Below are 72,089 nucleotides of genomic sequence, written 5' to 3' on the forward strand. Positions count from 1 at the left end.
CAACAATGATCAAACCATGGAGCTACTATATTGACTGAAAGCAAATACAACTATTGCAAGATATGATGACCAGATAGTATGGACTATTTCAAAATAACAATGAGTTTTAAAAAGTACAATGGACATCGGGTCAAGGGAAAGTCAACTTTGATGTCAATTTGGTTTCAACAAAAGAAGAGATATTTGAGAAATGGACCTGTAGTAATTAAATGAAGGTTTGGGAAAGTCCACTGAAATCATACATTCTGAAAATTGCCATATTTGAATAGTTCAATGTGACAGAACACAAGTTTGGCAGAAAGATCGAAGCTGCTGAAACTGCTTAAAAATAAAAGAGAGCCAATGGAGTAAATTAGAGTCGAAAAGGGGTCTACATGTAAGCTTTCTATCGTAGCAGAATCTTCGTCGAAGGCAAAATGACAAACATATAAAGCTGAACAACCATAATATAGACAACAGACATGCAACAGCAACACTAGAAACAAGGAGACAAAAATGGCATTAGAGAGTTGTGAACATATTTTTCAAATTTCTAATGTGTGTGATAATATGGTGAATGCACAGGTAAAGATCTTTTCAAATTCATCACAGAAATTATTAAAAAAAAGGCATGTACAAGGTAGCTCCTTGCATTTGCATTAAAAAAATTAAAACCAGAATATTATAACTTGATAATTCTTTGACAGATAATGCCAAACCTCCATCGATTTGCTTCTTTTCTTTTTCCTATTGCCATCCAAACCAAATACCCTTAAAAAAAATTGAATAATGATACACCATCAAAAACCATCTGGTTAATAAAAACAGAAAGATCTCCACTGTCATGAGGTAGTTGCATGCAATCCAGGGGCTCCAGATTACCCATTGTTTTACTGGAAGAAGAACAAACACTGTTGTGACATCACTGTGACAAGTAGTCTGTAAGCACAGGCACAAATTTGACACTTTTACCAATTACACCATGTATACATGGAGACGAGATTCCAACCTCAAGGGTCCATATTCTGAAGTTGGGTTTAATTCTAATACCCTTTTCATAAACCTATCCTCCAATTAGCCGCCTAAGAGTAATGTGGATAATTCAATAAAAATTGCGTTAACAAACTCCGAAAATAAGCCGCATTATTTTTACGAGTGCCTGTCCTGAAAAAGGTGGATAATCGTCATGACAACTGGACACGCCCCCTCTGATGCGGTTGTGTTGGAAAAGGGTGACCTTGTGACCGCACCATGGCAATTATCCGCATTATTAGGAAATGCGTTCATAAACTCAAAATCTTGTCCCGATGCTGCTATTATGCGGATAATAGCAGCATCAAAATAATGCGGATAACTCTGGTTCTCCTCCAATTTTACGATCAAATTATGCTGCTTTAGCCGCATAATTGGCTTTATGAAAGGGGTATAACTCCGGTTTAAAGGTAAATGCTAGTTTTGGTAACGATATCAAAATGAGTTCGTTCAGAATCCAATGAAATGACCACTAAATTGTCTGTTTGTATAAATAAAATGCATGTGCCAAAGGATTCTGGAAGAAATTGTGTAATTGCTGAGAAATTAGCAACTAAGCACAGGATTCGGGTAGAGCGTCGGGCCCGACGCTCTAAGCAATAATTATACATTGTCCCACGTGCGCTTATCTGTGTTGGGGATCTTCGGTGTGAAAATTTTTCAGCGTAGATTTCACGATTTCACAAAGTTCAGTTAATGTATCTGTACCAGATCTAGATCCTTGATTATATACCGACAATTACGCCTTGTTTTACAGCCTTTCTCATGAAATCAGTGTTTACTGCAACTACTGGAATTTCTCTTTAAAGTTGTGGTTTAAAGCTAAATGACAGTAGTTGCAGTAAAACACTGATTTCGTGAAAAAGTATGCAGAACCAAGGTATATCATCGTCGATCTAGATATGGTAAAGTTATATAAACTGAACTTTGTGAAATCATAAAATCTAAGCTGAAATATGATCACACTGAAGATCGCCAACACAGATAGGCACATGTGGGACAGTGTATATTATATTGCTGGAATAAAGAACCGACGGAAGTGCCCGAATCCGCGCTTATTTTGCTTATTTCTCAGCAATTACACAATTTCTTCAAGAATCCTTCAGGCTTCAGCACATATATTTTATTCATATAAACAGACACTTGGATGGTCATTATATGGGATTCTTTAAAAAGTCATTATGAGATCGTTACCACAACTGGCATTTATCTTTAACTTTAAATAGTCAATAGTTGCAGACCACCTGGATACAACCCCACAACAAAATACTCAGCTATTGTATAATAATAGTATTCTTTTCTCTTGTGTGTATTGTCTTTGTCTTCTCATATTGTTTTCTGCATACTGTATTGATGATAGTTTTTCCCCTATTGATACTTATTATAGTTATTGTATTCCTGGAAATGCAATGAAATAAAATAGTGCACATGTAGTTAATTCACAAAACTTGGCAGACATTCGTTCTACATCATGACCTTCTGACGTACCATGGACCCAGGTACTACAAGGAGACATTGAACGTCTTGAACATCTGTCTGCATTCATAATGAACGAAACATTCAGTTTCCTATCACTATCAGTCCAAGTTTGAAAAAAGGAAAGCTGAGTTCAACCATGTTGGTCCATGGTTCAACACACACAAACTTTTTTTTAATTCTAGCTCGCCAAAGTGACAGGGGAGGAGGAGGAGGATCGAAAAGGGGGGGTCCCTTGCACTAGGGATATGAACTTAGGCTGCTGAGGGTGGACAGGATCAAAAGTGTGTGTGTGGGGGGGGGGCTGTAGCTACTGTTTTGCTTCAGTGTCGTTGGTTGCTTTGGGGTAAAAATTCGGACATAAATGCAAACATAAACCCTAACCTCAAATCGTACCCTATCCCTAATCCTCAACCTCACACCTCATTCTGAACCCAGAACCATACAGTGCATCAAAAATCACCAGAGAAAATTGGTGAAGGAGTAATTGTCACGGGAGAAATTGCTACGTTACCCTTAATAATTTAGGTGCAAGTTTCATATCCATTGGACAATTAACTATCAAGTACAATGTAGGCTACTTCACAAGAAAGAAAAATTCAAAGTTGAAAGAGGATGTTGACATGGCCAGCAACAAATTGTGATCCAGATCAGTAGTAGGGGGATGATTTCAACCTTGGGCTAATGAAGACAGAGCCTTTCTGAACATCGTCTGTTCAGCATTTATAAATGATTCGCTGCATGTTCTTCATGCTGTAGTGAAGGGATGTAAGGTCACTTGAAGGTTATTTAATGTGGCTCGCTGCATGAAGATAAAGCACTAGGATATTGTACATGGATTTGAGTCATAAGAATGAGCACATGCAGTGTACATACTGTAACCTGCATGCCAAACCAGCCATTGAAAGAATGAAGTACTAGTGCTTGTGACTACATAGAATGATTTTTCCCCAATAACTATGAATTAAAAACCTTGATAATAATCATGAAAAAAAGTTCACGAGGAGAAAGAATATTTTTCAAACTTCCACAAATTGAGCCTATTTTCATATTTTAAAGGGGAAGTTCACCCTGAAGAAAAGTTTGTTGTAAAAATAGCAGAAAAAACAAAAAATATTGATGAATGTTTGAGGAAAAATTCATAATACTGTAGATTAATAAAAATTATTAGAACAAAGTTTTGGATTTGTGACATCATGATACCAAGCAGTTGCCCCATAAGGTATGTACAATAAATGAAATGCATCAATTTCAATTCGTTATGGTTTGTGATGACTTATTTTTAAAACTTTCTGAGAAAATGACATTTAATTGATTTTTTACCATATGATATGTAGGAAAGCTGCTCGCAGTCCACCCCAACAAAAAGTTGATTAAAATGAAAAGAAAAAAAATCCATCAAGCATAATGTTGTATTAAAATTTAATAAATTTTAGAATAAGATAGTTATGACATTTTAAAGTTTTGCTTAATTTCACAAAACAGTTATATGCACATCCTGGTCTGTATGCAAATGAGGGGACTGATGACATCACCCACTCACTATTTATTTTGTATATTGAATATGAAATATGAAACATTCTGATTTTTCCTCATGGTAATAAGAAAGAGGTTTCATTTTTCCCAGAATATGTTGAATTACCATTGTCTTAACGTTTTATAGTTCAGTCAAGTTGGTCCTTATTGTCAAATTTGTAAAAGGTGAAATATTGTGTAATTCAAATAATTAAAAAAAATAGTATAGGACATTATCAACTCTCTCATTTTCACATGATTTTTGTGCATATAACTATTTTTGGAAATATAAGCGAAAGTTTGAAATGTCATAACTTTCTTATTTAACATCCGATTTTTAAGAAATTTTCAACATTAAGCTTGTTGGTTTTTTCTGTATTGATTCAAATTGACATTTTTTCTGGGGTAGACTTGACCTTTAATAGACAAATTCAGGGATAGAAATACTTCTGTTGTCAACTGGAAGATGGAAGCTGATCAAATCCATCTTTAAATAATTTAAAGACCAGTTCAGAGTTACCTTATACTCATAGGTAAGTTTGGTCAAATGACCTTTCATTTCTTTCATAATGATATGCAGATTTCAAAGCAAGATATTGAAAATGTAAGCATGCCTTACATAGCAGGATAAAGAAATTGAATAGACCAGGTGAATAGAATAGCAAACCAATGAACATCCCATGAAGGCATTTGTTGCATTTCTACTTTGAATGCATATTGTAGCATGTTGTTAGAACAATGTACTTGGCCAACTGTGAAACACCAGTCGCTAGTGTTGTTGTTTTTTGTGGATCTAATGAAAAACACAATTTCAGAAAAGCTTTTGTATCAAAATTGACAAGGTCGTTCACCTGTTCTCAATAAGTGTACCTTGATATTTAGAATATCTTTAAAGCATTGTTGATTGAAGGACTTCAAAACATTTATCAGCTTGTGTACTGAAAAAAAGATAACATGCAATTTGCATTTCAAATACAATCATTTGCAATGGATTGATAGAATTTTGTGTAAATGCACTTGCAAAGGTACAAATGTATTAAAACCTTTGCATGTGAGTCATTAGCACACCTATTTAGGACTAAAGGATTTAAAACCGATTTCCTTTTTTCTTGGCCCGGTATCTATAATGAATGAACCGCAAGTCCTGGAATCCAGTTTGTATACATTACTTGTTGCTATGTCTGTCAAGCCTCTGAAACTCATTTAAGGTTGAAAAAAAAGTTTAACAGGATACAATACTTCCAATAGCCTAACAGGTCTATTGCATATTGGCATACCCTGGAATACCATCATTTCATTACATCAAATAATCTGGCATACATCCAAAAAGTACATGTAAGTAAGCAAAAAATTGATTAAACCGCTCAAACATGCTATGTGAAAAAGCTGCATTTCAAACATATGTTGTTTTGAAAGCAGTACTGTAATATAATTAGAGGCCTATTTTCGATGGCACACAGCTGCTCAAAATCGAAAATTAAATCAAAGACTCCTTTCACATGAGTATTAAGTCCTACTCTTACATATTAACTCTTCATGCGTTCACCTGTAAACCCCCTGTGTGTTGCATTATTTTACCAGTGATCCCCTCTACAGAGTATAATACACTCTGTTATTTAGAGTTCCATAACTTTTTATCTGATCATTTTGAAAGAAAATGTTGTGTAGCAAACTTGTAGAGTGTTTCCTGGGCTTTCTTATCGTATATAAATTTATTGGATAAATTATGGAAAATGTATAGTAAATTACATTTTTTAAATGCTTTCTCTTAATACTTCCAACAAAATTCGTGCCATGAGTCACAGACTCCTAACAATAAACCTGGCCATGGTATTCGTTTTGTGAGGAGAGTTTTATTGATTTTCTCCTCTCCTTTTTCAATGAACTTCCTGGCTGTGATCAGGATGTACTGATTTTTGGGGAAAACTCAATGATTCTGTAATTTGTAAATTGCGATAATCCGTCGAATGCTCAACTAATGTCGCACGCGCGATCGATCGGTACACAAGTATGGTAACACAAACGCCAGGCTTTACATTGTAGCTAGGCACGCTCTGGGGCATGCAATTGTTCGAAAAACAATGGGACAGGGGAAGTCTATGGGAAATGTGTGGTTGTGCAAAAATGCGAACGAAACACGCCTACGGATGTGCAATAATGTGAACGTAACGCATGAAGAGTTAAAGATATGTATATAAAGCATTGATATAGATCAAAAGATGTTATTTGGAGATGCTAAAAAAAAAAGGTCAAAGTATTTACAGTTGTGGTCAAAAGTTAGTAAACCCCACCACAAAATGAATTGAATGTAATGTTTTATCACCTGACTTCACAATTAAACATCTAAAACATGGCAGAACTTGAACCCTTTAAACATGTTCATTTTCTGGCACGGTTCACCTAGAGCACCACTGCATATATAGCATCTTCCGAACTCTGAAAAATATAGCTGGTTGCAGCTTCTCTGCTATTTAGACATGTATGTTGCTTTAATTTTCACTATAGCTGAAATATTACTACAGTGGCTGAAAAAAAACCACATCTGATATTTTTTATACTGTATCCTATCCCCGCCTTTGAATCTGGGGAGTTGGATCAAATTCAAGAGACATGAATGACAACATCCTGGTTTCCAGGGGGAAACCATGTCAATTTGTGCCATGAAAATTTATCAAAGAAAGATTGGCACAAATTCAATCATCATGCAGATACACTAGCTGGAACTAAGCTACATGTAGTTGATGTCATAATTTTCCAGATATGACAGACATGACAATTCTCAAAGTGAATGGTGCATTTCAAGACATGAACCAAGGATACAGAGCTGCCAACCTGTACAAGAACATTTCAGTATTTTTCAAGGCTGAAAAATCAGTATTTTGGTGAGGAAATTAGTACTTTCACAGGAATACCATAGGACAACACATGAACTGAAACTTAAGAAATCAGTATTTTGCATGAAACCATCAGTATTCTTCTCTAATTTCAGTACTAAATATGGAAAATCAGTACTACTTGGCAGCTCTGTGGATGGAGTCAAGACTCAATTTACTGCCAGTTTTTTTTTATTATTAATGAACAACAATAACATAATCAACAGACATAAAATTCACAATTTTTCAAAATAAATGCTTCTTTAACCTATGTCTGCAAGTGCAATGAAGCACTGAACACATAATGAACACTTGGGTAGAGCGAGTCAACTTGAAATAAAGTGCTATGACAAGCACTATTAACAGAGAAATAAAACCTGGGTAGAGAAAGTCAACATGACATAAAGTGCTATGACAAGCACAGAACAGAGAATGAACACCTGGGTACAGAGAGTCAACTTGACATACATGTAGATCGCTGAAACAAGCAATGGACAGAGAATTAACACCTGGGTTAATAGAGTCAACTTGAAATAAAGTGCTATGACAAGCACTGAACAGAGTCCGCATTAACACCTGGGTGGAGAGAGTCAATATCTACATGTACTACCTATAGCTGGATTTACAAGTGGATTCGGGTTAGCAATTTGGTGAAGTGCAGAAGCTCAAATTTAAAGGACATGTTAATTTTCTTATCAATCTTTAAGCAATGCTTTCAAGCCCTCTATCTACATGTATAAATAATTCATGAAATAGGTATGCCATTTCAAAGGGACTTTTATCTCTTTACAATCAGTATGACAGCAATTTGTTTTCACTCGCAGAGACCATTACCTTTTCGAGTGACAATATTTTGTCACCCCTGCAGTGATATTAAAAAAAATGTTTTACCCATCTTCCCTTAGAGAGCAGCTATGCTTTCGACCTTTTGACTGAGAGTCACAGATCCAGTCAGCAGAGCAAACCCCTCCACACCAGACAAGTGGTCTGAATATGCAGCCTACGGTCCCTGCCAATGACTCGTGTAGAGAAGTTCAAACAGCAGGTTTATAGACTCGTCTTGTGCGAAGACCCACTTGTTGATCAATGTTTCAATCGGGGTCAGTGCCAGCAGACTAAGATTGAATCACATGACCATGTACTCATTTTCACATTCTTAGGCACACCCTTCACCATGTGACCTGTCAAGGTTACACCCTTATCATGTCAGAATACAATACCCCTCATTAATCATTTGCATTGTGTAGGTAAACAAACAACACACCCTCCAATGTGTAGTCTCTTTCAAAGACCGCTTGATTAATGTCTGTTTTTTCTAGATAGTCTTGTTACCAGATTTTTTTTTCAGCATAGACAGTACTTTAAACAATGCATTTAAATGTATTTGTAAAAATAAATGTGCAACCGAGCGAGGATTCAAACATTTCAAGAAATTGGTGAATAGTTTTCATTTTATTTTTTTCTTTCATTTATAAGATGAGGACTCACATGGCTAAAATGTATTTGTATACTAAAACATGTCATTATCTAAATGAGCATTCCCACCCTACTCTGGTTGAATATTTTGATCAATCCCTTGATACCAAAATAAATATTTAGAAATGATAATCATGACATAAAATTGAACAGAATCGAAAAGATGATGAAATAGGGGACATATACTATATAGAACTTGGCACAAGATGGCGCTATACTTCAAAGCTTATTGACTCAAAATTAATTTTATCATGTCAGAATATGAGACCTTAAAATATCTTATCATGTAAGTTCCAAAAGAACTAACATAATTCTTGTTCATCTGTGGACTCAAGTATAACATTTTGGTCCACCCACCCCCCCCCCCCCATCTAATCAGTAACTCAAGTATGAAGCAATGAATTCCCTCTTCATGAGCTATCATATTTCAAAGATTAATACCATAACGATCTCAAATTGAGTTCAATTAGAATCCAATGAAATTACCATCCAGGTGTTGTATACTACAAATAAAAAAACATGGGCTAAATGGCTCTGAAAGGAAATGCATAATTGCTGAGAAATGAACTAAATAAGCACAGAATTCAATCAATTCAATTGTTCCAAGCAATATTAATAACTTGTTCCACATCTGCTTTTCTGTCTTAGTGACCATCAGAGTTATTGGTTTTGAGCTAAGATTTCATGATTTCACAAAGATTACATGTAGTTTACATTAATGTATCAGACCTAGATATATTTTGACAATTAATCTTGATTTAGAAGACTTTTTCATGAAAAGATTGTTTGCTGCAACAACTTTAAACATGACAGCACGCTCTATATTCCTTCTCTCTTTCTCTATCATTGTGTTAAGATTATCACTTAAGAGAAAAATTCCCCGTGAAATTACAAACGTGCGCAATATTGTCTGATAAGCAAGCAAGCCGCGAGATTCAAAATCGCTAGCTCAGGAGCCACCGACAGCAGCAGCGCCCAACTACACGCCGGGCTAAAGGTTCCTGTAATTTGCTTTCACACTGCCAAAATACCTGTGACCTTGGAAAAATCCCAGCGAAAGTTCTTGTCATTTTGACAGGTACCTACTATGTAGTGGATATTTTCTTTTGAGATTACGCGATATTTGCTTTCAAACTGCCAAAATTACCTGGTATTTTCTGATCGGGGTTAATTTCCCGATCAGATATTACCCAGAACTGATGAACTTCAAGGTGGTCTGAAACCACCTATTCAGTGCAACATTCCAATGGGGTACAGCTGTTTTTGTGATTTGTGCACGAAATGCAGAGACCTTCAACTGCTTCATCATGCACAGCAGTCAGCCACGACTTATCTCCACGGGGGTGGGGGGTGGAGGGGGAGGGGGAGGGGGGGGGGGCTTGTGGACATTAAATCGTAAAACACATTAACCATCCCCCAGTATATGAGGGACACTGTGAATCCAGGTATTGATCCTGTCAATCTCTCTTTCTCTCAAAGGTGGTTTTGAAAACCCATGGTTGAATCCATGGTTTATGCAGATTTCTGTATAAATTACGCTTAATTTAGCGCATGTATAAAATATTCCAATGCTGATGCGCACTTTTGTCACAGTGCGCCAAATTGATGCCTGTTACCACGGTTAGAAACACTATTTTATTCACCAGTCCACTGCTTGAAGAGTGGACTCATGAATAAAATAGTATGAAAAACCATGGCAACAGGCGTCAATTTGGTGCACTGTGACAAAAGCACGCATCAGCATTGGACATTTTCTAATATACGCGATTGAACCGTGGGTTTTCAAAACCACTTTTGTGAAATCGGGCCACTAATTTACAATAAACATGGACCCTTGTCACCGTTCTCTCAAAGTTGTACATCTATTAATGTTTCTCCCCTAGGGACCTAATCACCAGGTATTTCATCAACTTGTCTTAATGACTGAGGTACCGAGTACAATACTTGGCATCAGTTTACATACATTACTTATTGCTGTTTGGGTTGTAAATACATGTAACTAGCTTTCTCTGAAAAGTATGTATACATACAGTTGAGGCCAGAAGTTTACATACATCCAGGAAATTCAAAGAAAAGCTGACATTTGTCAAACGTCATAGAATTTACTGTATCTTGTAAAATATTTGTGCTATCATGACAAATTTGTTATCAAATTAATGAGTATGTCATGCCCCTTCATCACATTGCTTTGTCACCAGGAGCTAAAAAATATTTAGGTGAAATTTTTTCCTCCAAAATCTTCATATTTTAGATGAATTAAAAATAAAAACTTGACAAAACATTTCATATTTATGCTAGTTACTTCTCAAAACAAACATTTCAGATTACACATTTTTGTTCAGTGGTGACATATCATGATAGAAAATGTAATATAAATCATAGATTTGACATTTATATATTTTCATGAAATGTTTGAAAATATAAAAACTAACAATAGAATACAATGGCATTAATATTACTTTTTTCTTCAAAGAAAATTCCACCTGAAATATACTTTGATCTCAACGGTATTCCAATCATGTGGAAAAGCTCAATATGCTCTTTCATTTGATACCAAATTCTTCATGGTAGTATTTATATTTCGGATGATATAGTAAATTTAACGATGTTTGGCAAGTGAACGAATTTCATTGAATTCCATGGGTGTATGTAAACTTTCGGCCTCAACTGTATATATAATTCATATCTCATACATACTTTTCAATTTAAGTTTCCTTTGATAATCTGAAAGCTTGCAAGAGGCTTACAACTTTGAGCAACAAACATGTATGCACACCTGAATATGAATTTGGTGATATTTTTATGGTATTTTCTAACCGGGGGCTTCAATAGGGGAAGGCGGGGTAAGTTGTGACAGTTTTTGCTTTTTGCATGTTAGAATTGATATGATTAATAATCTTGTCGAAATAAGTACCTTGCCTTGAAATTTAATTCTTCTGAAACATTTTCCACCTATATATAACTTTCTATCCCCACACTGAAAGTCATCGTGACCTTTGAAAAAAACGATGTCAAATGGCTCAACTTGCCCCATATATGGGGTAAGTTTGAGCCACCTTCTGGGGTAAGTTGAGCCACAAAAACTATGTACAAAATGTATGAGGGGAGAACCAGCATGTCAATTTTTTGTTTAAAGTCTTTTCACTTGCTAATTCTCTATAAATACTAACATCCTTTAAAAGGAAAAGAGCAGTCATGTAAATTTGCTCCTTTCAGCCAGCATTTCAATCGATTTTTATGGTTTGTTTGTTTTTTAAGATACATTACCATAGGAATTACCATGGCTCAACTTGCCCCATGCTGTTTGGCTCAACTTACCCCAGTCCGAACTTAGTGCAATAATTTTGTATCCACACATTTATTATGCATCCATCATATAAAAGACTATGACAAGAATGAAGATCCATACCTGGACTAATAACGTTGTTATCATGTCTTTATTATATTTAAAGACGTGTGTGTTTATAAAGCACTTATCTATTTCACACTGTTTTTCACTTTTTTGGCTGAAATTTATATTTTTCCCTTAAAAAAACTACTTTTTGTTTCAAAGTTGAAAACAATGTGGTGGGGTTAGGGGTTATGCTATGGGTCATCAATACATCACACCACCACAATGTCTGACTCATTCATTATTGGCCTGGGGCTGGTGGCTCAACTTGCCCCTATGCTCAACTTACCCCGCCTTCCCCTACTTATGTTGCACTTTGTTCATATACATTTTTGCCTAATCATAGAGATTAAGTGATATTAAGCCAAGTCAACATTATATGAAATGTGTATCGCCTTAACTGGAATTTAGATGAAATGTTTAAGCAAAACTGGAAATCGCACAAGAATAGTTAAATGCCTAACTGTCAAATAGACTAAATGGTTATGAGATGAACTAGTTGCAGATTGGTTAGAATTAGACCATATGGGATGAGACCAAATGGAAGAAGTCATAGTTGTTACAGACCAAGTAATAATCTCGTTGGGGGAAACCATGGTGTCTTCCACCTGCACTCAGTTATATCGGGAGAGACCTGGGGCCTTGTCTTACAAAGAGTTACGATTGATCTGATCAATCGTAATCTACGGAAATCCATCAATGTCATAATTTTTTCTTCGAAAAATTTGCACAATGTCCTTTGTATGCAAAGAGAAGCACAGTGAATTTTCAATGAATGTATGAATATACATCATAGCTATAAAATATTTTGAACAATCATGCATAATAGATGTTGACGTTGTTGGCTTTCCATAGTTACAAATGATTGGATAAATCGTGACTCTTTGTAAGGGGCCCTGTGGTTCATAGTCATTATGTTCGCTTTTTGCCTCCCAGGCACAGGTGGCGCCAAACAAATAACGATTATTTACCATCTAAACAAGCACTTAGAACATTAACTAACCTGTAGATAGGCAACGTCCTTGATCTTATACTCCACTCCTAGAGTCCTGAAGCCCTCGGAGACTTGATTCAAAAGTTGGACAGCTGATAACAATACTGAAAATAAAATCAAATATAAAAGATGGCTTTAGATTTGCAGATGTTTGAATACCTCGAAGACTTGATTGAAAAGTTGGACTGCTGATAACAATACTGAAAATAAAATCAAATATAAAAGATGGCTTTAGATTTGCAGATGTTTGAATACCTCGGAGACTTGATTGAAAAGTTGGACTGCTGATAATATTAAAAGGAGGATTAAATACAACATCAGTCTTAAATTCGCAAAAGGAAACAACATGTACGGTCAAACCTATAGGTGATAATGCTAATACATCTAAAATATGTGGGTAAATTTTTTTGATGAAGAAAAACATACCATGGCTGGGATTTGAACCCATATCCCTCTGATTGAAAGAGAGAGCCGTAACCACTACAACACAACCAACCCCCCCCCCAATTTAAATGTTTACCTCAGAGAAAAAAGTTCAACTTGTCTCTTTGCTGAACAAAATACTTCCAACGACAATTCCAAGACAGAATAAAAAGATCGTAAATTAAGCCACTAAAAACAACTTGACATACTCAATAAAAGTTGAAAACTCCCCCCCTGCAGTCAATTCATCATTGTCAGAATTATGCATAAAGTGCTAGTATCCTCACTTCCAAGTTGGATGTTTTCAATATAGCATTGTTATCATATATTATTAATTCATTGTCCTTGAGGCATACCACTTAACTTGTGCATTATCTTTTCAAATGTATTCACTTTTATAATATTTATTCATTGTGCCCACAAACTTGTGACCAAGGAAGTTCAATCTGCGGCTATGTTTGTTTTTTGTCATTTGCGATAGTGCATGAAACATGTTTGGTCATCAATAAACACCACTTTCAATTTAAATTGTAATATGTATTGAAAATTGAATTTTTGTATGCGACTTACAAGTTTTTCTCTGGCTAGATTCCTGATTTCCGTCACAGGCTAAATGGCACTGACACCTAGCTAGCAAGAATTGGACACACCATCTGTCATAGAGAGAGCCATTGGTCAAGATGGTCGGGAGAATACTGTTCAGGAGGACCATGGCGTGGTTTGGCATCGACAACAAAATCTGAATGAAATATGCGATATAATATCAATTATCATCATCATCATAATAGTATTATAGCCGAGATCCGGCTTGTAGAGTTAAGTTCTGAATACATCATTGGTCATAGCGAGAGCCATTGGTCAAGATAATCAGGAGAATACTGTTCAGAATGACTATGGTATGGTTTGGCATCGACAACAAAATCTGAATGAAAAATGCGATATAATCATAATATTCATAACAGTTATCTCAATAATCATCATCGTAATAGTAATATCGCCGAAATCTAGCTTGTAGAGTTAAGTTCTGAACACATAATTAGTCATAGAAAGACATTGGTCAAGATCGTCAGAACACTGTTCAGGACAAAAGCATGGCTCAGCATTGACAAAAAAATCAGAATGAAATATGCAATATAATCATAATATTCATAACAATAATCTCAATAATCATCATCGTACACAATGTAATGGTAATAAAGCCAAGATCTGGCTTGTAGAGTTTAATTCTGAACACATCATTGGTCATAGCGAGAGCCATCGGTCAAGATAATCAGAATACTGTTCAAAATGACCATGGTATGGTTTGGCATCGACAACAAAATCTGAATGAAATATGCGATATAATCATCATATTCATAACAATAATATCAATAATAATCATAACAATAATATAGCAGACATCTGGCTAGAAGGAACTGCACACATTTTCTGACATAGTGAGACCAAAAGTGAAAGATAGTCAAAAGGATCGTGTTCCTGAGGAATTAGGCATGGTTTGTCAGTGACAACCAAACCAGAACAATGTATACAAAGTAATAAAGGATAGACTGTGTTTAATGTTTATACAAATATGACCGAGACTAATGATTTTCTCCCAAAAGGTCAATGATTCCTCTATTACATCTAGAGGACGAAAAGGACAACAGTATTACAATTAGGATGGAGCCATCCTACTAAAAGAAGATAAAATATTCCTACATTCCTGAACATCAAGCAAAAGGCCAATTGTCAATCCATCCTATATTTTGCATTTGAATCGTACCTGTGTTTGGGCAAGATGAGCCGTTGCCATGGCAGCAAGGTATGTGAGATGACCGTAATGGCAGATATACCATGCTTCTTGGAGGTAGCTGATACTCTTAATGACTTCATCTGAGAGAATGTGGATTTGAGCCAGGACCAGTAGAGACCTTAACGCAAAATCAAACAAACAAAACAAAAAATAATAATTATTGAAAATATATTTAACATCTCAGACGTTTAGACATTCATGGGAACAATAAAAAGAAAATGTGATTTGTTCATAACTCAGGGACTTCAACATAGGTAAAGAAGATTCTGTCTGCATTTTATATTGAGAATAATTGTTTAAATTAATATTGCACAATTTTTATATGTATATACTCAACTGCGCATTACAATCATGTTATCATTATTATTATTACCCCAGGCACTATGGCATTCGAGGAATTTCTTCTAACAAAGGTATCCTTTCACTTCACATGAGTTGAGTATAGCACAATGTGGGTAAATTTCTTGCTGAAGGAAAATGCTAGGTTTAGGGTTTCTGATGTGAAGAGGATGATGTTCAGTTTGAATTCAGTGACAAAACTAGCATGAACTTACATTGTGAAAAGCAAAGCAGGTTTATGGAAGAGAAGTGTTCTCATTAAATTCAGATACCAGTACCAGTACTCACCTTGCATGTGTTTCTGGTGTAAACCCATCCTTGTTCTCCTTGTATTTATTGATGAGGCGGCGAAGCTTTTCCAAGGCTTGAGTGCGTTCACCTTTACACACCTGAAGAATTGCTCTCCTATGGTGTAAAATAGGGTTCAAGAAGTAAAATCAGTCTAGCTTGAGGAGGACCTAAACAAGCAAACTATTTCAAATTCCTTTGCAGCCTGGCTAAAGCTTTGTTGTTTGTTTGTTTTTATATATAAACAAAATAATGCTAATGAGTCCACATACATCATGGTCTTATTTTTTTTCTCAATGTTTGGTTTTTATCTAAAATGATTTTATCTAAAGGTCTATAATTACTTTAATTACAAATTAACTTGATGATTAACAGTTTATTATACTTTCACCGAATGTTCCATCTTATTTGGTAGTTAAACTATGTAACTGTAACATTATGTTAATCTGCCCTGCTTGCGTCAGTAATGTGACCATGTCCTGGGCTCTCTTTTATTCTGTAAATGTATATGTATTGTTGTTGTCATTCTTACACTGTTCCTTTATTGCTTTTCGCACAATAAAGTGATGCAAAACAAACATACCTTTTATTTATTGATACAACATATTGCTTTAACTGATTGTTGATGTGAATTCACAATTCCACTTACATCTTGGTATTACAAAATTATACATATTATGTGAATATAAGTTGATACCAAATTTTGGTAGCACATGATGAAAAAACCCCACCAAATTTGGTGGGAATCGGTCCATGGGGTCTGAGAAATGACTTCATGAATACATAATTAGCCCCATTGAAGTCAATGTATTCATGAGGTCATTTTTCAGGCACCATAGACCAATTCCCACCAAATTTTGGTAGTTGGGTTTTTCATCATGCGCTACCAAAATATGGTATCAAAACGCTGAAATGCAAAAAAAAAGTTTTTTGTGACGTCATCACTTCGGTACTCTATTTAGTGTTGGCTGTAATAAGGTTTGTATAGCGCACATATCCACCTTGTTAGGTGCTCAAGGCATTACTATATTACCCCAGCTAAAGAAGTCCACCGATACTGGTGCTCGCTGCAAATCAAATTTCCCAACCTGAATTGTTGAGGTTTACTTACTTCAGATCCAATGCGATGTTATCAATTGCTGCTAGATTGTTGATAGCCTCCTGTGCCGCTACCCAGTCCATGCGAAAGAGCGCCCTCTGGAACGCTATCTCATGCTCGCATTCCTGCCATATCTGTATAACGAGGAAAACAAAAACCCAGTTGGTCTATTAAAACCCACTTTGTCTAATGCTGCTTTCATCTTATCAACATAGTCGGGGTCCCAGGAAAACAACTGGTTTGATTATTGATTACAAGGCTGATTTTGAATATACACAATAATCAATGCATTCAAGTTGAGAAATACGCTGTATCCCATTCCACAGAGGGGAGACCTTTGAAGGACCTTTGATATGACAAAATTGGCTAGGTCTTACAGCAGTCTCAAAGATCACTGAAATTTGTCATTTCTGTGGAATGGCTCAGAAAGACCTCTCAAAGGACTCTTAAAGACTGATTGATATTTGTCTTACAGAACCTAGACCTGTAGATCTTGTATGCAACAGTTGATCTTTTAGAGTTCTTTCCAAGGACTTTTCCTGGTATTTCAATGATCTTTCACAGATCTTTCAATGATCTTTACCTCTGTAAAAATCTTAAGAGACTGTCAAAAGTCCATGGAAAGACTGAGAACTTTGAAAGTTCATTAAAAGACGGCTGAAAGACCACCAAAATACCATTTTCTTGAAAGACTGTCTTGAACTGTTTCAAAAAGTTTTGGAACTCACGAGGACCGCAAAGACCATTGAAAGATCCATCAAGAATCGTGACACACCTCAGAAATCTTTGAAAGTTCATTTAAAGACCTTTTAAAGATCAAGCAAGTTTCATGGTCTTACAGCAGTCTTTCAGAGGTCTTGCTCTCTGTGGAATGGGGGTTTTACGGAACCCTTGGGGGTGTTTCACAGAGGTAAGTTTGACCTAGAGTCATGATTGAATATGTAACACGCAATCTCACTGATAAATATGCAGTCGCACATGTTTTGTTAGCATGACTTGACCGATTCAAAGGCTTTTTATACCGCACGAAACTGGGAATTTATGTGTGATTTAAGAGTAAATCTTTGTGAAACACACCCCGTCTTACAGAGTTACGATTGATCTGATCAATCGTAACTATGGAAAGCCAACAAACACAGCATCTTACAAATGCATGTTTGTTCAAAATATTTTATAGATATAATGTATATTCATAAATTCATTGTGTTCTTGACAATTTGGAGTTTTCCCCTTTGATTACAAAGGACATTTTGCAAATTTCCTGTAATCGGGTCGTGTGGTCCAATGGTTAGAGCATTGGACTCATAATCGCAAGGTTGTGAGATCGAATCCCAACTCTGCCATTGTCTCCACTTTGATAAAAAGGCCCGAGAGTGATATCTATCGTCTATAACGTCAGCCACTATGACTGATTAACCTAGACGTAAAACGTTTCATAGGTAATTGGTTATATGCCAGCTTGGCGTTTACCAGCAAAAAATGATGTCCTGCCGAGTTCCTACGGGAGTTACCACTAACAGAAACAGATAAAATTATGACAATAATGGATTTCCATAGAGTTACGATTGATTGGATCAGTAACTCTTTGGAAGGAGGGGCCTTAGAGGGTGCATAGCAAGTCACAAGAACAATGGATTAGGAGGATGCTCCACAATCTAGGTGCACATGCAGGAAAGGATAAAAATAACAAGTGGAATGCCTCTGGCCGTCTCACCTGCATCACGCGGTTCAATATAGCAGCAGTGCTTACTTTGAAAACTACTCTTACTCGCACAAGATGTTCAGTGATACATGGTTACTCTTATGTCCACTTTTTATGAACTACACCAATAAACTTACAGAGATATGATGATTATTCAACAAAAACCCCAACATGGCCAAAGTTCATTGACCTTACATGACCTTTGACCTTGATCATATGACCTAAAACTTGCACAGGATGTTCAGTGATACTTGATTACTCTTTTGTCCAAGTTTAACGAACTAGACCAATAAACTTTCAAAGTTATGATGGTAATTCAACTGATACCCCCAATTCGGCCAAAGTTCAATGACCCTAAATGACCTTTGACCTTAATCATGAGACCTGAAACTTGCACAAAATGTTCAGTGATGCTTGATTACTATTATGTCCAATTTTCATGAATCAGATCCATAAACTATCAAAGTTATGATGGGAATTCAACAGATACCCCCAATTCGACCAAAGTTCATTGACCCTAAATGACCTTTGACCTTGGTCATGTGACATAAAACTCATGCAGGATATTCAGTGATACTTGATTAACCTTATGTCCAAGTTTTCATGAACTAGGTCCATATATTTTCTAAGTTATGATGACATTTCAAAAACTTAACCTCAGGTTAAGATTTTGATGTTGATTCCTCCAACATGGTCTAAGTTCATTGACCCTAAATGACCTTTGACCTCGGTCATGTGACATGAAACTCTACTAGGATGTTCAGTAATACTTGATTAACCTTATGACCACATTTCATGAACTAGGTCCATATACTTTTTAAGTTATGATGTCATTTCAAAAACTTAACCTTAGGTTAAGATTTGATGTTGACGCCGCCGTCAGAAAAGCGGCACCTACAGTCTCACTCTGCTATGCAGGTGAGACAAAAACTGCTCTTAATTTACCTTGGCATGCGAGGTCGACGGAGGAAACCTGGTCTTTGCAAACTTGAGGATATCCCCAGCTATTGAATACTGCCCTCTATCGGCCTGATGCCTAGCCTGGTTGCAGATGACGAGACAGAAGGACTCGCTGTCCACGGCGGCACCGGTGCTTGGGCTTTGGGTGGAGAACATGTTAAGGAGGAGCTGATCGCTGAGAGATGACATATTTCTGCGAAAGATGGAAAAGATGATAATAATAACAATAATAAATGTAATTAATACTTATTACCCAACCTGCAGAATGGTAAAGACACTTATTATTATTGTCACCCTGGATTTAGCTTGACCCCCATCCTGGCGCACAAGCATTCCAAGGAACATTCCTCCCGGGTCTCAAATTCATTTTCAATTTTTGATATTTAAAATATTTGACTACTTAAAAGCAATGAAAAAATCATGAGCAGAATAGATAGACCTCTCACATGAACACTTTTGTTCATCTTGCTATTATCTACTTTATTTTATTCCATTTAATTTATATATCCATCTTTTACTTATTTATTATTACTTTAAAATATAATTTATTAATCTATTATTATTACTATTACTATATTACCATTTATTTCATTTTTATTTCATTCAATCATTCATTTATAATTATTTTTTTTTGGGGGGGGGAGGGTGGGATGTTGGGCATGGTCAATATTTGCCAATATTCCTTTCCTTGTCAATACAACCCAATACCTTTTAACCAATATCATGGTCTGCTTTTATGGGGAATTATCCAGTAACAGTTGTAGTTTATCACGAATGGTGGCAAAGAGTTATCTGTCAAACAAATATTACACAATGCACTAAATATCCCAAACTGAAGTCATACTGGTCCCTGGCCTATAATGCTCAATGCTTAAGTTGATGAATGTTTATGATGGGTCAGTGAGTTATTTGTGCTCCATCGATGTAATTTCAAGTTATTCATTTACAAAACTTCTGAGGTCATAATCTATTCTCCATGAAAGCTGTACAAGGTATGGCCTGAAGTCAGGTTTAACTTAGACCATGGTCTATCTCTGTGCAAAAATTATGGAAAGCCAAAGGTGTCAAAATTTTCCTTATATTGGGTGTTTATGTTTACTGTGCTCTTTACTAGCTTGTGAATGGTGAAGAAAGCTATCTTATCTATCCTTCCGGAAACAGTTAAGAATGATTTGAGAGAAAAATTAGCTGATACGCTGAAATTCTACTGTTAAAGATTTATGCCACTGTTGGCTATCCATAGTTATACCAGAACTTTAAACCAGAGTTTAAAGTAAACCCCACTTCAGAATACAGGTCATGTCTAACCTACCTGTGTCCGTACATAAACCAGAGAGCCGACTGCTGGGCTAAACTGGATGAAACCAGTTGGGGCTGGTTGTGCTGGCAGTTGACTGCATCCGTCCGGGCCAGGAAGTAAAACACACTGAGGGCAAGAAGTTATAAACTAGATGTTGGATGGAATGGTTTTTACAGATTCAGAAGGATTGGATAAGTCCTGCCTGAATAATTCAGCCAAAAATACTGCATACCATTTGGCATACTACTAATTATCTCAAGTGCTAGGACGCTAGAACAGCTCACCCTCCCAGCATTGCTTTGGTCAGAATGTTCTTGCGCCATTGCTCCTGTATACGATCGCATGTGGAGATTGCATTGATGCTTAATACCTGTATATACAGCGTGTGATTTTTTTGTGTGGAATGCCCTGTACAATAAGGAAAAATTGTTTTACTACAGGTCAAGTCCATCCCAGAAAAAATATTGATTTGAATAAATACTATCAAAGAAGCACAACACTGAAAATTTCTGTGAACTAAGTTATGGCATTTAAACTTTTGCCTTTTTTCACAAAACTATTATATGCACAACTCTGATATGCAAACTGAAAGCTGTCCCTCACTTGCTTTTTCTGGGTCTTTTATTGTTTGAATAATACAATATTTCAATATTTAACGATGTCACAATAAGGAACAACATGACTGAACCATAAAATATTGAACAATGGTAATTCTACATGTTAAGGAAGGAGCAAAAGTTTGTTTCACAGGATGAGGAGAAAATAATAAAATACAAAATAAATAACGAGTGGGTGATGTCATAGTCTCCTCGTTGGTATACCGGCCAGGATGTGCATATAACTGTTTTGTGAAATTAAACAAAACATTAAAATGCCATAACTTTCATATTTTACATCCAATTTTCTTGAAATTTTCAGTGTTATGCTTGCTTGATTTTTCCTTTTTTATTAAAATCAACTTTTTGTTGGGGTGGACTTGTCCTTTAAACATACCTTGACGGTTCAACACCACGTAATGCTAGATTCCTTGTGTGGTTCTGCATGTCTAGACATGTCAAGTACTAAAAGAGAAAATAATGATAATAATAATAACAATAATAATAAAAATAAATATTTATATAGTGCTTTATACAAAGTTTCAAAGCGCTTTTATTACTATTTTATTCGGCAATTAAAAATAGATAAATTATAATACAATACAAATCACATAAAGAATAGGGCATAGGTGACATAGTACTAAGGACCTGGAATAGAGAAGAGGGGGCTGCCTGAATTTGGAAAAGGTTAACTGAATTACCATGGCCCACAGGCCTTCCTTCCCACACCCCTTCACCTCAATCCAGGTCAGTTAAGAATATTAAGAATGAAACATATAAACTAAATCTGGCAACAATTAATTTGAGGGAAACAAATGTACCATGGATCAATCAGCAATCATCATTTCAATCGATTCCTTGCAATATAAATAATTAAAGAAAAGAAAAAAAAATAATGCAGTAATTTGACTTGACACCCCACAAAATGAGAATAACTGCTAATACATAATAAAATAATACATTATCTGCGATCATTCATTCCATTAGAAACGTACACTGTAAAGTAAAAAAAATAATCAACAGAATAACAAAGAAAACAAATTAAGAACATAAGTATGTGTGCTGCATCTTGAAAAGGTGCGTCTTAATCCAATGAGTGGAAAATGAGTTGATTTACAAGAAAAGAAGAGAATAAGTGATTATAGATAACCAAATGACATGATAATAATAATAACTAGCAATATTTTGTTACATAAAAAAAAACATGATATTATACAGGAATTCTTACAATTTTGCGATACAGAAACAGACAGAAGAAATTTCTATCAATTGCCAAAAGAATTCTATGTTAAAAGAAGGATTAACATTTCATTAAAGTCACAATCAAATGTGAAAAAATCTACAATTGCCATAGGCTTTGTATAAGAATGATCCATTTCTAGTTGGTAACAGAAAACAGATCAAATTGACCAACTTCGATACCCCCCAAAAAATTGCTAAGTCAATTCATTAATTTAGGACAAATCAAATGTCTACCAACTTTTTATCTATAAGAGAAAGTATAATAGCAACAAGCACATAAATGCTAGCATAAAATATATCTTACATCTTATTATTCAAATCGCATCTTGCCTCCTTCTTAGCACAACACACATGGGCATTTTCACGGTAACTGACATTACACGTCACAATGTTTTCACACCTTTCATTGTGTGTATCTCTAAAACAACAAATGATGGGAGTTTGTTTTTGATAGAGTTAATAAATTGAACCTTGCTGTATACTCTGATACTAAGTTTTCCTATGTAACCACGTTTTTTTACGCATCAGCAAGCAAAAATGTGTCGGTAACTGACATTACGCAAAAGGACATGCAATTTCAGGGACTAATTTGTTAGTGTAACCAAGAGGCACATGCACACTTGAGAACCAGCACTTACATGTATTCTGCCCCCTTGGCCTGGCACCGGCCACCATTACCTCTTTCATATTTATAAGCCTTATGCCATGCACACAAATTAAGAAAATATTTTAGTTATGGTGGTGAAGTCAAAAGATCACACATCATTATTCTTGTAATTATGTATCCTGTTTCATGATATATGTTCAATCTGGTCTTTGGATTCATTGATGTCATTTCTTGTAAAGATAATTTTCAAGTAAAATTGTTTTCACTGTATCCCCACAGAAAGTCGACAGACTCTGGAGACGACTCGACATCTTGGAAAGGCCCGACCGAAAGCTAAGGCATCCCATCAGACTCCCAAAAGGGTCCACCAGACTCCTGAGACGGCTGAACTTATTGCACACGATGTCCAGCAGACTCATGAGATGCCAGAGACGATGAAACAAATTGCTGAGGTGACTCGAGAGTTCCCACCAACTGTGCAACAGATTGCAGCTGAGGAGGGCCAACAATTCCCCAATGACATAGGTAATTTATTAGTGTAACTAAGAGGCACATGCACACTTGAGAACCAGCACTTACATGTATTCTGCCCCCTTGGCCTGGCACCGGCCATCATTACCTCTTTCATATTTATAAGCCTTATGCCATGCCACTGCAATCCTGAGTAAGTTTCACTTTGACTTTTCTAATGGAGCAATATTGAATTGTCAACATTGGATCGATTGTCCCTGAACATAAAAGAACTAACCGATATCACTGATGAAAACCCCAGGCCTTTATGAACACATTTTTGAAAAATAAATTGATGGAGATCAATTTGATAAGTGGGAAAGTTTGATTCACAATTAAAGCCTACAATTTTCAGAGTTCACTGTAAAGATTGTGATTCACAGCCATTTGATGCAACATCAAAGATTCTTCATATTGGAACATTGCTATGATTGCAAAATATCTATTGTCTTGTACTTAATATTAATTAGATCAAATACTATTTGATAGAAATGATGTTCGGATCAGCAACACCAAAGCAATTGTTGAGGAACTGCTTGACATTGCTCAAGACATGCAGATGCAAGGGATTTCTGAGACAAACCATCAAACTCCCGAAAGGGTCCACCAGACTCCTGAGACGGCTGAACTTATTGCACACGATGTCCAGCAGATTCATGAGATGCCAGAGACGATAAAACAAATTGCTGAGGTGACTCGAGAGTTCCCACCAACTGTGCAACAGATTGCAGCTGAGGAGGGCCAACAATTCCCCAATGACATAGGTAATTTAGGGACAGTTATTTTCCGTTTCAAAAAATTGCCTTTTCCGTTTCAGAAAATCTTAAATTCCGTTTTGGCATGTCAGAAAATGGAAATTCCGTTTCCCTATAGACTTTGTACACATGGAAAAGTGACAATTCTGTTTACCCATCCAGCAGAAATAACACAAGTTAATGCTCGCGCTGGTCAAAATTTGGATCTGTCACTGTACCAACAACGTAGAAGAATGCGCTCTAATCGGATCTATGCGGGCACAAAAAATATTTTGACACATATAACTAACATGAATACATCCTTACCTTTCACATTTCTAGCATTATTTCACTCTTGAATGAACTTTTATAGATAATATTTGGGGGTTTTGGACATCGTTTTGAGCAGTCAATGATTTCATTCTATCCGCCATTTTGGATTTGAAGATCGTGCTGTACATTTTCAAATGTAGAGGGCAGCAAAACACGACCTCCATGTGAATGTTTTTGATACGGCCGATCGACCGTACCATGCCAGAGCGGCCGTGAAAGACCGGGGCGAGGGGTAAGATCGAATGTGAAGGAGTGAAGAGCAGTCACGATGCGTTGATTTTGTTGTGATTGTGGTGAAGTGAGATCGTGTTTTGTGAGGTTTTGTGGCCATTTAATATTCGTATTTTGTTGAGATTTTGGAGTACTTTATGTTGCTGTTCTATCTATTTTGAGGAAAAATATGTTTTCCGTGATTTTCCGTTTGAAATGCCACTTTCCGTTTCAAAAGGCCATTTCCGTGAATTCCGTCCGTTTTCCGCGATCGCGGAAAATCACTGTCCCTACAGGGTGTTCATTAAAATAACTCATGTCCCTGAGTATAACGAGTAATAATTTGAATATGTAAATATAACTGCGTTACTAGGTTAAGATGTGTCAAAATATTAAACAATTCGTTTTTTTCTTTTGGGGGCTATGATAATTTTTCCACAACCATGCTGGTAACTGACATTACACTTAATTTGCCATAGAGATAACACATGGAAGTCAAATGTGTGGAATCATTTCATTGTATCTTCTGTGCAGGGCTTCACATGAAAGTGAGCTTGATGTGGAAGTATACCCAAGTTTCTTGGAACATTTCAATAAAAATAATTTCTTTTTCTTAATTCCTTTCTTTGATTTGAACATTTTTATCAATACTTGTCGGTAACTGACAATACACATTAATATTTACCAGTGCTTTATGATTTTCAAAGGCATAATTTTCTTGGTACGTATATGTAAGGCTTTTTAAAATCAAAAAAGTTTCATAATACTCCACATATTTAATTATCAAAAGAAAAGAAATGTATGTTTTACTTACTCGGGGGGGGGGGGGGGGGGGGTGGGGTCATAGCAGCTACATGTTTTCCTATAGTAATTTAATATTGCATTGACTGTACACAGGGATTTTTCTGACTATACACCCATAATATATTCATCAGTTTTATATTGACTTTTTAAACCTTTCCCTCCGACTTCCACCTCCCCTAAAAAAAGGCGAAATGAATAAGGGTCTCCTCCCCTAGGCTACCCCTCCCCCAAATCTCATGCAGCCATGTAGTTTTATTGATTTCTATTCTGGTCAGTGCAAGCAATGCTTGTTCATATCTGTCGGATTTCAATTCTCTTCATAATTTGTTTAATCCTTTTCTTTGCTAATTTCTTTTTTAATCTGTCAACAAAAAATAAACTCCAGCATCTAAACTGAAACTGAACTATTTGTAAATTAGAAAAAAAAACACAGTTTTAGTAGATTCATGCAACATTGATCAGAACTGTCAAATTTCACTTTTCATCTATACTTGTAAACCAAAAAACAAAATTGTATCACACATCCACACTGAAGGCATAAAAAAAACAGGAATTTACTTTCAGCGAGGCAATGCTCAAAAGAATATAGAAACTAAAATGGGGACCCTGGAAATCCCCTTCATCACAATGTTAAGCTTAACAAATGTTGCAGATTTAGGCAATAAGTTGGGAAAAGTACCCCCTATACCTCCCCTCCCCCCCCCCCCCCCCCCGAAAACCAAACCAAAAATTGTCTGATATAAACAATTAGGTACTTGGTAAGTGCATGTACAAAACAATTTCATAGTATTTATTTTTTGCACGATGGGAATGCAACTTCCTTCATAATTTCATATAGTATTCCTTGTGAACTATACCTTTTAAAAGTCAATAGCAAGCTCCTTCTGGTGAGACTTTTAAAGTGAAAGACTTAAATTTTATAACGACTATACAATATTTCTTCACCTTAAAATTGACCACATATTTGCATTTCAATATTGGTCACCAACGTTTTATCATGGTAACTGACATTACATTTTCCACTTGGTAACTGACATTACATATATTTAATGGTACCCTATGGGTTCTTTGTTAATTGGTAATCTTTAATTTTGGTGTAGAAGGGAGGGATGTTACCTAGAGAGGAAATCTACCAAGTTTCATCTAATATATCCTCTTTTCCAGGAAATGAAAAAAAAAAGTTCATGTTTTCGGTAACTGACATTACATACCATATCACATACTTCATCAATGTTTTTTTATCAGATGAATGAATTACTGGTGTTTCTTTCTGTGGGATTTTATAAAGTGTTATAATAGCAAGCTAAATCACAGGTGAAAACATCATGATCAAACCTGTTCTTTAGAAATCTGTCAAAACAAAAATACATGTATGTTATGTATCAATATAATATTTTCAACACTAATTTGTATCCATACTTTGGCAGCCATTTTGAAATAAAAAATGGCTGCCAGAGTCGGAAAATTTTTTTGTCTAAGAAACTTCAGGTCTTGTTTTATTAAAAAACATAAAGCATTTGACATGAATATCAACTTGATTTTTTTGTCTCTGTGTCCATCTGTGGTGAAACTGCCCACATGTATGTCATGGGAAGATATATCTCACACATCATAAATATGTCAAAGCCACGAGAAGATGATAAAAAATATGTAAAATAAAGGGAACACATTCTAAATTTCTTGTCCACAAAATCAGCCCTTTCGAAGCATATTCACCAATTTGAGGATCCCAATAGAAAGAACAAGACATTTCAAACTTCTGTAACTCTCATTTTGTACCTGATTTTGAGGAATTTTTTTTCAATGCTCCTGTCATTTTACTCTCTTCAACGAGATTGATTCTAGCCCCGGATTTCAGATTCCTTAACAAAAAGAAATATTTAAGAGGGTGTGAAGACAGCCTCATCTGTTGAGCAATTCAAGAAAGCTGACATATAATCTATTTTGCTGCAGAGGACAATGAATTGCATGGACTAAGCTGACCATCCTGAGGTGTTGAATTATTGTTTCAAGTGGCCCAAACATGGAGTAGTGTGTGCGCAGTGCTTTGTAACTGAAAGGAAAAGGGGTTAATAAAATGACCTTTGGATTGGATTAGATTAATGACACTTACAGGAAGATGAAGTTCAACTGATTTGGCGATAGAGTGATCCAGTGTCTCTGAGATGTCCAGACCTTGCTTCTGCTCTAGCCGATATAACCAACCCTGAAATAAAAACAAAACAATTTTGAAATTTCACCAAATTAAACCGAAGTTCATATTTTTGATTTTGGCAACACTGCTGCTGTCACCTTTGGAAAATCAGCATATACATGCTTGTGCTGGCTATCCTCTTTAGATAGAAAGTTTGGAAAGGCACATGGTCCCATATACTTAAAATAGTTTCAGAAAATCATATTCATAAAAGTCTATGTCAATTTCATATCATAAAATTTATAATGCCCATACCTCCCACTCGATGCCTCACCAAATTATTTTCAAAGCATTTCTTTTACAGATATGATCAAATTTGACATTTATTCCATCCATCAATTCAATCACCCATTCATCTCTCCCTCCATCCTTCCTTCCTTCCTCCATCCATCCATCCATCTATCCATCTCTTGATTCATCCATCTTTTGATTCATCCATCCATCTTTCCACCATCCATCCATCCTCTATCCATCCATCCATTCTCTATCCATCCATCCATCCATCCATCCATCCATCCATCCTCTATCCATCCATCCATCCATCCATCATCCATCCATTAATTCATTCAGTCATTCAATCAAAACATTAATTCATTCCATACTTCATCTTAATGAAGATTAAGAGTGCAACCAAATAATAGAAATAGAAGTTGAACATACCAATGCATGCTGGAGACATACATTATCATTCGCTTGGTGAGCAACTCGTATAGCCTCCTTGAGAACCAACATGGCTTCATCTCTGAAACATAAAACCATGGAAAGAAATACAGCTAATCCTGGGGTTTAGGAGACTTAATTGTTGCATGAGATACTACTCACATTTTATATAAATTATTTTTGCAGTAGGAACTCGCAATAAAACCTGTATAAGAACTATTTTAATCGAAATAGACACGTTGGGTAAGAAGTTTGAACTCACTTGTGACCCAGTCGGCAGTGCAAGCCAGCCAGATTGAGGGCAGCATAACGGAAGTTCTGTCGAACCTGCTCCTGGTCGTTGTTGTTGTTGTTGCCGTTCGAGTCACCTTTGACCTGCGGCATCATGTGATCAAAGTAGCAGTGGAGGTTGTGGACAGCGCCACAGAACTCTTTGATACGGAGGCAGTTGAGGTACGACAAGTAATACTGTTTGCATTCATGTAACAGAAATAAAAAAAAGTTTGCGTTATTGTAATAATCCAATGGGGAAGAGACTTTTCCTTGAGTTTTTTTCATACAATAACAAGAGAAAGAGAAAGAAAATACAGGGAAAAAAATACATATGAAAATCTTTAAACTTTTCACCAAGAACCTGTACTGACCGCACAGAAACTAACAATGTGCTGAGGCCCTGTTACAATTGGTAATGTGGCAGCGATGCCTAATGTTACAACAATGCATTACTTACATACATGTATTGAAATAAATGTTTTTACTTCACAGTCCGAAACATGTGACTGGGCTTACTGTTTAATAGCGCTCTGTTAGGCTGACATTGTATCCGAGCGGCCGGCACTGATTTCTTCATTGATATTTATCACACAGGTTCATTAAAAATAGATCATTCATGGTTAGCAGTTATCTACTTTTGAAACTTCTATAATTTCAAACCACCATGGAAGTTACAAAGCTGCCCCCCCCAAAAAAAAAAGGTAATAAAATGACATGAAATATATGAACAAAAATATATATTCATATGGCCTAGATGAAATATCTGATCATCCAATATCATCAAAAAATTATGGCCAAGCATGAAGCAGTTTGCAAGTTACCTATGACAAGTTTCTCTTAATTTTGCTGAATGCCAAATTTGCTGAACATTATGGGCGCATTAATCAGATTATCTTAATTACATTTTTATTTTTTTAATTTGATCTTTTGGTCCTGATTTAACATCCTAATATGATTAAAAGTGGCCCATATTTACCAAATTATAAACTATAATTAAAACCAAATAGAGGATAGTTCATACACAAAACTGATTTTGTATGAATAAACACAATTTTAAATAATTCCCATGTTCAGAGTTAAGGGAAATATGTTGGCAGGAAGTGTGTAACACTGCCGAATCATTCTTGATATGCAGTGTACTTTGAAAAATACTGAATTCTCCATTCAGGTTGCTTGGTAAGAGATTTTGACAATAGAATAAAAATGATTGAGGAACATTTTTTAAATTTTTTTTTCTTTTTCACTCGATTTTCTATTGTGCCAGAATTATTTCATTGTTTATTGTTTTTATCAGCGAATAAATTATACAATTAGTAGTATTAAAATTAGTACCTGTTCCTTTTTGATAATTTAAAATATTCTAGTTTGATTAATAATACCATTTAAGTAACAATATTTGTTTATTTATGTTACTAAGTATTGTTATCTTTGATTTAGATTTTTGACTATATTTTCATGTATGATGTGATGATTTATGTTGTTCTTTATGTTCTCATCAGGTCATTGATGAAAAACAGTTTTATACTGATCTTTTGTACCTGATTAAATATGTTCTAATAAATAAATAAATAAATAAATTTGATATATGCAAGAAAGGGTCACCAGTCATCCATAAAGTTGAACATAACCTACAAATAGCTATCTGCAACACCAACCAGGATCTACAATACCAGTCTTACAAAGGACTGTGAACAATAAATAAAACAAAATGTTAAAGAGAAATTCCAGTAGTTGCAGTAAACACTGATTTCATGAGAAAGTCTGTAAAATAAGGCTTAATTGTCAGTATATCATCGAGAATCTAGATCTGGTACAGTTACATAAACTGAACTTTGTGAAATCTTGAAATCTACGCTGAAAAATGTTCAGCCTGAAGATCCCCAACACAGATCAGCGCACGTTGGACAGTGTATAATTATTGCTTTGAATGTCGGGCCCGACGCTCTACCCGTATCCTGTGCTTATTTGATGATTTCTCTGCAATTACACAATTTCTTCCAGAATCCTTTGGCACATACGTATTATTTATACAAACAGACACTTTGTTGGTCATTTCATTGGATTCTGTACGAACTCATTTTGATATCGTTACCAAAGCTAGCATTTACCTTTAATGCTGAAAAAAAGTTCAAAATGCTCATTACCGTTTCTGCTAGGTCTGGGTTTTTTAGAGCAAGTTCATTTATTTGTTTCTGAAGAACATCTGGAGGTAGCGCCTTTGACTCATCGTTCTGTAGGAAGTTGGCTTGTTGGGCGATGAAGTGCTCTGCTTGGCGGTGCGTGTATGTCTTCTCAGAGGGTAGACCAATATGTCTGAAGAGGGAGGAATGATCAGTTACATTCTCATCAGCTACTATAGCACAAGCAATTTTCAAAGGTCAACTCCACCAAGATATATAGGTGATTTGAATAAATTGACAGAAAATCAAACAAGCAACATTCTGAAAATTCATTCAAAAATGGAAATAAATTACAATACAACACTTTTGGATTGTATTTTACTTTCATACAACAGTTTTGTAATAACAAACTGTCCCACATGTAGTTAACTGTGTAGATTTCGTGTTTCAGAGTTACATTTATGTAAAAAGACAAAACTATATCTGTGATGTTAGGTGGTAATTATTAATGAATTTCTCATGAAATCACTGCTGCTAACGTTGCCATTTTCAATTTTTGATTTGTGACGTCATATACGAACAACTGCCTAAAAAGGTTATGTAATAAATGCATGAATTGCAATTTTTTTATGGTTCATGGCTAAAACTATTTTTCTTTCAGGAGCGGGTGTGAAAAAATTTGTCTGTTGATATAGTGAACATACAATAAAAAACATTTCCAGTTTTTCTTTCTTCATAAAATGACATTTTTATTGACTTTCAATACACGATTTATGGGAAGCTGCTTGCATATGACGTCACAAATAAAAACAAATTAAAATGCTAATAGCTTTTAATCTTTGATGGATTTTCTTCAAACCTTCACCAGTATTTTTCATTATTTTTTTTCTGCTATTTTTACAATAAACTTTTTTCAGGGTGAGCTTTCCCTTCAAGGACCATGACTTACGATTCTTGGACATTGCCGATACTGATTCCTTCCAGTTCACCCCTTGTCATCTGCGTCCCGTCCGTCTCCATACTCACATCCATATCAACCTCACTGATATCATCATCCGAACGGTCTGCAATGCTCTGGTCCTCACGCGCCATGGTGGTGGTCATAGACTCTCCCGATGAGGAGCTGCAATTGATGTACTTCTGGAGAGAGGAGTAGAGTCGCATGGTCTGGCTGAAGGATAGCTTGTCGTATGTCAGCACCATACGCCGCAGGAACATGCCTGGTAATAAATGAAACAATGGAGATATTGACACTTTTCAATTTACCATGCACAAATAAACACATACAGCACTTACATTTTAAAAATCAACATACAATATACAATCAGAATCTAAGACTCGACTAACAGTTCTGGTGATTGGTACAGCACATCATGATATATCTCAAGCCTGGCAGCCATTTACAGTTAAACTGATATGCTTTTCACACTACAGGCATTTTCCTTAACCCCAAGAAATAAGTGGGGATTTATCCCCACCAATTTCCCAGGATTAAGCTTAGCCCACTTCAGTTTCATACTACGTTTGACCAAAGTGGGCTGGCATGGTATGGTACTATCTGGCCCTGCTAAAAGGCAGGGTTAGCCGGCTTCTTGCAGTGCTAAGAGCTGCAGTCTGAAACCAAAGTGGGGCTAAGCATCAGCCAATAATAGAAGTTGAAATTGCACATTAATCGCAATCATTAAACAGCAATCATTCGCTGTATTGCAAAATCATCAATGTTCATGAGTTGTGTGATCGTCTGGTGTTAAGGCGTTAACCCCTGCCAAGCAAATGGTTAAGAAAGACTGTCGTAAACAAAAGATAGTATGGGGTTAAGGAAATGCAGTGTGAAAAGCATGACTGAATATATTAAAACAAAACAGGAATTCACAGTACAAACAAAATATGGTCACATAATACATGTAAATACCTGAAAAATGACAGTGCACAAACATTTTAAGGCATCAAGTCCTTATCGGGTCAAAAAATGAAGATTCAGCTATGTGCACTACTTGATAAGCCTACGTTGAATATTTACCAATGTAAGAGAAGCACAAAGTGTATGAACTTATTTTCTCGCCCTCATTATAAAACAAGACTACTAGTTATTCATAATTTGGTTGTGCTTCATTGTTTCTGTAATATTACTTATTACAGAAAGGATTGAAGCATCAAAACGGGTGTGTGACAAAAATATGTTATGACCATTATAATGTCATGTCAGGAGTATACTGAAAGCGATGTGTATGACTCAAACAAAAGTATTCTTTTTCATAAAGACAAAGCCAAACTATGGTAACTTTGTCATTATTGTACCTACCATGGGAACATGGCTGCTGAGCCTTGTTACCATGGTAGTTGCCATAATGGCAAAGTTACAATTGTTGTAACTCTTTATGAAATAGGGGGCCCCAGATCACTTTTTTTTTAAAATATGGAATCAATTTTTTTCATGAACACGGGTGCATGATCATTAATTTCACAAGAAATTTCAACCTTCTTGTTCCGAGCCAGTTTTAAAGAAGGATATACTACTAGTCATGCTTTTCCGAGTTGTATTTAATACCTATGATACTCTGTCTATGGACCGGCGCTTCCCCGTTGGAGCTGTCCAGAAGTTTGTTGAGCGAAGAGAAGAATTCATCCATCGACGAAAGACTACTGGTTGTAATTTCTCGCAAACTAGCCGCAACAAAATTCAAGAATAAAATATCAAAGAAAAGTTAAACACAATCAATAAAAGTGTATTTCATCTATCGATGAAAGAGAAAGTCATTGATTAACAACAATAACAAGTAAAACATACCATTTTGTGTTGTATACAATACAGAGTACAACACATTTGTACCATTTAGATGATGGGGCTGCTAAAAGCGAAACTAGAGGAGTGTAGCCTCTAAAACACATTAAAACATATAATTAAGAAATATCAAAATATGAATGAAGACTTTACAATATCATTTTTTTAGAAGTAAATTATGGAAACAGAGGCGAAGGACTCTACCAGACTATACCAAAATCACAACAGGAATAGCACATAGGGCATTTCCTCCACATTTATAATTTAGTTCATTTTCAAATTTTGAAACAGAAAAAATAGCAATTTCCGTTCATACCATAGAGACTATAAGAAGTCGCGTGTAAAGTGAAAGTGAAAACAATTACAGTACTTAAAGAACATTATAAACTGAAAATTTTTGTGGAATTTAAAGGTAAGACAGTGGTTGCAGTAAATAATTATTTCATGAGAAAGTCTATCAAATCAAGGTTTATTGGCAAAATATTATCATACATCTAGATCTGGAACATTAATGTAAAATTATCTTTTTAAAATCATGAAATCTTAGCTAAAAATCGGTAATGCTGATGATCACTAACACAGAATAGCTCTGTGGGACAGTGTATTAATATTGCTTTGAAAAATACCTGACATTTGTTGGAAGTCCGTGCTTATTTTGCTCATTGCTCAGTACTAAAGAGTCTTCTTCCAGAGCTTTTTGGCACATATTTTTAATTTATACATACAAACACTTCGGTGGTAATTTCATTGGATTCTGTTCCAACTCATTTTGATTTGAGATCATTACCACAACTGGTATTCATCTTTAAAAGAAATTTATGTTTAATGTTAAGTTATATTTGAAGGTGCGCAAACATGCCCCCCCCCCTCCCCTTCATACATTACAATTCTTACCATTCCTTGAATGCCAATTCTAATTCTGGATGAATCACCTTCACCTTGGTAACAAACTCGTCATATTCCATGTCAGATCCCTGAAAATACAAGAAAAGAGGTGAGACCTCAGGAAATGCTGCAACCAACTGGAGAAAGATTTGTTATAAGTAGGTTCTATTGGAAAAATAATTCACATTTCATATTTTATAGAAGAAAATTAAATTTCTCTATAATTTTAATGAGATTTTGGCCTTTGGTACACTTACTCATAAACAAGTGATATTTTTGCGAATTAAGAATTCAAGATTAGTCTAGATCTAATCTTACATGATGTAGGTGAGCAGACATGTTATGGCAACATGAATGGGGCCCCACTTCATATTTTATCTTGACTCTGTTGAATTGCTGCCGCAGAGCATGGCAATAAATTTCAAGATTTTATGAAATATTGAGATAGAAGTTGGAAATAAACATAGCATTCAATAAAAATAGACAAATATATTTAACATTGATGCAAATGTCTTTTTGCAAAATGACATTTTGAAAATTTTGATTAAATTTGATCTGATCTAGAGATCTCTAGATCTACATCAGAAAAGATTAGTATGTCAAATTTCGGGCAGGTTACTCTCCTGAAAAGTTGGGAATGTTGTTCAAAGGTCGCTATGGCTCTATGTGATGTCATCAGTCTGCTCATTAGCATACCGATGACTCATGTTTTGAGGAATTATTAAGCAAAACTTTAAAATATCTCATTTTGATGAAATTTTCAGTTTTCATGGCTTTAGATCTATGCTTCATCACTAGAGGTGCTGGTCAGAAAATTGGGATCATCCCAGTTTACAAAAATTTCTCCACACAAGAAATCTAGTACAGTTCATTGACCTGCCGACACCAATCAAGTGCGCTAGTCAATGTAAACATATCAGGTGTCATAACAAGATTATTGGGAAGATGGCAAGTCATGAAAAATAGACGCCGACGGTGAACTGGGGGGAATTGAGGTCACTGAATCCATTTCTAGCACTCTCAATTTCCGTTTGTCCCACAGGGGGAAGTGAATTAAAAGTCCCTTTAAACAAGGACAGTATCAATTTATCAAAACATGACTTGTCTTGGTGTATGCGGATATCCTTGTTTTCTGGGACAATCCCAATTTTTGGACCAGCGCCGCACTATGTACTGTTCTGAACAGTGTTCATGCCTTTTGGATTTTCCTCCTTTTTATTCAAATCTACTTTTTTTGGGGGTGGACTTATCCTTTAATCATCACAAACATTATGAAAATGCAAGATGATTTCGTATATTCTTAAATGTTATTAAAGTTAACTCAGCCTGGCCCAAAGCAGTGTAGTATAGTCACATATTGTATTACCGGACACTATCATGATTCTGGACGCGCGTATTACTGCATTCGAAAACAATTTCGTACCGTAAGACTTCCGCAATTCAATTTCACATAGCAATACATACATGTATGACAAGATTGCAAAAACAAGGCGAAAAAATTTCTTATTTATCTCTAAAATGACAGAAAATGCTTAAAATATCATATATTATAGTTTTGCATTAACAATTGATATATTCTCTGACGGAATCATGATATAATTTGCATTTGTCATGCACGAAAATAACTGTTTTTCGTGGACTCACGGTGGAGAGGTAGGCTATGCGACAAGTGCGAGGCAAAGAAAACAGTTGGTTCATCATTATCATAATTTTCGTATTTCAAATAGCAAGTGCAAATTTTTCTTGAATGTATTGTCTCTAGTTGTCATTTTTAAAGCATTGAAATAAAGGTGTCCGGTAATAGGATACACTGCCAGTAGCAGCACGGCCACGGCCTATGGAGGCGAGCGACACCATGGCCACACGCCTGTGGCTGTGGCCTGTCCTGCCTCTGCCAGTCGGAGATGGAGGACTTGCCGTGCTCCGCCTACCTGAATCCATTCCAGCACAGACCTCGCAAAGTTTCGCGAGACTCGAGGATTCCACTTTTTCCTTCCAGAGAGTTTAGCTGATTTCCCATAATTTGAATATTCATAAATCAAAATCAAAAGTGATATTTTGTGCGGAGTCACCATTTTGACTTGTAAGCCGTTCTGAAAACACGTCTTTACCAGCTCCGATATCCGACGTGAAAGTTTCGTAAAATCCGCCGTGCAATACAAAACTGAAATTAGAAGCTAAAATAGGGGACTTACGTTGGATCCGAGGGAAAGGCAAAATACGTTCTCATTCTAATAAACGTTAAAATGTCCAATAATAAGGGTCAAAATAAAAATGCCTGCAATATTTGATATAGTTTCGGGACGATAGGGTCAGGGCCAGGGCAGGCTTACATTTTTTTTCCTTCAAAGAAACTCATCCCTTTCCCCCAGCAATTTAACGGAAAGAGTATAAAATGTGGCATAGCTAGACAGCAGGGGCGGATCCAGGATTTTCCAAAAGGGGGCACATTTTTCCGATGAAAAAATTGAAAAGCAAGAAAGAAAAAGAAAGGTGTTCACTTTCAAAAAGGGGCACACTTCTGTTTTGAGGGTTTTTTTACATTACAAATTTTAATTTTGCTTCTCAAGTTAAGGGGGGGGGGGCACGGGCCGGCTGTACACCTCTCCCTGGATCCGCCAGTGAACTAGGCTATAGTAACAAATAAATTTGAACTAGATTTAAGGAAAACCTCGATGATAACGGTTTTAATGAAAGCAGAAAATTTGATTAAAATATTTTTGGTGAAGTGCCCATTCAAAGCAATGAGAGATTTTTTTATTTGTGACGTCATAGCAGCAATGTAAAGTCCGTATTGTTGTTTTCAAATGGTATTGAATACAATATTTTTTCCTCTCTCTCTTATATAGAAGGGACATGAAATTATGTGTGTGATCCAGCTCACAAGAATTAAATAGCTTGCTTTTTTCGAAAATTGTCTTCACATCAGCTATCACTGTGATCTCAGGTTATTCTTTTTTATTCATAATCTTATATTACCATGTCCATGTCTCTGCAGGCTCTGCGGGTTTTCCTTAAACCTTCACCTTTATTTTTATCTAATAAATGTTTTTATCAAAACCAACCTCCCCTTCACAATCTCTCATAATTACTTTTGAAATGAGTGCTTGTATATATACGTTACCTTATATTGTTTAGATGTCTTAAAGTAAGTAAACATTTAAGTATATATTATTTTCTCTTTGGGGACCTTGCGTTAACAGGTCCAGCTTCTTTCAGGCCTCCTCCTTTCTTTCATGACTTTAATATTAGTAACAGGTTATTAACTTTACTTTGTAACACTGTTAATGACAAGATGTGTCATCTATATTGACTTATTCAATTGTTTCTTTAATAATTATGTTATTTTGTTATTATTTCCTGTGTTAAAATTTACCATGTTACTCACTTAATGTCCTGTTTGTACCCATGTATATATGTGAAGGAAATCAATAAACTTGAATAAACTTGAACCATCTTATTCATAGAGGTGTCCACGCACTCTATCATGCTCATCGTCTCCTTTTTTCTTACCATCATAAAATACCAAAAATAGTAGGGGGCATTTGATATTGTGTCCCCCTACTATTTTGAGTAGGGGGATCGACACGTCCCCTGGCATTTCCGCCCATGGTATTAAATTAGTGAGTGGAGCCAACGCATGAAAAGCGGAACAACCGATAAATAGCAGAGAGATCGAAGCTTTTTCTCTACGGTACCGCTAAGTGTGAAGATCTATGATTTTGATCTAAAACTTCAGTCTAATGACTTGGGAAGGAATTCGATTACAGTGCAGTGTCAGTAAGCTGAAGATGGCATCACCGGGGGCATCACAAGAAGAGAGAAAGCAGGTAATCACTTTACAGAATCTTGTTTTGAATTTACACAATGTTTTGTGTATGAAATTGCCTATGTATCTGCATTATCATGATTATAAATGTAAAAAAAAACACTAGGCCAATTTGATTCATCCTCAATCTCACGTTTATAAAACGAACTCGGTCTTTTCGTGCGGTCCCAGAGTACCGGTAGCTACGGAAATCAACCTTAAAGGGGAATCCAACCCAAATAAAAACTTGTTTTTATAAGAAGAAAAAAAATCAGACAAAGTTGATAGGTGAAAGTTTGAACAATATTGGACAAATAACAAGAAAGTTATGATTTTTTTAAAGTTGTATATATTGGTAATCACTATACCTATGGAGACTTCAAATTGGCCGCTTATGTGATGTCATAGTGATGTACGGCAAGGACTACTCTTCCATGTACTTCAATACATATTATGGCTAAAATGTCATTTTCCCCAAAGGTTTTATTTCAAATTGTATTTTTCTTTCATGAGGGCATTAAACAATATACTACCTGGGTTATATTTAGATTACTGCTTGAGGGGAATGGGTACTTAATAGGAGAAAACCACAAATCCCTGATAATAAAGTACATGGCCTATGGGAAAGTTGTCCTTGCCCCTTGTCATAATTTACTTACCCAGTTGCCAATTTGATATCTACATGGTATTAGTGATCTCAATTTTAAAGCAGCTATAACTTTCTTATTGCTTGTCCGATTTCTTTCAAACTTTCACCATTCTGTTTAATTCATTTTTCTCCTTCCCAACACAACATTCCATGGCCAAGGCTGGATTCCCCTTTAACAGGCACGGGAAACGCCCCGAGGCCGATCGCGACCGAAAGAATGCATTGCACTGTGTAGGGAGTACCGCGCATATTGACGACTGTGCTTTGCTTGACCAGACCGAGGCGGCGAGGTCGAATGGATTGGTTATTTATGTCGGCATTATCCTGGTTTAAGTCACCACTCCTTTCACCAGTAGAGGCGCACGGCCAATAAGGGAGACAATCTCCCATATTGGAGACTTGCTTTGCAAAAGAACAAAAGAAACATCACCATAAATACACAAATACCTATAAAATATAAATCGGCAGAAATTTTGCCGAATTTGTTTTTCATTTTTATGACATCAGCTTCCAATCGGACCTCTCTTCGCAAGTGAAATATTTTGGTCACTTGAAAAAGGTATCGTATTACCGAACGTGTGTTTTCTATGGGAAAAGTTGGGAAAACAACTAAGTCACTGATGAGCTATTTTTACCATATTTTATTTCGAGGATATAAAGACTTTAAAAATTGTGTTTTTGATTATTTTTCATCATTTTTCTATTCATGTTCTCTTTGGAAGGATGTTGCAAAGGTTAGAGCGTATTTGATTATTTTCTGCGATTTTCTGACGCATATGATGCGCGCGTTCGGTAATACAAGGCCGGTCGGTAATACAATCACTCACTATATTTGATTAATGTATTGATAAGTATAAATTATCAATTAGAAAAATAATTAGGCCTAACGTTAGTTATCTATTCAAATCTCGCTGCTGCGTGCTGCTGCAAAACAAAAAACAAAAAAAAATCCTGATTTGGTATATTTTGATGGAAATTTCTGCTAAGGAAACATGGAATATAATGGATATGTGATCTATGAATATGAATATAAGGAATGGAAGTACAAAGAAACATTCAACAATTTCATCTACATCATTTACATACAACTATATTGTTTGGCATCCATTGTACTTAGAATTATATTATTTATTATTATTATTTTCATTTTTTTTTCTTGGGTGACCTCAGGCTAAGTTTGCCTAAATAAATGATGACATCCCAATTATCTTACAACAAAGTACTGAAAACAAGCTAAAATTGTGTAATGGGTATATTGATATTCATCAAAGGATGTAATAACTAATATAAATATAAACAAGAAGCGGTAGACTCTAGATCTCAAAAGCAAATAATATCTCAATAAATGCAATGCCAATGCACAAACTGCTAGCATAACCCCTCTGAGTCGGTGCACCCATGCCAGGGCTCCCGGCAACACTGCACTCATCATGATGGAGCTACTATTTTCAAATAATAAAGAATTTTCTGTGTTTTTTTTTTCACTTTTGTGCTTTTATACAGTTTGAAAAAGATGGCTTTCTTGTGGTGGAGAATTTTCTTACAAAGGAAGAGGTAGAGTCACTCAAGTCAGAATGTCATGACATCGTCCAGAAAATGGACCCAAAGCAACATGCCAAGTGTACATTTGACACATCTGAAAATACTCAGGTAGACATTTTCCTAACTTTAAATGAATAAATTCAGAAATATCTACTCTAGTACAGTATTAACAATTGTTCAACTTTCTGAACTAGAAGTGTACAAGTTGCCTTATGTTATAAATGTACAATGTATTCATTTTTAATAAATAAGACTTCCATGGTTATAGCTTAGCTAACAGTAAAACATATTCATTTTCTTTCAAGGAAGTAATTGGGAAGTCAAGGAAGTACTTTTTAATTTTTTTCCCTTAGACAAGCTAATTGTTTGGTACCATTTGGTGGTAAAGAAGTCATTTTACATGTCTTTCGTTTTATGCAATGGGGCCTGGCTCCAATTTTATATATTTGCTTAAATTTTCCTTGTGTTTTGGTGTAAATGAATGAATATTGATTTTTTTTTCTAGGCCCGGAATGAATATTTCATGAACAGTGGAGACAAGATCCGCTTTTTCTTTGAGAAAGAGGCATTGGACAAAGAAGGTTAGATTTTGTTGAATTTATAAGAATGTGAGAAACTCACAATAACTTCAGGATCATTCTGCAGACGAACTACAAACTTGGATCATATAGGAATGAATATGATATGATTAGAAGTCATACACACTATCTTTTAGTCTTCTGGTCCCACTGATAAGATAAATTTGCATATATTTACTTTTAAACTATTTTGAAGGAAAAATCAGAAAGATGTTAAGATTTTTACAAAATTTAGCCAATACATAGGGTAGTACATGCATAATCACCATGAAAACCTTTCCCTCTGTTTACATAACTTCCTTTTCCGCCATTTTCATTTGCACAGGAAATTTGCTTGTTGACAAACATTGCAGCCTCAATAAAGTAGGTCATGCCCTTCATGAACTCTCACCTCCATTCAAGAGGGTATCCTGTTCCAAGAAAGTACAGGTAATATAAATGGTTTCATACCTTCCTAGTCAAGATAATTGTTGTGATGTTCATGAGAATTTTATTAGGGCATACAAACACTGTGCATTCACACTTACGCAAACTATGTGAATTTCTTATACTTTATTAGCATGCAAAAAGATGTTTTCATACCTCTGGGATAAATGTCCTTGTATCTAATTACGAAAGTTACTTCCTAATTTACAATTATTTTCCTATTGGAGTTTTACAAGTGCTTCTACTTATCTGTTCACATTTGCATTGTACCAAGAAGGAAAACACTAATTAAAAAAGTGCCTGGCATTTTTCTTGGTCAGGTGGGTGTGAAGTTGCCAATGACAGGCTCATCTGCCGATAGTTGTGGAGGGTGTTCAATGATACCATTTTGGATTCTGATTGAAAAGAATTATGTGAACATATCCATGTCATGAATGATAAATTTGTGACTTTTATAAAGTAAATTAAATATCCTGACAAAAAACCATAGTCATAAGCATTTAAAACTTGTGTGATACTTACATAATTATATAACTTTACTTATCAAATATTATATATGCAAATATGTATCTCATCTCTACAGGATATAGCAAGAAACCTTGACTTCAAGAAGCCTGTCATTGTTCAGAGCATGTATATCTTCAAACCCCCACACTTTGGAGGAGAAGGTAATACAATAGCAGTCCTCTTTATACTGTTTCCCCACTTCAGGTGCAGGTCCAGGAAGAGGTGGTACATGGGGTTATGCCAGCTTTTGCTCCTTATTTGCATTGTGCTTCCCCATTACATTAATGATTCATCTTTTTTTTTTTGGGGGGGGGTATACTTTTTGCACATTGTTGGTTTGGGTGTTCTTGCAAACTAGTTCAAGTAAAGTATGACTGAAGTCATAAGGGGTTTCCATCACTATTCAGCCTTGATCTTTACCTTTATAAGCATCAATATCATCAACATAATATTTTTCCTTGTAATCTCTATATTTTGAGTTTGATTTAATGGTAATATTCTATACTAGGCATACTTTCTGATGATTTTCCATTATCCTATCGCTTATTTCAGGAAAGTATCTGGTGGGCAATATGGGTCTTTTTTAGTTCATTCGTATTTGGTGGGTTCATATTAGATATTTGAGCAGGTATATTTAGTAAGCCCAGTCATGTGGAACAATATTGGCCCTATTTTGGCACCTTGAGGAACAACAGTACAAATATTTTTTTTTCAGTTCTGCATTCAGCATCATGATCTTTCTTCTAAATTGCTCTTCTTTCCTTCCTTCCAGTCACGGCCCATCAGGATGGTATATTTCTCCACACTGATCCCCTTAAATTGATTGGTTACTGGATAGCGTTGGAAGATGCAGAGATAGATAATGGTTGCCTCTACTTCATCCCAGGCTCCCATTCACGTAAGCAATCTTTATGAGGAGGAGGATGATGACAATGATGTTGATTATGACATTGATGATGAGGATGACAAATATGATGATGACGAGGATGATGGCAATGATGATGATGACAATGATAGTTATTGTTTAACCAGAGTAGACACATGAGCTGTTACAAACTGTGACCCAGCAGGCCCTCGCGTTGTGTAATACTTAACAGGGTTTTTTCTTATGATTATTTGTTGAGAAAGTTTAGGTAATATGAGCATTTATGTAAGTTTGTATGTTATAGAAATTCTGGGGGGGGCTCCCCAAGAATTTCTATGACATTATGACAGTTTGCTGTTACAAACTGTGACCCAGCATGCTCTCGCATTGTGTAATACTTAACAGTTTTTTTTCTTTTATTTGTTGAGAAAGTTTAGGTAACTTGAGCATTTATGTATTTTTGTATATCATAAAAATTCTAGGCAGGGGGGGGTGGCTATCCAAGAATTTCTATGAAATTAAACTACATAGATGCTCACATCACCTGTCTTTTTATGGATATTGCCATTTTTTCATTCATAATTAATAAAAACTGATCAAAATTTTCAAACAAATGACTTCTTTTCCCCCACAGGAGACATCAAAACAAGGATGGTTAGGGATGCAGATGGCAGTGGCACAGCTTTCCAAGGTGAACCTTATCCCATGAGGGTACCCGATGAGGATTTCATTCCAGTTCCTGTCAAAGCAGGTAAAGATGGTTTTTGGTATCTTATGGTGCTGCCCCCTCTGTCTAAGGTGATCCCTACCATAACAAAGGTAACTTACATGGTTTCCATTCACTATTCCTATCAAGATTGGTGAAGATGGTTCATGGTTCCCGATGGCGCTGCTCCCTCTCTCTTAGGTGACCCCTTTCCCATAAGGGAAATTAACTTTGAAAGTATATGGTTCTGGTTTGTGATGCTTTTGACATAAGTGTAATCAAGTATCACTTAGAATCTCTGCCTGAGTGGCAGGTTAAATGACCAAGAACGAAGGTCATTTAGGGTCAATGAACTTAGACCATGTTAGGGGAATCAACACTGAAATCTTAACCATGGTTAAGTTTTAAGATGTCATCTTAACTTTGAAAGTATGGGGATCTATTTCATGAAAATTGGACATAAGAGTGATCAAGTATCACGTATCGTTTTGCATGAGTTTCAGGTCACGTGTTTAATGTCAAAGGACATTTAGGGTCACAACTTGACCAAGTTGGGGGTGGTTGAATTTTTATCATTACTTTGAATGTTTATGGATCTAGTTCATGAAACTTAGACATAAGGGTAATCGAGTATCACTGATCTTGAACAAGTCTTAATTTAAACACAGGAACGGGTCCCCAGTCATGCCTGAAATAAACCCTTGAGTAATTTCTAAATAGTTTTCAGAAAATCATGGCTTTATATTCTTTTTTGTACAGGTTCCCTGATTATCATCGATGCCAAAGTTGTACACAAGAGTTCCCAAAATACGTCCGATAGATCCCGTCATATATACACATTCCATGTTGCAGAGTCAGAGAAGACAGAATGGAGCAAAGAAAACTGGTAGGATTGTTTTTTTAAGTACAATTCATCAAGTTTGGAAACAGTAAATTTGATGTTTTAAGTGAATTTTTGGAAAGTAAAAAGTTTTTAAACTTTTTCGTACATAAAGGTAACATATTTTTCTGACCATGTTATATTTAGGTAAAAGATACTGTTTTAGACGATTGTCTAGTGTGCATTGGTTGAAAATAGGATTGTTTTGTGTAAGATAAGAATTCACTAAATTTCCCTAAAGGTGTACTTGCACAGTGCATGAATACAAGTGTATAGGACAACACATTATTTTGGTGTGAATATTTAGTACAATGTTTAATAAATAAATGAATTATTCTGAAAAAAAGCGTATTACATTTTTTGATTACTTGCAAACAGAATTCATATCTTATTGATGCATGGATATGATAATTTCCTGTAATCTCCTTGTCTCTTCCTTGTTTTTTTCTCACAGGCTACAACCCACATCTGAGATGCCTTTTCCACAGCTCTATACCCAGGACTAAAGTAAGGTGAGGTCTCACATAAACATGTATTATCAGTAACAGATGCCAAATTGATGACTAATCCACTCTCGACCAATCAAATGGCATGGCTTCAGGAGCTTATAACAGTAGCTTATAATCTGGTCCTTGATGACAGGATATGTGAGACAATGTTGAAATTTTTGAAAATGTTATAATGCTTTTCAGAATACAGGGTGCATTTCTTTTTAAAGACGGTGTCATACAGTGTTTCTTAATGCATTTTATGATTTTATCTTTTGATTTGGTGGAAATTGCAGGCAGATGTTTCTTAAGATTTCTTTTAATCATTGAAGAAATTTTGTTTTGTGATTGCCTGATTGGGCTAAGTACTGTCATGTGACCAAAGATAAGTCAATCATGAGGACCAAGCAGAACGTGCTATTCAGAGATGACATTGATGTTATTTTGTTTTGTGATTGCCTGATTGGGCTAAATACTATCAAGTAGCCAAAGATAATTTGATCCATGTCCACTAAACAGAACATGTTATACTTCGATGACATTCATGCTAAATTTGTTTTTTTTTATTGCCTGATTGGGCTAAGTACTATCAAGTAGCCAAAGATAATTTGATCATGTCCACTAAACAGAACATGTTATACTTTGATGACATTCATGCTAAATTTGTTTTTTAATTGCCTGATTGGACAAAGTACTATCAAGTAGCCAAAGATAATTCAATCATGTCCACAAAACAGAACATACTATACTTTGATGACATTCATGCTAAATTTGTTTTTTAATTGCCTGATTGGACAAAGTACTATCAACTAGCCAAAGATAATTTGATAATGTCCACTAAACAGAACATGTGATACTATGATGACATTCATGCTTAATTTGTTTTTTAATGGCCTGATTGGACAAAGTACTATCAAGTAGCCAAAGATAATTCGATCATGTCCACTAAACAGAACATATTATACTTTGATGACATTCATGCTAAATTTGTCTTTTAATTGCCTGATTGGACAAAGTACTATCAAGTAGCCAAAGATAATTCAATCATGTCCACAAAACAGAACATACTATACTTTGATGACATTCATGCTAAATTTGTTTTTTAATTGCCTGATTGGACAAAGTACTATCAAGTAGCCAAAGATAATTTGATCATGTCCACTAAACAGAACATGTAATACTTTGATGACGTTCATGTTGAATTTGTCTTTTAATTGCCTGATTGGGCAAAGTACTATCAAGTAACCAAATATAATTTTATCATGTCCACTAAGCAGAATGTGTTATACTTTGATGACATTCATGCTATACTACACTAGGGCCCATTTATTAAAAAAGGCCGAAATTCACAAAGGTGGTTTTTTAAAACCATCGGTCTAACCCATGGTTTATGCAGATTTCCTGTGTAAATTATGGTTATTTACCACATATACAAAAAATATTCAATGCTGATGCGCGCCATGGGGTTGAATTAATGAGTCCACCCTACAAACAGTGGATTCATGAATAAAATAGCGTATGTATCCATGGCAACAGGCGTCAATTTGGCGCACTGTGACAAAAGCGCGCATCATCAGCATTGGACATTTTTTAACATGCACAGTAAAATAAGCGTAATTATTACAGGATATCTGCATGAACCATGGGTTTAACTGATGGTTCTAAAAACCACCTTCGTGAATTCGGGCCAAAAAGGTAAAATCAAACTCATCCCCCCAAAATCAAACACAACCAGAATTTCAATCAATCGGAAGTGGACATTTTTTTAGTTTGCGTTTGATCTTTTGAGTTGTGCTCAAACTGAATTCTTTCAGCAGCATGCCTCCAAATGAGAGAAAGGGGGACCTGGCAGGAGCCAATTCCCAAAAACCTCTTAGTGAGAAAAAGCTGCTCTGCTGATGTCATGTAAATTATGCTGCATTATAATTGTAAAGTGCTCAGTCATAAAGTGAAGAGAATTAATGGGGGGGCAGAACAAGGTGTAATTATTGTTATTATCATCATTGATTAGACTGTGATTTCTCTTCTTTTTTTTTATTGTCGTATGGGATGTTGCAAGAAACTTGCGATCAATTGCAAGTCAATTTTCTGTCCCTAAATCAATCATTTGTCCTGCAGTTAATTGCAAATTAGTGATTTATTGCTAATTTGTTCTTTGAAACACGACGTTTAATCTGATTTGCTACAGCTAACGTTGATCTATCAGTTGTAAAATTGCAACAGAATATTTGCAATTGATCGCTTAATCTCATAAAATATACATTTCTTAAAATAGTAGTCTTTGTTTTCTCATTAAAATAGATGGATTGCATTTAAAACAAGTAAACATTTATAGAAGTAAAACAAAAAATTGAAAATACATTGCCAACTATGGGGAAGTTTGAATTTGACCATAAAAATTACCATGGACATGGTCAAATATTCTAACCCGCACTCTCCCCTGCCTGCCACCCCCCCCTGAAAGGAGAAAAACTGCCCCAAACTTATAATTCATGCTGTGTTTGAATAATAGTATATTTGATTACTTTGGCACAAGAGATTTAATCCTCCTTGCGTGCGAACGGGCTCTTTCAAAATGGCCGCCAAATTTGTTCCAAAACGGTGTTATAACAGGTAGATCCTTTAATATCTATACAAATGAGGCTTGCAGTATGTCTAAGTATATGTTTTCAAGGTCAAAGAGCACAAAATATATTAATCAGATAATTTGAGTCATTTAAAATGACGATTTTTGGTGAAAAACAGCATTTTTAGGTCATTTTTGGTACAAAAATTGCCTCCAAATCACAATTTATGTACATAAAACCTCAATAATCTATTCATCTAGTTTTTTCTATGTCTAAATATTTGTTTCATGGTCATTGAGTGCAACAATAGATAAAACAGACATATTTTGGGATTTTGTACTGTCATTTTTAATAGAAAAATCACATTTTCTGTAATTTTTGGTAAAAATTTAATAGTTTGTACAATCTTTCAAGTCTTTCAAAGGAACTCCAAGACTTTCTATATTTGTTCTAATATTATATTTACTTAGATGGTTTGCAGTTGTTTTGATGGATTTTTTCATTCAATTACTGTGAGAAATATGTAATTTAAAAGAATTTTTATTTCAGTGTGCTGTATTATGGAAGAAATCCTTTATTTTGGACCCTTCTCAATGTATGTGCAAATTTAAGCAGTATTTATGCATAAAATCTGCATAAAGTTCTCAAAATATTTAGACTTTTGTATCACATTTGTGACTTCAGAATTGATTCACCATGATTAAGTTAAACTCATGGTATCAAAAGCATGATATTTTTTTAAAGTCAAAGTTTTTTTCTTTCAATATTTTCTATTTCCTCTTTGCTTTGCCTTAAAAATCATGTCTAAATTGAACAGAGTTTTATGAACTCATGAATGAATTCCTGCATTTTTTACATTACAGCTTGCCAAATTCATAAAAATTATTAAAATGAATATTTTGTTGTTATTTTGAATGCAAAATATATATTGTCTAATTAATGTTTACAATCATTTTGTTAATGTGATGTCACTTTATTTGCAATTGTTGAAATTAACCGTTATAGTACTGTATTAAGGTACCAAGATTTGATGAAAATGAATAAAAACAATGATATTTGTATATTTTCCATTTTGTTCCATTCATTTACCAAGAATTGTGTGTATTGTATCGTGTACCTCTTGACAGGCATCTAAATATATGGTAATACATGTATATAGAATCTGTATAGGGGATTTTAGCGGTACATATTGTGGTCTGCATGATTTGCTGAAAGTGCAATATCGGAGTATATAGCATGATGCACCACAATCCGATGAATTTGTGTAGACTTATGTACAAATCTTGATGTGCAATATCATGTCATATTGCATGGTCTATGGAATAATAATCAATAAAGATAATACTAATTATATTTGATGGCTTTTCTTCATGGGATACCTGGGGGGGGCACTTCATGAAAGTTATCAGCACTGGCAAGTCATCTTTCTCAAAAAGTAACAGTGGCCAGAGCTTCTGAGCCAATCAAAACTAAGAGTTTCACTGATATTGTCAGCACTGATAATTTGGTCAGTCTGCCAGCAAATTTTTAATTTACAGCAGTCGAGCTGTTCTTCACACAGCACTAGTCTATTACCCATGTGGTATCGTTGGAAACAAAATGATTATTTAGTTTATCTTAAAATTAACTTGTTGGAGAGGATTTATGTTGAAGTAGATGTCTTCTCCAAGCTACCTTTACATCTAATTGTACACAGCTCAAAGAAAATGAGTTTGTTGATGTTACTCAAGCTTTTTTTGTATTTAGAATTGTGACCAGCCAACCGAAAACCAACAATAAGTCGCCAGGTTATTCTGTAAATAGCCCAAATAATAATTTGGTCCTCAGACAGTAAGAATTAAAAATTAATTCAAAAGTGAAAAAATAGCTTATCTGAAGGAGTATTTCCTCTTCTGTACACTGTCAAAGTTTGAAGTACAAGTTGAATAAAAAGGCAAGATACAAGAATTTCTTTGACACCATTTTTTTATGGACTATTGGGCGATTCCATGCTATCTGCTGTCTAGACAAAGGAGGGACTTTAATTTGTTTTGCGGTAATATTATAGTACAACTGGGTTGTCTTAAAAAAATGAAAAACAACATTACAAAACAAAGTTGTCCATGGGTGAATTAGAGGTGAAAATGTTGCATGTCATACCGATACCGGACATTTTTTAGTCCCCTACGACACGCAACATTTTCACCTTTCATCACTCGTAATCAACACTGTTTTGTTGGTTATCAGTTTTTCACATGGCTCCCTACTATAACTCTGTCGTTGACAAAAAGAGGCTAGAAATTGTTGTCGAAATATCCTGTACAACACATATATGGAATCGCCTCTTAAGCTTCACTGCGATTGCATAGGGATAACTCATGCTTACATGAATCCCACATTTCAGACCTTTTTTACTTCTTGTTTAAAGGTCAAGTCCACCCCAGGAAAACGCTGACTTGAATAAAAAGAGAAAAAATCAAACTAGCATAGTGCTGAAAATTTCATCAAAATCGGATGTAGAATAAGAAAATTATGACATTTTAAACTTTCGCTTATTTTTTCACAAAACAGTGATATACACAACTAGGTAGGTAAGTGGGTGATGTCCATCACTCACTATTTCTTTTGTTTTTTAGTGTTTGAATTATAGAATACTTCAATTTTTATAGATTCGACATCAAGGACCAATGAGGAGAAAGTTAGAATATTTCATATAATAAAATACAAAAGAAATGGTGAGGAGATGATGTCATCAGTCTCCTCATTTGCATACCAGCCAGGATATGCATATAACTGTTTTGTGAAATTAAGCAAAACATTAAAATATCATAACTTTCTTATTTGACATCCGATTTTGATGAAATTTTCAGTGTTATGCTTGTTGGATTTTTCTCTTTTTATTCAAATCAACTTTTTGTTGGGGGTGGACTTAAGCTTCTCTAAATTTATTCACCATTCAATCAAGTACTTGTGTGGGTAACCGTTGATCAATTCAGACAAGTAAGACATAGCATTCAAAGCTTAGTTTATTTTCAAGCTTCATAAAAATATGAATATTTCGTTTTTGGCTACTTTTTGTTGGTGTTGGGGTAGCAGGTCATAAATATTCTGCAGTGGGGTAAGGAGATTAGGGCGATTCATGAAAGTTAGAGGAGAAGAAGTAAGGGTGTCTTGAGTAAAATATGAAAATATGATACTCTAAAGAAGGACAAACAAATTAAATTTGATAATGCATTCACATTTAATCAAGATGAAAAGAAAACATTCAAACTCGTCTAAAATCTTTGCACATGGACTTGAATGTATTATAAAGAAAACAACTCCCTCTCTTTATAGTTACATAATAAATAAGGAAACGTATAGACATAGTTCTAGAGTATGTACATTATACAAATATTTGTGTTCAAATGGCAATAAATCGTAGAATCGTAATAAATAAGTCAATAAATACTAAGAAATTGACAGCACGTTATAAAATAAACACGATATGTAGTAGGAAAAGAAATCTGACAAGTATATGACACAAAGAACTAATACACCATCTACATCATACACCATAAAGGAAAATTCAGTGGAATGATTCACTTTTAAAAAGAAATTACAAATGAAAGCACAGTTTGTCTTATCAAAAGAATAGAAATTCTATTTGAGGTGTGATCACTAATACTACTAGATATCTATACAGTCTAGTCATTTACATCCATGATTTATCTGAAGGATCTCAGAAATAATGAATTAGTTCATTTAAACAACGAAAGTTAAGAATTAGACACCACATGAATTCCCCCACAATTTGATATCAAGATGAGATTGTATGGTGGAGCATTTCACACAATACGTTGAAATAGTTTCTTCAAATAGATGCATCTGAATAAAGGTATTGCATTTTCATATTTCATAGTTAATCATATTCTTCCACACAGTAAATAAACATATCAAGGTTATTAGAATGATCCTAGCTGAGGTTCAGTTTTTTTTAAAACTGGTTGTAGGTAGTGTTAATTCCAAATTAATTAACTAAATGGTCATTAAGAGTACTGATAACCTTACTTACAGATTTAAGAATATTTGTTTTCATTCAGTACTGTTTCTAGAATGAACTGAAAACGCTGAATCATTTTACAAGCTGGCAGGATGATTAATAAGTACTGAAAATTAACCATTAAAAGAGTTGTTTTCCAAACTCGGATCTCTTACAAATGTTGGCCTAATTCACAAATGCAAGCACAGCTGAATAAATCAATAGACTGAAGGAGTTGTACCAGTATTTAGGTAATAAGTACCTGTAGAACATGACATAAACATAAGACATTTCTAAAAAACAAAAATAATAAAGTTGATTGCACGTTGGTCGACAGAATAAAAACACTGTCGGTATATTTTTGTACATGATAAAACATGACTCATTCTATGCGTCAAATTATAATTTGACGTCAAAAAATGGTATACTAAGTTTCTGAATTCCTTCCATCAAAGCTCTTCACAGTCTCCATCATTCGATTGTGAATTCTGGCAATTATGATTTTTAAATTCATCCATAGATATGGTTTTGTCAATGACAACGTCATTTAGATTACAACCCAACTTTTTATTGAAGCATTCGTGAGCAATCCAGCGAATAGTTTCAAATTGATTCAGGCCCAGATCCCTCTTTGAGTCTGAAATACCTATTGGATGGTGACGTTAAACGTCAGTCCACAGAAGTTAAATACATGAAATTGATTGATACACACCTTAAAAACCAATTACCCACACAATATATTTGTTTGTGGTTGAATACAGAAAAGGAATGTTTCTACATGTTTCAGTGATGAATGATCACATGTGACTTGTGTATGCAGACATGAATTCCATAGCTATACCCCTTCCTACATGGTGTCACAGTACTTATCCATGCCATATTTTGCTTTTCAATGTCATGATACTCTGTATTGTCCAAGGCTTATTATACCTTTGATTTTCTTTTTCAATCAGTATTCAACAAAATACAACACCATGCAGCACTGTGAGCATTAAAATGTTTCCATTTTAGTGACATTTTGGAATGTATCCAATGACAGTTGGATATACTTATTTCAATTTTAATTTTATATATCATTGCTTCTTGTTTCTCTCTATATATCTTTAAAGTCACTTGATGTAAAGAAAGAAAAGCCAAGTCTTTGTCAAATCTGTTTTGGGAAACCTTCCATGTTTCTGGCAGAACTTCTGCCTTGTTTTCATATATGTGCTGAGTTCCTACCATCTTCTGTCTTAACTTTTGAAGTCCTTAAACAACTCTGTTTCAGGCCAAAGTCAAATCTCATCCGATCAGCTCAATGTCGTCACACCATTATAACACACACCAGATCTTTTGAAAAAGTACCTTATCACAAAATTCATTACTGATGTCCTTGGCCCGGGCCATCGGACTCCTCTGCATACCCCATCTTCTGTTTCCATGGTTACCAGATGCTATTGATGACTTCCACATCTCTGGGCTTTAGGTAACCCTCAGCACGTTACGTTCCACTTTGCTTTAATTCTCAAAAAAGTGACCCGCCTCTCTCCTTAAACTGACTTTTACGCTCAGTGCTCAGTGTTCATGCACATATCACTGGTCCCAATGATGGTCTGCAAGTCACAAATATTCGCTCATCTCTATGAAGTCTCTGAGCATTATTCCACCGCATTAAAGTAGGAATCCTGCATGGAGTATAGCTTGTCGATGGGGTTACCAATGATGCCCCCTACCTGCGGGACGTGCACCCCATTCATCTCCATCTCTCCCTTGGTGAGGAGGGTTGTGACCTGGCTGGTAGGGATCATATCGTGGTGGTCCATCACCCCTCCAACATCCATCCCGGTCGGGGGACCGTCGGCCAGGAACTGCTCCGGGCTGTACATGGGTTGGTTCATCATACCCTGGTAGAGAGGAGAATGTAAGTTAGAACTTTCTGTCATGTTGAATTTCTTATTGTTATTAGCATTATTATTATCATTATTATCAGTATTAACATTATTATCGTTATTATTTTTATTATCATCATCATTATTATTATCATTATTATCATTGTTATCATTATTATGATTATTACTATTGTTATTAATATCATCATTATTATTAATATCATTATTATCATCATCATTATCATCAGTATTATTATTTACTTGACCAAATCATACAACACATAATACAAAAAAAATCAAATTTTGTTATATATTTTGACATTAAATTCAGAACACAATATCACATTCCACCCTTTAGCTCTCTCTTTCTTTTCTGATTTTTTTTCTTAATAGTGAAAGATTGTGGCGTCACATGGCCCCGAGCTCTCATCTGTATGTAAGTGGTTAAACCATTGTAAAAAATCTGATATTTGTTCACTTTTCATGAAGAAAAAGATGCTAATGTTAAAGTTTTTATCATTATTTACAATCATGATGACGAAGTTGTTGATGCTAAGAAAGATTTTTTGTTATTTATACTATCTTGATGAAGAAGTTGTGGATGTTTAGAAAGTTTTGTTCGTTATTTACAATTACCGGTGGCTGATTTCCGAGGGGGGAGTCCTGTCCGTAGGGTGATTCCATCATTCCTTGGTGAGAGGAGGGTGGGATGGAGGAGGGGCCGCCCGAGGCGTAATTATCAAGATCAGTGACGTCACTGAAAGAAAAGTCACTGTCGTCGTCTTTACTTTCATCTTGGTCATCGTTTCCTGGAGAGATATGAAAAGAAAAGACTCAATTTAGTGCTACCATTGAGTTTAATATTGTATTATTGTTTAGTTAATCTTTGAAAGAAAGAAAAATGAGAGAGACAGAGAGAGATAAAAAGAACGATAGAGAAGTGAGTAAGCAAGAGAAAAGAAGGAAAGCTATTGTCGATGCAATATTAAGAGAGAACAAAAAATGAAGATAGAGAGAAAAGACAAAGAGAAGATGGTAATATGGCTACCTTTACTATATTGTTTTTTTTTTTAATTCACTTGCTTCTATTTTAACCGAAAAGAAACGATTTCATTCCCTAAGTATTCTTAAAAAAGACTGATTTGGAAGCCACATATTATAAGCATACTTTTGGTACCATAGATGTTTCACATTTTCCCCTCGTGTGAGAGGGGTGTGGGTGACAATACGCCACCATGAAGCTAACCAAACCTTTGATTTTCTAAGTGCCCCCCCTTTTAATTCACCAGTGCCGCCACACCCCTGTAATGGATCTAGTATTTACCTGATCTCCTTTGTGCAGCTGCCTCCTGCTCAGTCATACTCTTCCTTGCAAGTTTCTTCATCTGAGAAGATAGAATTAGGAACAAGATACATATTAATTACCTAAAAATATTATTCATTAATTGTTATATTTTTTTGAGGTATGTATGTATATTAAGATAGATATACAAATGTATAGATACAAATATAACTGATTTATAAAATAAAATATCAGTGCAACGTATAGACAAATGCAATGAGTTTTACATGTAAATGCAAAGTTACATTTGTACAAAAAATTAAAACACACAAGAAAATATTATATATTATAATCATGAAAGTTGTTTATTCAATTTTATAAATCCCAGAAAGAATACATTTCCTGTCTTTAAAAAAACATCAATGGCCAAACTTCTATAGGAACCAAATATAAAATCAAATGGTTATAACACTGTCTGAGGATGGATTATTAAGGGTATTGTGGGGTGGGATTTATCAAAAAGGAAAGTTGAAATAAACCAAGATAGATAAAAAAAATATGAAAAGTTCGAAATTCCTATGGATCTGCCAATGAACTTATAATAATACAAAAAAGTACAACACCATTAGATCTAAATAAATACAATAAATGAATAAATATGATTAAATGAATATGATGAATAATTGAATAAATAAATAAATGGGTTACATAAAAATAAATACTTCAATCTACATGTATAGCTAAGAAGGTACATCAATGTATATCAATTATTCCTCAACTTTGTTCAATCTTCTCTTAATTTCGCTAAAATTGTGTAAGTGTAATGAGCATTTTTTTTCTTATGAGATTCAGTCTAAAAGCAAATTTTATAAGGAGCTGTTTTTCACTTACATGTTCTTTCCTTACCTTAGCTCGTTGGTTCTGGAACCAGACCTGGACCACCCTTACGCTGAGACCAGTCTCTTTGGCAAGGGTTTCCCGGACCTAAGTTGGACCAAAACAAAAGACAGGTTGTTATTTCTGCGAATCTTGAAGTAAATGTCCTTATGTCTTTTCAGTCCAATCCTACAACCTTTATAAATAACGACCTTAATTAAGATTTAATTTTTTTTCTTCTTTTCATCTTCACTTTCATTGAGCAAAGTACCATACTACAACTTAACATTTGCAAAGGTTCTTATTTATCCTCTTCCGGGGCTTGACTGTGTCCTTAAGAACTGTCCCTACAGTGCCATGAATATCCTAACATATTTTGAAGTGTTTTATTTCCATTTCGGTTTTTCCAAATTTTTTAACTTTTCTTATTTTCTAAATTTTAATTCACTTTCGGTTAGGGTTATAGAAACAACATAATAAGATGTGAAACGTGCGATTCTAACATTCAATAGCTCATGTTGCAGTTTGCTTTCAGAATAGGCAGTATTACACTTTATGAAACTTTATGAAACTGTTATTTATGTCAATTATTTTCTTCCTCCTTCCCCAAATGAATACACCCAAAGGGGACAATGGAAATGACAGTTGGTCAGTATCCATAATGCGTATTTACAATTATTCAAACATGGTATTAAAAACAGCAATATTGTAAAAAAAAATCCTAATGACTTACCTTCCTGCAAGGTTTAGAAGATACCTCGAAGGAAGCTTTGAAAGCTCTTCTTTGTGACGTGGTCAGGATCGTTCTGGGTCTTTTTGGTCCCTTCCTGCCATCTTGTGAACTTGATTTTGAAGACACTGTTCAGAGGTGTGAAACAGGATTCAGAATTTTGAATAAATACGTTTTGTGATCGTGCAACATAGTTGTTTGATTTTATTTCCAGAACTAAAAAACAATTATACCAAGAAAAAAGAAACATATACTTAGCCCACAATCAGAGGATAACCCAATCTAGCAACAGAACTTTATGCTTCTTCCTTGGGGAACTAACACGTAACCCCTGGATGATAGTTTATCCCTTTAAATGCTAAAAAAATGAAATTTCTAACGGCAAGTTAATTGTACTCTATATATGAAAAAAAAAGAACTTTGCACGCTCAGAAATGCCACACTGAGTGCATAATTTACTGGTGCAATTCTGCACTTTTCTGGTCAGGTAGATTAAAAGTCTCGCCAATTAAAATGTGTTCCTAGTCCCAAAAAGTGCAATGTTGCTCCTGTTACGGGAATAAGAGAAATTATTTTGGGACATGCTCTTTAAATTCTGATTTCTTCCCAACAGTATATGGACGGTAATTATTTTACAAATTTCACCAAGTGGAAAGGACTGATCCAGTTTCAGATGTTTGATGATGAAAGAGAAAGGTGCAAAGTGTTATGAATAATTGTTAAATGAATTTCCATGATATCTGTCAAAATAATGGTATTACAAGGTGAAAATTGGGAAAGTGTACCTTTTTGCGTATCCACCGTGTGTTCCTTCGTGTAGTCCTCTTTGCAATACAGTCGATTCTCCTTCAGAACGAATTCGTCCCCCTTCTTAAGTTGTTGATCACACATGACGCATGTGAAACAGCGGAGGTGGTACACGTTGGAGAGCGCCCTCATGACAAGCTCACTCGACGGGATTGATTGGAAGCAAGCATTGCACTTCGTTCCGAACAACCTGCAATTCAGAAGAAGAAAGCACAAGATACATGTCAACAATCGCCGTTTCTGATAAACAAACTTTTGGTGAATCATTAATTACTGTTGCGTGAAGTTGACGTTCTTCAAACTAGGTGTCCAACCAGACTGACCACCTGACCATGTCAACCTGAACAGACTTCCGTTGTTTTGTCTGAAAGTCAACACTGAAATATGAACTTCAACGCATCGTGTTCCTTGAATGCTATATTAACTTGGCACAAAACATATAGATAGGAACGATAAAGCCTGTCAACTTTTTTAAATATGGATTATGTCCCATTCAAACAGGACTTTTAAGTCTGATAAAGTTGTCTTCCAGAGCGTATTTTTTGAAGGTGCAAATTGCATTTAATGGCACGCTACCGCGGTTACACTACTGGGTCATTTTGATGCTCTATAATAATTGATTTGATCGTAAACAATAATGGTTTCCCATGAAGTTCTCAAAATCGAGGATCTTATTACCATATTGAAACCATCTATCATGGGAGCTTTAGAGAAAGCACTGATACAGGAAATGGGTGTAGCAAGAAGTCTGGAACAAAACGGTAGATGGGTTCTTGGGTTTGTAGGGGGCATTGCCCGGAAAGAAGGGTTGTCAAGTGTCCTCAGAACTTCGTATCGCTCGAGACGATAGGCACGTGGTCTCTCATGCACGCTCTTTTGTTTCGTTGGCACGTGCAGTCTTGCAACCGCTTTCAAACCCACACTGAATGGGTAGGATATATCTATAAGCCGAACAAGGTCTTTCATCAGAGTAAGACGATTATTTCTGCAAGAGATCCTTCCTCATTTGTCTGGTAAGCTGGTTGAATGTTAACGTTTTATCATTCCCGATTATTCATTACAACATACGGAACTATGTTTTTGGTAAATGTGGTATCAACGCTAGGGCCCTTGTACAACTTGACAACAGTAACTGTTCTACATATTCCCGAGAAGGATACGGACAGACATGATTATTGTGAAATTCAGACGATCAAACTCTTGTGTTTTTAAGTCTGACACGGCATACCACTCACACGTGTGTGCCTTTCAGCAAACAATATGCGCGCCTGCAGGCAAGAAGCCAGTCGTGGTCAAGAAAGGTATGTGTTGTTCCTATCCCTGTAATGTCAAAGACGGTTGGGAAGTTTCCCAGGGAGCGAGCGCTGCAAGACGAACGCTTTAGCTATTTGTGTTGGGGACAGAGTCAACTTTTGGTCAATGCTCTATTGTGGCAAGAATCGTATGTGCTCCAGCGTTCCATTATGGACACAATAAGCAGTGGTCAAGCGTTGTATTGTGTCGATCACCACTGCGTATATGTCGACGGTCTTGGAGGCGGAAATGGGACTGAGCTACTTATTCCGCCTATTTACGTTCGTGAGACATTGGGCATTGGACATCTAAAGCCATGGGCTATTGGTTGAAAAGTTGAACGGTCAACTTAATTGTCCATCTATCCTTTCTCGTCATTCTCGGTCAGTCATCTCTTCCTTCCATACTCCATAACTCTGCGCCACTCGCCTTCTCACTCTCTATATCTCTTCCATTCTTTCCCAACATTGTCTAAAAATTGTCTTCTGGATTGCAAACACTTTCTCTCTATGTCCCTGAAACCTTCTCGATCAAAATCGATTCAGTGTTGTCTCCTGTTTTATCTTTCTTGATTAACTTCAACATTGTCTTCCTTTCTGTCCTTATCACAGTGCCTTTCATGATTTCTTCCAAGAAACAAATAAGCTCTGCATAGGCTAAAATAACCTGTTTCTCGCAAGACAATGATTCAAAGGAAACGCGCCAGTAATGTTAAACATGGCGAGTAAAGAGAATGAATGCCATTGTCCCATCGCATTAAACATTTTTGTAGCCCCAGTGATCGGCTCCAACTTGGCCTTGAAGAGAAATCATCCCTCGGTTAATTTATCACTTACTTCAGCTCATCAAATTGACGATCATCCTGCCATGTTCCTGACAAATTAATTGCCGCGGGGATTCTTTCATCTTTTAATATTTCATATTTTATAACTCTTCAAATATTATCACGAATTTGACGAAAATAGCAATGCCTCGAAATGACAAACTCCCCTCCTGAAATGTTGCTCGAACAAATTTGACAGCTTTTGATGTTTGGGAACATGTATCTTAATTTACTATTCATGTTATTGATGAAAATAAAAATTACAAGATTATTTCGCATGGAAAAGCATTAGACGAGTATTTCCTGTTTCTCTCTCTCTCTCTACTTATCTATATATCTATCTATCTAAATATATATCTACCTAGTATCTTCCATCTCCATCCCCATTTATTTTCTTTCACACTCTCTCTCTCTCTCTATGTCTTACACATATTAGTAAACACACACGCATATATCCTCTCAAATTATCTCCCTTTCTCCTGCCCCGGGCCACCTTCTACCATTTTTAGACTACGCAAATTCATAGCGTCTGATTTGGTAGACAAACTTTTACACGTGTTGGCACAGTGAAAAAATACAGGCAATGGTGGGAGTGCTATACCAACACACTTCACGCACACACGCACACTGCACGTAAAATCCCACACAACGCACACGCCCCGACCAAGTCGTGTCAACCCGTGCGGTATTCACATCTTAACCAGATGACTTTGTGGCGTCTCGCCGTGTACGCCACAGCTCCAATCGTTTCTATCCAGTGCACGTGCGTGCCCTTTTTCTCTCCTGCGAGTGTTTGTTTAAATAACAAGCATTATTTCAGCCAGCATGCCCAACAATACACTGCTGCTCCGTCGTTTTTTATTGCAAGAGTTGAGGGTATGAAGGGAATAAGCGAGCTGGATGGAGATAAGGAAACAGAATGAGAGAAAAGAGAAAGAATGGGAAAAAAATCAAATGAAAAGATAGGGGTAAAACACAGCCCAACAGTGAGGAAATGGGAATCGAGGGAAAGAAAGAATGAGAGAGAATATTGTGCACATTTGTTTGTACAACCATTTGCCATTCGTTTACAGGAGTCTTATAAAAGTAGGAGCAATCTTGTATATCAAAAACAAACGAGTCACAATGTTTAATAACCGTTTGTGTTGTGGTTTTTACTTTTTTTTTCATTTACTTCTCCCTCCGCCTCAATTTCATCCCCTCTCTACTTCGATCTTTTTCCATTTTGTCTTGGGTTTTTTCCCCTAGTTCTCCGACACAGTCATTTTTCGTTTCCTTGATTATCTATGAGTGCTGTAAATAGCTGTCACAATAATCATCATTACCGGTATATCTGACAGCTCAAAAATGGTATCAGCTCTTCAGCTATTATCCATCCAGCCATTGGCATGATTGTGAAACACTGAAGGATGCTTTATGATAACACAAAATCAACATTATGTATTAATTAGATTTTAAAGCTTGTAGAATACAACAATATAGAACATATCAAGTAATCAAACTGTTTTAGCTCTTCTACATGAAATCTGAAAATCCCGTATTGAGTCCGTTGCTGGGAGTAACATAAACATGATAAATGTACGGGTTTTTTTTTTATTCACTTGTGACTTTTGCTGTGGATCTCTTTATCGAAAACCGTAGGTTCGGTAATAGAGGGGAAAATAGAAATAAAGGCAGATAAAAGAATGAGAAGGAAAAATTAACAATAGATTAACAATAGATAAGATGAACTACTACCTTCTAAAACGGGAAGGGGAAGGACAAGAGGAGACATAGAAAGGGACGATTAGAACATGCAGAAAGGAGGTCTAGAGAGGGGAGATTAAAACTACACTTGGTGATTGCAGAAAATGTCAGGGTACTATAGCCATCAAAAGAGATTTCTTTTACTTGGCTCGAGAGATGAAATGGTTATAAATGACCTTATGTGAATATCAGAGAACAACTAAAGTCCGAAGGAAGCAATTTCACTGCTACCTTTCTCTGGCAATAAAAGTCAGTCATTTCGCCAGAATTCAGCCTTGTTTTATTACCAAGCCGAGCCTTTAAATTGTTTGCTTTCTCAGCCCGACCTGAGAGGGTACAATCTGCCTCCCCGTCATAAACTTCATTCATGCACTCGACCAGGGTGAAAAATCTCAGAAAATGGCCCGTTCTCGACATTTTTCTCTCTCTTTATATTCCATTGTATCTGCAAGCTTCTGGTATCCCCAACCTCATCAAAAGTTGAAGTGGGACATGACTGCTTTTCATTCAAACACAGGCGAGGCGCATCACGCGATGAGCCCGCTTAAAATATGATGTTACAGTGTTTTCCACTTCTGAGTCTTTGGAGTCAATAAAAAATAGTCGGTAGCAACGGGGGAAAGCCTGGATGATTCCGGTAAGAGAGACATCTCTAACGGGGACTCAAGGAGTAGGATGGGGAGAAAAAAAAGAGGGGGAATGGAAGTCTCTGATCGAATTTCGGAAAGGAGGTCCGGGGGAAACTCTTGACGGGGTAACCCTCCTGAGAAAGTGAAAAGCCGGAACGCCTGTTTAAGCCGCCACCGAGCAAGGAGGATCAACAAAGACAGCGGTGGAGTATACGCTGCTCCTTCCTCGCAGACGATCGACTCTTTGCAAGCATTTCGGTTTTTTAATAATGAATTTCCCGCCGTCGAGGGAGAGCGGGACGCTTAACATGCTAAGTGAGTGGATTTTTTCCCCCTCCTGTCTGATATCAACAAGTGGAATCATGTTCGACTATGACAGACACTTTAGTAATAAACTGCTAGCTTGAGATCTTCATTAATAGTCTCTTTCTTCTCTCAGCTTTTTTATCTCCTCTTTCTTCCCCCATTCTTTCATTTGTTCCTTCCCTATTACGTAATATTGTTTGCCCATTTAGTTCTGTTTTTGTGTTCAATATAAGAGGAATAGTTAGGTAAATCCTTATAGACCTAGTCCTGGATAGTGACTTAACCATGTTAACTTTAACCTGTCGACAATTTTGAACATTTATAATATGACATAACAATACATGCATCTTAACACCATTTCACAAACTGGAATTAAAGGGATATACACTTCAAGCCATTGCTCATGATAACTTGCAAATTTGCGCAATAAACACGAGATTTGTCAGATAACTTATTCACGAAAAAGGTAATGAATATCTTCACAAGACCATTGCTACTCCTTCAGTTGCATCCACCCTTTAAAGAAAAAAAAGAAGAGAAGACTTTATACACGGCGGCTGTCAGACCTTTTTGACCAGATAGAGTATTGTTACGCGGGCACCACGTTAAACATCCCCGCCATGAATTATGCATTGTCGGGTACGGTATTGCGCGGGTCGAGAATGGCCTCTGCCCCTCATCCACACCGCTTGGCTATTCGAGAAGCGAACAGAAGTGCCACTTGCACGGGTTGTTTAGTCGGGCTGTACGTATAGGAAAGACTTCATCAAAGTTTGATCAATGGCAAGCGGAACTGTTTAACATTCGGAACCCTCCAAATATATCGGTTTATGCAATCGTGGGTTGAAGTCTGAATGCTCCGTTACCACCCACTATCAATATAAATTGTTCAGCTGAATACTTTATCGAACTTAATACTTTTGATATAGCCTTACACACCAGAAAATAATGGTAAGCATTCAAAGAATCGAATGCATGACCAGCTGAAGATTGTATGCTCGAAAACTCACTTCCAATTGTCATGATATTTCAAAGTTAAAAAGTTGAATTAAGTGAAACCGGGAGAGTCTATGACGACAACTTAAATACAGGGTAGTATAGTTATTTCAGGAATTCACAATGTACAATAAATTGGGCTCTTCATTCTTGAATTGCACTTCGAGACGAACCAAAATCAAATGAGAAATCTTAATCTAACAGATCTAGAAATCAAATTTCACAGACTAAAATTCTTAATCTTTACTCCTGAATCCATTCCTATGTACCACATTCCTTTAAGCTATCTAGTAGAAGAACCGTATGATGTTAATATGTTAGAGAAAATTATGTGCGTTGATAAACGGTTGTGGAAAGGAGCGAGGTGGGTTTTGGAAGATTAATTAAGTCGCTTTCCTGGCAAACATGGAGGACTCGCTTGATGCAGGAAATGAAATGAGGTTCGAGGTAATCGGAGGCATAGAAGTTGTGTAAAGACGAGACGGGGAACGACGAAAAGAAGGGAATTGGAAGACATTGCAATCACTACCCAGACGCCTTTTGGAACGCAGGAAATCTTTTGTCAAAAGTCCTTCATAACAAAGCAGTTTTTGTCGAAAATCGGTGAATCAAAACAGCAGTGTCGTCCTGAACTCTGGCCAGACGACATTATTTGTTTAATTCTTCGTCCGGTCCGATTCTTAAGACAATCTGCCGTCTCGGTTCACCAACTTTCGAGAAAAACCTCTCAGCCTGTTCGTTGTTGATTTGATTTGCATTTTCAATAGATTAACCACGTTGCAGATTCCAAACGCCAACATAATAATTATCGGAGATATTTGTGTATACATTATATATTTTTGCCAGACAGCTTTGGTGGAAAATGCCTAATTCAGAAATGGGGGGGGGGTTGATATTTTGTTATAACTTCTGAAGGTTTCCATGGCGAAGAATAGTAGTTTCACAGTACACTATATTCGTGAGCATTTGTTTTTACACGAAGGTTTTTTTTTTTTGCTGAATCATGATATTATTACTTTATTAAACTGAATCAGAGCGTGAAAATATTGATCTAAAATTCGCCCCGATTTTAAGCACATTCCCTCGGAATTATTTATTATCGCGTCCACTCAGTTTTGACTCGAGATTAAACAGGTTGTTCAATTTGACCCAATGAAAATAAAACCACGAACAAACGTTTAAAGATAATGAGACTGGGATAGTTAGAGATGATTTAATGTAATTGGTGTATAATCCGGTGGGACCATTTTTAACGCAAATTGAAAAATAGGTAGAATATCATGTCAACATGGTCAAAGTTTGCTTTGGTCCAAATATAATAATGCATAATCCCTTTCGCAGGTTTATTTTAATTGACAAAACTGTTTATTGAACATTATCCAGTCCTTTTCATCATTATGTTTTTATTTTCGTTGTTTTATATTAATTTGACTTTCAAGTTTCCTAATGATAAACCAAGATTTTTTTTATACTTGCTACAATATGGTGAATTCACCTGACTACAAGTAGATGTGCTTGCAAGATGTGGCACACTTAAAGAGGCAGGTTGCGAAGCAAACCGCCCTTTCACACTGTAAAAAAACAATCGTAATTTGAATGATGATTCTAATAAAAATAAGGCTAATGACGAATTTTTAGCACGTGTGAAACCAAACAAGAATCACGAACCGCTAATCACAATCGCGAATTCAAATTCTACTCCGGAGGTGAATATCAGTAAAGTTTCACGAAAATTACGGTACGAATTTTCCATGTGAAAGGTCCTATGATTCTAAATACGAAATGCAATCATCATTACAATAATGACTCAAGATTCACGTGTGAAAGGGCCCATTGATACATCGGGACAAACTGATGGGCACATACATAATAGGAACTAGGTGAAGGAAGGTGAATAATGAGAAGGAAAGCTAGAGAGAGAGAGAGAGAGAGAGAATTTCCCGCCCTTAAATCAGTTACATTCCGAATTACACTTGCAAAGTCGCATTTGCGCGAGAGAAAGACGGGTTCACAAGAACTATTCCCCCCCGAGCCAAAAATTAGTCAAGGTACGGACAAAAAATAACCACCCTAAAACGGTCTAAAAACATAGCCTTCGGTCGGTAAACAATGCACCTTTCTTTCCTCGAAGGTTATAGACAATTAAAGGTAAGACGAATCGATCGACTTCTTTGTTTTTTCGCGCGAAAAAGCGAGCCTAATTAAGTTTCTTTGATGTAGTGCGTCTTCGATTTGTGCTCTCTGGCGGTGCGTGGTGAGTCTGATGCCGTCGTGTTTTGAGAGGCGGGGAAATTTGGAAGCAAAAAGATAGATTCGGTTTCAGGGATGTCAATGTGTGAAAACATGTCTATCGATGTACAGAAAAAAATGAAAGAAACGGCGATGAGAGAAGGAAAGAAGGAGTGAAGTAGGGCATAACTAAATTTTGAGCGTCGCAGCCGACAGCTAAAATCAACAGTGGGCTTGGTTAAGATTTGTCACTGTTGAATAGTAGAAGGCATTCACAGTAGGATATTATGAGAAAGAAGGGATGCTTTCAGGGTCTTTTGATGTAAGATTTGAATATTTTCTGCTCTGAATATGAATTTCCCGATAAACTGGAGAAGACGACGGGATATACCCGTGATTTATCCTTGTAAGCGCCCCGGGTTTTGGAAAGACGGATAGCTATATTGTCAAAGTTCCATATTCATCACAAGTAATGGTTGGCATTTATATTTCTGTGTGCACAACTCGGTTTTTGTTCCCCAGATTTTGTAAATAATTACAAGTTCTATATCTGTCGAGGGGCCGATTTCTCTACATTTCTCCCTGTCCCGTATCAACTCAAAACGATTCAAAAATTTTCCTTTCATCCCTTCAATGCCACTACTTGTTAGACTCGACATAAATTCAGAATAATATTTCAAATCTCACGTCGACTGGGGCTTTTATTATGAACAGTCATTTCCCATGCTAGTGAGAGCAAAAATATTTCCTTCCTCGATCTATCAATGTAGTAAGGAGACACATATTCCTTTTACAAACACAATCCAATTCTCGAGGGTAAAAGGTTTGCTAAAAAGCATCGTTAACTCATCATCATGTATCAGAGCAAGGATTACGTAGTGTCACTTTTAGTCAAATTCGTGATTCCAGACCATTTCGTAGTTGTATCGAGACCTAGCTTCAATCAACTAGTGGGATGAACCACTTTTGATCATCAGTTTCAGGTCACATCTACAACTTAAGTGTGTCAGTATCATTCCATATATATTTGAGTGATGACCACCCGAAAAAAAAAGATATACCTCTTTTTTATGAAAAAGATCAAATAAAGTAAGTCAGGATCAGAATGTAAGCAATCATTGATTCAAATATTAGCGGATTCACAGGAAGTCACCTCGAGTCAGACATCACTGTTCAAGAAGAGAAAATGGGGATACGACTCAACTTTTGAAGATGATTCAAATCAGGGTCCCGTAACACAAAGCTTAGCAATTATGAATATGATATGATAACACAAAGGGTCTATCAGTTGACACAACCAAGTAGTGATCAGGTTATTATACTAGTTTATTTTCAAAGTACACTGGATCTTTGGAAAACCCACAGGCTTTGCGAAGAGACGATCAGGTTTTCAGTTGTCAATGGGTTAAGCATGTTAAGGGTACCGATTCGTCATCACGGCTTATCCTTTGCCCAGCTCATCTTATGTCAGATCCGTCTGACCTGAGGGTATCACACTGATTCGTTTTAATCACACCATTAAATTTGGGAAGGATATTGAAATACTCAATTACAAGATAGTCAGTAACTTGCTCATCAGAAATTAAAATACCAAAACAAGTCTTTGCATGACATTAGTACTGCACGGTGCGAAATATTAACATTCATATATGCACTTTTCATGTTTTTAGTTTGTACTTCAAGTTTCACTCGTCGTCGTCATCTTTTATGAAGATTGAATTGACTGGCACGTGACTTGACGCAATTAAATATCCTTACAAGCTTTTAACGAGATTGTTATTTAGGGAGCAATTCTGAGACTAATCCATAAAGCAGGTACTGACATTGAGCCTGACAAGATGATGGGAGAAAAATACCCTATATTATTAATCTGTTCGACCAATTAGCGATATTTAAGTAGCGATTTGGGGTAAATGTTACGATGATGCGCGGGAGAAAGATGGTCCCATCAAGGAGGGTCGTGCCCGCTCCTTCGTGTTCCTAATAACGACGAGGGGTTACGAATGGAGAAAAGATTACAAGATATGTGCCGAGGGTTTGAGAAGCAAACGAGGGTGAGTGTATAGTGTCTTTATGGGGGATACAAATTTTCAGTATGCTTATTTGATTGGGATTCAAAATCAAACTGGGAAGGTGAAGGGAACGGTGGACTGTCTGTTTACTGTCATCTTAGCGTTAAGAGAGTTCGGGGGATTCATGCTTGTATGTATATCGCTTTGACTGTCAATTTTATTTTCTGAGCTAATATTGATAGATGGTATCAACGGTTAGTAGTTATAGCGATGACGTTGAAACCGTGTTTGTAGCACTGACACTGAAGATGATGCCAACTCTGATGTTGACTTGGGGCGTGGTCGTGATTATGGCAGCCATATTTCAATGGTGTCGTTGTTACCATTATTATTTTTGAAATTATAATGAAGGGGATTGTTTTATTTTATGATGCTCTAAATATTCTATAATTAAAATTCAAATCAAAATATTGAATAAAGGTACAATCTCGGCAACAAGTCACTCCGACATCCACAAATATGCTTAGAGGATGGATGGTAATAAAAGGGTCAGGAAGATGGGGAACGAGGTGGTGAGAGAGGAAGAAAAATTGGAAGAGATGCAAAGAGTGAGTGAGAGAGAGAGAACCCTTGAGGTGTTCGAATCATGTGACATAATTTTGAAAGGATGAGTGTTCATTATACATGTCGACATGATTCCCGGCGCTTCTTATGGTTAAAACAAAATCATAATCACGAATGGACCACAATTGCTATTGTAACAGACAGGAGTGATGTGAAGGTAATGTCAAATGAAAAAAAAATGTTTAAATCAAATTATGATGTTCATCAAACAGAAAGAGGAAATTAGAAGTTGACTTATATAATATGTTTCTATGCAATAATAGCAGTGGTAGAAACTGAAAGAGGGTTATTCGTGTTTGTAACAGCTGCACTTTTGCAATCACAGACCCGAGTCAGGCAAACAACTACCTGTTTGCTCCGAAATTAAATTGCGACAGATTCCTTCTACAGTACTATCACAATGCCACACTATCTGGTTTATGGCAAGGGGCAGATGTTTCCATATTATAACCCGTTTTCTGTTCCATCATTGTTACTTAATTTTCGTTTGGTGGTGAATATACAGGCGCAAACGGATACAAAATTCAATGATCATGATGATCATCAGGAAATGACATGCTGCTACCGACAGAATTCAATGAATTCAATTTTGAGTAATGTCGCAACTACTACTCTCTCAGCACAAAGACAATCTATTGATCATAAACTTAATTTGATTTAAACTGTGTTAAGTTCCTGTTCACTTTTATGACAAATTTCCGTATAATCGTATATTAATTGTATCCATTAAATGAGAGAGTGTTTTTACCGGCATGCCGACAGATTTTCGACTAATATTTCTGGTAGTGGTACAGGAAAGTTATAGGATGAAATATGTTTGGTTATAATTTCTGCCCCATATAATGTACTTTTGTAACAGGAGGAGAAAACTAACTATACATTACTTCATAAGAAAAGAATACTAGTGTTATTTTGAGACTAATGTTATTTTCACACTTTTTCAAACACACATGAATTAATTCTAATAAACGTTGTTTTAAGGATATAGGTTTACGGAAAGATCTCTCCAATGATAAAACGGAGGGGGATAATGTTTTCCAGAATTGATACTAAATATTAGAATCTTTATTCAGTATGTACATTTCATGTGATGATTTTGAGTGTACCAAATTTTAATACTTCTTTAAATAGAATTATGAATGAACCAATGCCTTAAATAAATCATCAACTTTGACATTTTATGCCTAAAAGTGGTTGATCTCTAGGGTACAATGATTTAGGGCTGTTGTTGATGGCTTTGATCCACATTCCGTGCTACTTTACCAAGTGTTTCACACACTTTGTATGAAGAGTAAATAGGTAGATAATAAGACAAACATGGGATTTAATTGCATTTTCAACCCGACTGCATGGAAAGTGGTCCGTAAGTGATAATTACTTCTTAGCAAACTGTGTCAATACATTAGCGCAGTCATCTATGGGGTGAGAGTGATACCACGGTGGCGTTGCAGAAAGAGTTGCGTTTAAACGCAAGTAAAAAAAATCAATCGCAAGTAAAAAAATGCGCGCTGTTAATTGGTTGAAAATCAAGTTGCGCGTAATTTTTAGAGTTGCGATTGATTGCAACTCTTTCTGCAACAGGCCCCAGGGTGGCGTTGCCCGACCGACATAAAGAAGAATGCACGAGGATTTGATATAGAGACGATGATTTATGTAAAGATCAACCGAAAGATGTTTAGATGTATTTTTAAAAAATTCGATGAGAAGTTCGTGGTGTGAAAAAAGTGAAGAAATATAGAGATTGGGCTTCCAAAAAGGTTGATCAACGTATGGAATAATCCCACATGCACACAACATAGTCATACACAACGTACATCCTCGTACAGTAAAAGTTCTTACGCGCTTTCCAACATACGCATAACCGCATAACACACCAACCCCACACGCGCACACACGCCCTGACAGACACATATGCATACGTAAGTTCAGAGCTTCTTCGTCGTTCTTTTTAGTATAAATCGTGGGCGCAATACAAGCACACACTCTTCATGAAACAGAAACGCACTAAACGTCACACACACAAGCACCCTCTTTACCCTCCCACACACACACGCACACACACACATCATAGGATAGAAAAACAGTTGCAGCTGAAATATGACGCAATGGTTCTTCCATCGCTGTATTATTGGGGATGTATTTTATTATATATTCGTTATTTTCTCTAACACTTGTTCTACATCTACTGTTGATAGTAAAATGTGAAGAATATGTTATAATGGAAGTATATAAAAAATTCTCCATAAAACAGGTTAGAGAGGATCAAAGGGATGGAAGGGGGTTGAAAATGAAGAAGGGAGGATGAATAGAGAGGTAAAGAGAAATAGGGAAGAAATAATTCCATTCTCATTCGATGAGCAATGTCTATATATACCCACACACACGCATCGATTACATTTTCTATCTTTATTTTTTTTCTCCCGTTTACTTTTTGCCGAAGAGCGGTCTCACATGGCCCGATATATACTTCAACCAAAATCTGCACGCTAAATCGACGGGAAAATAGCCACTTATTTTCGCGCACTCTAACAAATCGTCGATCGGTCGATTGACCACTGGACTTTTTCCTCTCTTAAACCTTTTTAAGCGAATGGAATCAATTTTACTCCAAATCCATTTACCAGGCTTTTTTCGCCATTCCCTTATCTCCTCTCCTCTTTCTCTCCCTCCCTCTTCTTCTTTCTCATACTCACCCCACCACAAGAAAATGCCCTGCCGTCTAAATTTCTCAGAGCGATGCTGTAGCTAATGTTAAAAGTCGGCAGTTAAAGGGCAGAAGAGCAAATGCATTAGCTAAAACACACATTTTTAGATGCCATTAGGCCGAACTTTCCTCACGGGTGGGTCGGGCATGTTTGCCACTCTACAATTCCGATTTTCTCCCAATCGTTAAGGGCACTTACTCAGCCGAATCATATGGATTTTTTTTTCTTCATCCCGCACTCCCTTTCCTCCTCTCCCATTCTTCTCCTTTATATAAATACATTTCCCACTCCGTGACCCTCCCGTCCTGTCTTTGATACTGACGTTAACATCTTGTAGCAGTCTACAGGAGTACTTTGGGACGGTGCGTCCGTTGTATTGCTAGGCAAACAGACCAAGTAAAAAAGCACACAATTCACTCGCCTAATCCTCACTCGGTTCGCTTAAGTCTCACCCAAGACTAGACGCATTAACCCTCGTACATGCAGAGGAAAACAAAAGCTAGCCACGCGCCTGTTTTTAAAACTTGTTTTTTTCTTAAGTTTTCGCAAGAGAGGGAAAAGTTGAGCCGGTGCTCACTCGCAGAAAGGTACAATAGCACTGAGCGTGGGCGCGTCGTGGTCTTGTGGTTATGACTCTCGCCTTTCAAACAGTGGGTCGTGAGTTCGAATCCTCGCCATGGCGTGTTTTCCGTCGGCAAGAAATTTATCCACACTGTGCTGCCGCACTTGACCAAGGTGAGGTAAATGGGTACCCACAGGAAGTAATTCCTCAAAAAGCTGTGCGCACCAGAATCGATAGACTAGCTTAGCCGGGGTAATATGAGCACCTTGAGCACCTAGAAAGGTGGATACGTGCCCTATACAAATCCCTTTTATTATTTTTAATGATGAATAAAAGCAAGATATTGAAGGGTGAATTGGCCATGTTGATGATGTCGATATTTTCTATAAAAAAATAATTTGGATAATGTATACTGCGTGTGGAAACGCAAGGCAAAGATATTTGGATATCTGGATTGGAATAAATGGACCATGTAGAATATTCAAACCAAGAAAATAGGTTATTATAATGGCAAAAAATGGCAGAGAAAAGAGGCAGCGTGCCCCCCCCCCCCCCCCCCTCCCGACAGAAATTTGGTGACCCGTTTTAGTTGCCAGAAAATGACTGTTCCTCCTGATAGGTTTTTCCCCAGGTACGCCACTGTTGTATATACATAATTGTGCTTATCACTAATTCTTGTCTGATTCTGGTGGATTATGGGAAAATATAATTCTCAAGAATGATATTAAATTTGTTCAGATATTGTGTAGGATCAGTTTACTGTATACATATATAATAAAGCACTCGTATTCATTCTCAATACATATTCCATCATATCGGAAAAAACAGAAACTTCTATTTTTTTGTTTTCACGTTTCAGATGTATACTTCTTTTTATACATAAGCAAAATCATGAAGCAAATTGGGAGGTATTGAGGAGGGAGGGGGGGGGGCAGAATGAATAAAAAATAAAGGATGAAGTGATAAACAGAAAGAATGATACAGATGAAGAGGAAA

The 72,089-nt window shown here is 36.0% G+C and overlaps 4 protein-coding genes across 6 annotated transcripts; 2 read left to right on the plus strand and 2 right to left on the minus strand.

Moving 5' to 3' along the window:
* Positions 1 to 12,548: 12,548 nt before the first annotated feature.
* Positions 12,549 to 36,743, minus strand: LOC121428944 (anaphase-promoting complex subunit 5-like). The gene is made up of 16 exons (XM_041625838.1): positions 36,521 to 36,743; positions 34,599 to 34,678; positions 33,471 to 33,586; positions 31,872 to 32,142; positions 30,947 to 31,115; positions 28,792 to 28,997; positions 28,530 to 28,611; positions 27,789 to 27,881; positions 21,633 to 21,700; positions 20,652 to 20,765; positions 19,325 to 19,532; positions 16,690 to 16,811; positions 15,579 to 15,695; positions 14,922 to 15,069; positions 13,730 to 13,898; positions 12,549 to 12,840 (listed from the first exon to the last, which is right to left on the minus strand). Exons 1-16 carry the CDS (start codon positions 36,662 to 36,664, stop codon positions 12,737 to 12,739), a joined length of 2,211 nt encoding a protein of 736 aa, XP_041481772.1. The 5' UTR covers positions 36,665 to 36,743; the 3' UTR covers positions 12,549 to 12,736.
* On the plus strand, positions 23,337 to 25,121 carry LOC121428945. Its single transcript, XM_041625839.1, has 2 exons — positions 23,337 to 23,609; positions 24,065 to 25,121. Exons 1-2 carry the CDS (start codon positions 23,507 to 23,509, stop codon positions 24,685 to 24,687), a joined length of 726 nt encoding a protein of 241 aa, XP_041481773.1. The 5' UTR covers positions 23,337 to 23,506; the 3' UTR covers positions 24,688 to 25,121.
* A 1,575-nt stretch (positions 36,744 to 38,318) lies between the features above and the next one.
* Positions 38,319 to 46,908, plus strand: LOC121428722 (phytanoyl-CoA dioxygenase domain-containing protein 1-like). The gene is made up of 9 exons (XM_041625531.1): positions 38,319 to 38,419; positions 40,550 to 40,696; positions 41,094 to 41,169; positions 41,492 to 41,595; positions 42,176 to 42,260; positions 42,872 to 42,997; positions 43,599 to 43,715; positions 44,430 to 44,556; positions 45,005 to 46,908. Exons 1-9 carry the CDS (start codon positions 38,333 to 38,335, stop codon positions 45,054 to 45,056), a joined length of 921 nt encoding a protein of 306 aa, XP_041481465.1. The 5' UTR covers positions 38,319 to 38,332; the 3' UTR covers positions 45,057 to 46,908.
* A 5,213-nt stretch (positions 46,909 to 52,121) lies between these two features.
* On the minus strand, positions 52,122 to 57,448 carry LOC121429146 (LIM homeobox transcription factor 1-beta-like). 3 transcript variants are annotated; one of them, XM_041626074.1, is made up of 6 exons: positions 57,147 to 57,448; positions 56,365 to 56,489; positions 55,662 to 55,739; positions 54,798 to 54,858; positions 54,104 to 54,282; positions 52,122 to 53,488 (listed from the first exon to the last, which is right to left on the minus strand). In XM_041626074.1, exons 1-6 carry the CDS (start codon positions 57,433 to 57,435, stop codon positions 53,243 to 53,245), a joined length of 978 nt encoding a protein of 325 aa, XP_041482008.1. In that variant the 5' UTR covers positions 57,436 to 57,448; the 3' UTR covers positions 52,122 to 53,242. The 3 variants fall into 3 exon arrangements, with proteins under 3 accessions (XP_041482008.1, XP_041482007.1, XP_041482006.1); XM_041626073.1 differs by having other exon boundaries at positions 54,110 to 54,282; positions 55,647 to 55,739; XM_041626072.1 differs by having other exon boundaries at positions 55,647 to 55,739; positions 57,147 to 57,401.
* Positions 57,449 to 72,089: the final 14,641 nt, after the last annotated feature.

Source organism: Lytechinus variegatus, chromosome 15, assembly GCF_018143015.1.
Source record: "Lytechinus variegatus isolate NC3 chromosome 15, Lvar_3.0, whole genome shotgun sequence".
Classification (NCBI taxonomy): Eukaryota; Metazoa; Echinodermata; class Echinoidea; order Temnopleuroida; family Toxopneustidae; genus Lytechinus; species Lytechinus variegatus.

Bases quoted from the DNA above. Each gene is read 5' to 3' on its own strand.
- LOC121428945 (XM_041625839.1), top strand. From the start codon at position 23,507: ATGCCAGAGACGATGAAACAAATTGCTGAGGTGACTCGAGAGTTCCCA. The intron at 23,610-24,064 runs GTAATTTATTAG...AATATTAATTAG, and splicing joins ACAATTCCCCAATGACATAG to ATCAAATACTATTTGATAGA.
- LOC121428944 (XM_041625838.1), bottom strand. From the start codon at position 36,664: ATGGTGACTCCGCACAAAATATCACTTTTGATTTTGATTTATGAATAT. The intron at 34,679-36,520 runs GTAGGCGGAGCA...TTGTATTTTCAG, and splicing joins CTGTGCTGGAATGGATTCAG to GGATCTGACATGGAATATGA. The intron at 12,841-13,729 runs GTAAGTCGCATA...TTTTATTTTCAG, and splicing joins ATCTAGCCAGAGAAAAACTT to TATTGTTATCAGCTGTCCAA.
- LOC121428722 (XM_041625531.1), top strand. From the start codon at position 38,333: ATGACTTGGGAAGGAATTCGATTACAGTGCAGTGTCAGTAAGCTGAAG. The intron at 42,261-42,871 runs GTAATACAATAG...CCTTCCTTCCAG, and splicing joins CCCACACTTTGGAGGAGAAG to TCACGGCCCATCAGGATGGT. The intron at 44,557-45,004 runs GTAGGATTGTTT...TTTTTCTCACAG, and splicing joins GAATGGAGCAAAGAAAACTG to GCTACAACCCACATCTGAGA.
- LOC121429146 (XM_041626073.1), bottom strand. From the start codon at position 57,435: ATGATTCACCAAAAGTTTGTTTATCAGAAACGGCGATTGTTGACATGT. The intron at 56,490-57,146 runs GTACACTTTCCC...ACCTCTGAACAG, and splicing joins CACGGTGGATACGCAAAAAG to TGTCTTCAAAATCAAGTTCA. The intron at 54,283-54,797 runs GTAAATACTAGA...ATATCTCTCCAG, and splicing joins AGCTGCACAAAGGAGATCAG to GAAACGATGACCAAGATGAA.